The sequence below is a fragment of the Ochotona princeps genome, chromosome 13, assembly GCF_030435755.1.
Source record: "Ochotona princeps isolate mOchPri1 chromosome 13, mOchPri1.hap1, whole genome shotgun sequence".
Classification (NCBI taxonomy): Eukaryota; Metazoa; Chordata; class Mammalia; order Lagomorpha; family Ochotonidae; genus Ochotona; species Ochotona princeps.
In genome coordinates, this window is record NC_080844.1 from 21,705,005 (window position 1) to 21,777,093 (window position 72,089).

Sequence of the window (72,089 nt, forward strand, 5' to 3'; positions counted from 1 at the left end):
TGTTTGTTTGTTTTGTTTTGTTTTTTAGTATTTCTCTCTTACATACCAGACAGAATCCAGGAGCTTCTTCCTGATCTGTCATGTGGGTACAGGGTCCCAAGGCTTTGGACCATCTTCTTCTGCTTTCCCAGGCCACAAGCAGGGAGCTGAATGGGAAGTGGAGCAGCTGGGATGTGAATCAGCGCCCTTATGAGATCCTGGTTTGTGCAAGGTGAGGCCTGACGCACTGAACCATACCCAAGACCCATGTGAGCTCTGCATGTCCTTCCTTTCTCAAAATTACAAACCACATTTCATTTGGTACCATCTTCATTCTAAGACCTGGCCAATTAATTAGTTTATACAATTTTGTACCATTTTCATTGTTTTACACATCAGTCTGATACATAAGAAAGTCGAGAGAAAGCTATTCTATAAATAAATGGTCTTTCATATCTAATGCATTGCCCTAATCATAGTTTTATGTTTTTATCTTCTTACATTGGTTTCATAAATATGCTATGTAGTGCAGCTATGCTGCCTCCAACTTAATGAGATACTAATGATATATTAATAAAAAACTAGAATTGTTTTCTATTCACAAAGTCACTTACTGCTATGATTCATCCAGGGAACACTGAGCAATTTTTGATTCCATAGAAAATAAGTATACTGTATGGTAGTGGGAATCAGAATATGGTCTCTATGCCACAGTCACCTTTGAGCACAAGTGTTACAATGACAAATTATTACACTGGGCATAAGTACTGATTGTATTTTCCAAATGTCCAAATTTATACATGCTTCTTTTAAACAGATGTACCATTATTTCAAGTTTCTATGGAAAACATAATAAAGTATTTAGCTTTAGGATCCAAATTGCACAGTACAAACAAATAGAAATTGCATCACCAAATCTATTCTCAATATAGAAGAAATACACATATGTACTACATTCTAAGATTTTCAAAAACAAAACTTTTAAGAAGTATTATCCATAATTCCTTGGAAGTATTTTCCACCTCTACTGCCTTCTTTTTCTTCATGTATTTCAAGAACAACTACCCCTCCTAAAATATCCACCTTGATGTTCAATTGTGTGCACCTAATAAAAACTGGCAGATGCTATTTCTTCTGATATTTTAGATAAAAGGTTTTAAAATAGGTTCTGTGCTCTCAAAAGGAATGAGATAAATCACACTGTTTAGACAAGAAAAATCCTGCCACCTACCTCACTGCTGAAGCAAAGTCCAATATATCCAATACCTCCTCAATATGTGAGACACAATAGTGAATAATCCAGTGCCAGCTGTTTGTATGTGAAAGCATTACATATTTCACAAAGGTTAGTAGCATTGTTAAAAAAAATGTAAAAATTATTTCCATCCTTTAACGTCATTATGGAAATAGAACCTATTTGCAGTAGATTTTCATGACAGTAGTTTCAAACACATGATCTTTAATTCAGAAGTGTTGTTATATTTCTAATACAACTCAATGGATCGTTCTTTGTTCTTTCAATTATACTTGACAACAACAATTTTACGCTTACTTAATGTGGACTACAACTATGTATACACTGTGAAAAGCACACTGCTATTTTCAAATAGAAAAGTATAAGCAATCATTCAAGTAGTAATATTTATTCTATAAATATTATTTTTACCAGGAGAGAAAAAACAATATAGCCTTTAAAATTGGCTTGTAAAGGAACATTTAGTGATTTAGTGATAGTCACCAAGTATGTTACCAATACAAATATAAGAAAATCAGGTGATGAAACAATTTAATTTTAATTTGTGGACTTTTTTTACTTTAATTTTTTTACAAAGATCTTTATTTTTCTTGAAAAGGCAGATTTACAGACAGAAAGAGATATATAGAGAAAGTTTTTCCATCCACTCATTCACTCCCCATGAGGCTGCAAAGGCTGGAAATGACTCAATCCAAAGGCAGGAGCCAGGAGCGTCTTCTGGGTCTCCCTCATAGATATATTGTCTCAAGGCATGAGGCCATCCTCTGGTGCTTTCCCAGGCCACAAGCAGGGAGCTGGATGGAAGTGGAGCAGCCGGGACATGAACTAGCGACCAGCAGGAACCTGGTGCAGTTGGAAGGCAAGGATTTAGCCACTATGACATCGTGCCAGACCCAAATTTGTGGAAAGTTAATAAAAAGGTACATTAATAGAATAAACAGAGACTAAATGTCTACATGTAATTTGTGCTGGTTATTTATATGGTTAGCTTTTAATTTAATTAATGAGCTAATTAATTTATTTTCTTAAAAGTAAAAATTATAGAGAGAAAGGCAGACACAGAGAGGCACTTTAAGAATCTTCCATCAGCTGGTTCATTCTCCGGATGGCCTCAACACTGGGGTTAAGTCACAAGGAAGCCAGGAGCCAGGTGCTACGTCTGGGTCTCTCACATAGGAAGTATAGGACTCATGCCCCTCTGCTTTTCCTACGTCATTATCGGGGATCTAGATCAAGAATGGAGCAACTGGAACTTGAACTGGTACACTAACGGGATATGAGTATTTTAGGCAGTGGCTTTACCTACTACACCACAACACTGGTCCCCAAATTTCAAGTGCTGATTATTTGAAAAGCAGAGTATAGAGATAGAGCTTGAGATACAGTGAGGCATACATGGAGACATCATTTAATCATTGGGTTATTTTCCAATGCCTCCAAGAAGTGAGGATGGGTTAGGTGGAAGCTTGTGGCCTGCAACTCACTGTTGGCATGTCACATGGAAGACAGGATCCAAGCACTTCAGCCATCAACTGTGGGCTGTCTGGGTGCATGTAATCAGAAAGCTAGACATGAAGCAGAGCCAGGACTGAAACCTGGCATTCTGAAGTGGAATATAGGTATTCTAAGACGCATCCACACCAAGTATTAGCCACTGGCCTTCAAATTTAACATTCCTAGCAGTAATATATTTTCCAGTTTCTTATGATTTCTTTATCCTTACTTCTTTTTCTATTATCTGAGTATTTTTCTCCATTTGAATAACTAAACCTTAATGCTCATTAAAAAGCTGAGTCAAAAAAAGTTAACATAGTTATTGAAATGCATTAACTGCATTTTGCACAAATTTTTTGTATTTTCAATCCACATACCTTAGATTAACATAAGCTAAAAAATAAAGAGAAATATAAAATACTGTGTTTCAGAGACACTGAAATAAAAACATTACACCATTTTGTCTTAGCCATTTATTAAAGAATTTTTTTATGTTTCATTGCTAAGATCTATGAGAGTAAGGAAAATGTTCATATATCTTCTATCACTGTGAGCTTATTCCCAGACTTTTTTTATAAATAGAAACGTAATTATTTAAAGTTCTTAAATGTGCTGCAAAGACTTAGGAAATACTAATATTCTTTTATTTAATTCCTTTGTGACTTAAAAATAAATCCATACTACTAAAGTAAGCTGTAGATAAAAAGTAAAACTGTACTACAGGTAAAAATACTTTAATTTGGAATCTAATTTTTCTGCTTCTGTTCAAAAGTTAAGGAACCTTTAACATACACACAGGTAACCGTACTTCATAATTTAAAAAAGTAAGGTTTGTTTGTTTTTTTTTTTTTCAGGTGAAAATTGCTTTATTGTCCTTGTGTAGAAAACTATGTGGTAGCCACAACGGGGGCTTGCATCCTACGCACGGAACCACAGGTGTGTGTCTTCATAACGTGGTCGGTGAATTCCTGGTAGGGAGACTTGGTGAACACGTCTCCTTGCAGAGAATATGATCAGGTAGCTGTATGTCTTGCAGATGGCGTAGAAAGTGGCCTTAGTAAAATTGTCTGGGATGGTGGTGTACCGTGGGCCGAGACATACCAGTGGTCAATGCCGGCCATCATGAACAGCCTCTTGGGCACCAGGGCCAACACAATGTCAGTGCCACGGGGCATGGGGATCAGGAGCATGGAGCCACAGTGCTTAGACACCTTGCACGACATGATGTGGGGCTTTTGGATCTTGTTCCCCTAGTAGCCTGTGTGCATGGGTATGATGGATATTTTGGCCAGGAAGATGGTGCCCCGATAGTCGTGGCCACCTCCTTGGTGCCAAGCCCCCGTGGCTGTTGTAGTCCTCGATGGCAACGAGAGGCCTTAAGCCAGTGCACTGACCAGCCCGCATCTGCTTTTACATCAGCATGATCCTCAGCATCTCGTGCTTGAAGGATGCACCCAAGAAGAAATAGATGACCTCGGACTCCTTGCTAGCCAGCAAGAACAGGTAGATCTCCATCAGGGACTTGATCTTCATGTCCTTTACCAGACGGCCCAGCTTGGTGACAGGGATCCACTCTTTGTCCTCAGACTCATGGCCATGCGCTCCACAGGCTTGGCCCCAGTCCACCCCTGGACGCAAGCCCTCAGGCTACCTGGGCCTCCCATGCCAGCGGTGTCCCCCGGGGCCCTCCAGGACCCCTGCTGCACTGGCGTCATCCGCCATTTGGTGTTCTCTTGGAGAAAAAAAAAGAAGCTAAAAAGTAATTTAATATGATAGCTGTAGTTAACATTCTGCTAGGGGATCAAATGCTCAATGTTCGTGAATGTATTACTTGAGATAAACAGTGTGAATTCCAATTCCAAAAATGCTATGAAAATATGAATTAGTACAAAAATTCTTAAGGTATAACATTATAACTAATATTTTAAATGATCATAAACACATAAAATAGGAAAGAAAATAAAATATATATTTTTTTCAATTCATAAAAGAAACTAGATTTTCCCCGTAAAATCAAGGAATCAGTGGCTAAATCCTCATTTTGCATATACGAGGATCCCATATGGATGTCAGTTTGTGTCCCAGCTGTTCCACTTCCCTTCCAGCTCCTTGCTTGTAGCCTGGGAAAGCAGCAAAGGATGCCTCAAAGCCTTGGGACCCTGTCCTGCATGGGAGACCCAAAGAAAGCTCCTGGCTCTGGCTTCAGACTTGCTTAGCACTGGGCATTGAGGCTACTTGGGAAGTGATCAGAGGATGGAAGATCTTTCTGTCTCTACTTCTCACTCTAAATCTTTCCAATAAAAATAAATAAATCTAAAAAAAAACACTAAATAATTTTTCCTTAGGAATAATTTAAATTTGTTAGTCAAGATAATCTTTTCTTGAAAAGATTTATTTTATTTTTATTGGAAAGTCAGATACACAGAGAGGAGGAGAGACAGAGAGGAAGATCTTCCAGCCAGAGCTCAGCCTATCTGAAGCCAGGAGCCCAAAGCCTCTTCCGGATCTTCCATGCAGGTGCAAGATCCCAAGACTTTGGGCAGTCCTCGACTGCTCTCCCAGGCCACACGCAGGGAGCTGGATGGGAAGCAGGACTGTCAGGACTGGAACTGTTGGCCATATGGGATCGCAGTGCTTGCAAGATGAGGACTTGCTACTAGGCTACTGCGCCAGGCTCAGTCAAGACAAACTTGTAAAGAATTACACAAAAGAGTTCACATGTTTACATCACATATTTAATTAAAATAAAAGCCCATTAACAGGAGAAATAATACAAACAAAACAGATAAAAGGCAAAAGAGAGGCAATTCTTGGAATTAGGCATGTAACATATTCATGTTAAAATGAGTTATTAAATGAATGTCCCTCTGAATTTTCCTTAAATTGTCTCATTTATAATTAGAAACAATCCTTGATCCTAAAATAAGTTATTATGGACTCTTCAGATAGTTTGGCTTCATTTACTCCTTTCTGTCCCTCAGAGCTTTAATAAAACATACATATTAAGCCCATGCTCACTTGTATGATTGGTTCATCACTGAGCTTCTAATTCTTCAATTTTGCCTACCATATGTGAAGTGGTTCATAAGCTGTTGCTGAATTACTGAATACATTTAACCTCTAAATTTTAAATTAAATTTTACATATAATTTAATAATTTAAATGGATCATTCTGATTCATCTAAAGCTATAAATAGTACGCTAATATCAAGCAATGCATTTTATATGTAAAGCAATCACTTATTTTATAATAAATATGTTAAAATCCTATTGGGTATTTGCTTTCATTCAGCATAATACATTCTGATTTACAGCACTGGAGAGTATGTAAGTACTGGCTCTGAACATGCTACTGTGAAAGATCCAGGGTGAGTATTATAACTTTCTGCATCTCTATTTATTCATGTATGAAAGGAGCTAGAACATTTCTCCACATCACCAGTCTATTACAGTGAGTTAACAAACAAAATAGATGTGTAGGTGACCACTTCTTACCAATGGCAGGATGGATACATAATGTGCACAATTTACATGATCATGGTCACAGTGCTCATTTTGATGCCATATGTGAATGTCTTCAAAGATCTTGATCACAAAAGAATCCAATGAGAAACAGATTAAATTTATACAAATTAAAATTTGAGGAGAGCCACAATCAAGATTTAACGGACAATTTATACAAAAATTGTATCTAAAATAGTTTGAGATCAGAAGGAAAGTTCACAGGACCATGTACATGCTTATGCATATAAAAAATGAAATGTCAACTTATACTGCTTTGCATCACCTCAAGTATTGCCCAAAGAACTTCCTCAAATCTTATTCAGAAATAGTGGCCAAATAATTGTGAAGAAGTCTTCAGAGACAACAGTATCACTTTAACTCTTTGTGTCTCAATTTCCCGATTTCTGAATTAAACAAAACTACATTTTTTTCTTACTTTTTGTAAGAGTATGTGAGAGATCATGTAAGAATACACTAGAGAGAAATATGTTACTATTAATATACTTCACTTTGAAACATTTTCAGAAATGTAGAAAATTTAGTCAAAATTCATATTTCATACTTTCCTCACATCTTACTCCATTTTTCACAGTTTCACACAATTATTATCTAAATTGGCTGTTATCAATAAATGAAGTCCTTAGTTACTTAACATTTCTTTTGTCTTTACATCATGTCGTTTTTCTGTTCCAAAATCTCACCTACATTTTTAAACTTAGTGGGTTCTTTTGGCTTAGTTGTTTTTTTGTTCATTTGTTTGTGTTCATCTCAGAAGCTCTTTTCATGACTGTGATGGTTTGTTTCATATATTTTCAGTTTTGAGCAGTACTGGTCTGGAATAAGGTAAAATGTCTTAAATTGCTATCTGATGTTTTCCACATAACAAAACTGAAGTTATAGATACAGGAAGCCAGGAAAGTTAATTAAATATTTCAGCAACAAAATATATAAATTGTTCCTTCCTCGTTACTTTCTAGAGATCAGATTTTATAAAAAGAGTAAGATAAGCCACTATTTATAACAACATTTCAAATGATGTGCTATCACATGGTTGCATACACACATTTGCTTAACATGAATTACAATTTAATACTAGTAATTGATGGTTTCAAGAATTTTTTATAATGATAAGCACTACTAATACATTTAATCCTCATGCAGTTCCAGAAAAGGCATCATTTTATGCTTATTTTTAAAAATATGAGTAAACCAGCTTTTCAATTACCTGTTATTTGTAAGCTCATAATTAACAGAACTAACAAACAAATATGTTTCTGCCTTAAATGGCATTAAACAGTACTTACAAGCAAGATGTTGCCCCCTCTTAAAATTCTGTTACATCCTGGGAGCCCAGCGTGGTAGCCTGGAAGGTAAAGTCCTCACCTTGCATGCTCCAGGATCCCATATGGATGCTGGTTCATGTCCCAGCAGCCCCACTTCCAATCAAGCTCCCTGCTTGTGGCCTGGGAAATAAGTTGAGGACAGTCCGAAGCCTTGGGACCCTGCACCCACTTGGGAGACTGATAAGAGGCTCTTGGCTCCTGCCTTTAGATCAGCTGAGCTCCAGTCGATGCAGCTACTTGGGGAATGAATCAGCAGACAGATGATTTTCCTCTCTGTTTCTCCTCCTTTCTCTATATCTGACTTTTCAATAAAATTTTTTAAAATAAATCTTAAAAAATGTCTTTTATATCTTGTGCCATTAAAACCTATGCAATCTTGAATTTATAGAGGTAATAGGCAGTGGTTACATGTTAAAAATTTCCCTACCCTAAGTATTTTGTCAGTCTTGAGAAATAGCCTTTCTGAACTTTTTATTTAAACTAAATGAAGACCAACATGATATGGATTAAATACAATATTAAATATTAAGGACATGTATGAACCCAGAAGTAGAAAACAGCCTGTTGTTTTTTTTTTTTTGACTTGTAAAATCTTCGAATAATAGGATTGGAAATAATAAGCTATCTAATTGATTTCTGTCAATCTTGGATGCCTTTATAGTCTATAGGAAAGCACATTCAAGTGAAATTTTTTTCTCACCCTCTTAAATTATTACTATTTGTTGATGGACATCTTGGTTGATGCCATATTTTGGATATTCTTAGGGAATCACAAAAGATCCAGAATGACAAAAAGAGGCTTCATAATGCTGCAAGGGTATAGAGATGAAAGCAGCGTAATACTGGTGTAAAAACCAAAACATAGATCCATGGAACAGAAACAAGAGCACAGAAATTAATAGACTGACATGCAGCCAAGAGACCAAATGGAGAAATGATAGCTTTTTTGTGTAATCAACAAGATGTTAAATTCCAAAACCAGGCATTGTGGAGAAAGATATCTTCAATAAAGGGTGCTGGTCAAATCAGATATTTACATGTAAAAGAATGAGTTTAAATCTATATCTCTCAGTATATGTAAAAATTGACTGCAGAGACATCAAAAATCTAACTACAAGTCCTGATATAATGAAATCACAGCAGAAAAATAGAGGGGAAACGTTTTAAGAACTGGTGTGTATGGTGACTCTTGAATGAGACCCCAAAAGTATATATAAGAAAAACAAAACTAGACAATTAGGATTTTATCAATGATAGAAGTTTTCTACACTGAGACGATCAAGAGTGAAGAGACAGTCAAAAGAATGGTAAAAAAAAAAAAAATTGTAAGTTACCTATCCCACCAAATGTTAATCTCCAGAAAATATCAGCAACTAACAAAATTCAACAACAAAGACCAACTCTTTGAAGACACAGGCAAAAGATTTCCATAGACTGTCCTTAAGAGAAGAAACATCAATCACCTACAAATGTGTGAAAATTCTCAAAATCCCCAGTTTTTCAGGGTAAAGCAAATGAAAACCATCATTCCCCTGTCAGATGGCCATTACCCAAAAGCCAGAAAATAACTAATGTGGGAAGAATAGGGAAGACGGGGAAGGCTTACATAGTGCTGGTCAGAACTTCAGTCTGTGCAGGTACTACAGAAAACAGTATAGATAGTTCTGGAAAAAAAAAAAAGCAAGAAATAGACTTGCTACATGACCCAGCCATGCCACCACATGGTATTTGGGTATTTATCCAAAAGACATGTAAATGTTTTATCAAAAAGACACTTGCACCACCCTGTTTATAGCAGTACTGTATTACCATTTTTTACATGGTCTTGAAATTTTATAATCTAAATTTAGTTTCTGTGGTAACTTAGACTATTTCAAAAGATCCTTAGGTATGGGGAGAAGATTGTATGTTGATATTTTCCCTCTTAGCCAGTAAAGGAAACAACAAAGGATAAAAAGCAGAAAGAACCAGCATACACAACACTTAGTAGCACTCAGACAACCAGTGCTCATGTTTTCCTTAATATTATGAATTATTATACTCAACAATGTTAATAAGTGTACATGCTAATGGATTTAACTTTCTGTCTTGCTTATCAAACAAAAATTGCTTTTCCTGGTTATGAATTAGAATCATCTATGAAATTTTGAAAAATATAAACCAGAGAAACTCACTGAGAAATCAGATATTCTGATCCATTGATCTTCATTGGAGACTGAAAAATCTCAACATGATTATGACACCATATAGCCAGGACAGGCATTTTGACAGCACTAGAACCCTCCCCATGGAAACATCGTGAATTGTACACTGTAAGTCAGAGTAGCAAAGAAAAAGAGTAATATTGCCACTTAATATCAGTGATCTTTAGACTTTCCCTTTTGTTGACACAGTATTTATTACTCACATTCTCACTTTCATGCCGTGTGACATGTCTGCCAACTCTACTGCATCACCATCAATATATTTTTCTGAACCACAAAATTCTGTGCTAATAAATACATATGCATTAACTTGTAAATATATGTGAACATGCAAATTTAGAAGTATAAATATAATTAACTAATATATTTTGTAATAGCATCAAAACATAAGGTCAATTTTATTTTTTGCCATATAGAAGTTGTGTTCTGGCTTTTTTTTGCAATATGTTTGCTGTTGGAAGACAGCTGCCATAAAACTGTCACTAACTCAAAGCCACATTTCAAAAGGAAAAGACTTACATCAACATTGTCATCACAGGACTCACAGATCCAGGGAAGTTCACACCACTACCAGTGTTTTATCTGCTCTTGTGGTGCACTGACAAGAGCCATAGAAAACTTTAAGAGAGATGTTGCTGAGATAGGAATAGGCTCCTTCAAGTAGGCCTGGATCTTGTATAAATAGTCAAGCACGAGCATGGTATTTCCTTCAATACCTCTTCAGTATTCCCAGAATGGGCAGACCCAAGAACCCACATTTCTGACTGACACACTGGATGTGAAACAACTCATTGTGTTAAAATGTATTCCACTGAGTCAAAACAAATACAAGGAAATGATTAAGGGACAATGCTATCCACATTAAGAAAACTGACTCCAACCCTAACAGAGTAGCATTCGTGTGAATTTCTGGTTGGCAGGGTGGCTCCATGCTGGAGCCACAAGCTAATAATATATCTTTGTTCAAGGAATGGAAATTTACCTGCAAAGATGGTAATGTAGTGGAATTACACTGTTTGAAGCCTTGCATTGCATTCTCCTACCCAGCAGACAACTGACAAAACTTTGTGTCTGTTCATAAAAGAGACTTACAAAATTAGTGGTATTTTTACTGTTCCTATGGGCTGTCAGCTGGTGTTCTCAGATTTGGCATGGTGGAAAGTTCTGCTCCAGTCAGCATCACAACTCAAAGACTGTTAAAATGCATCATGAAGTTTTGGGTGAAACTTTCCTTGGGACAAAGTGGACTTCAGTGTCAAGAACATGTCTATGAAAATATTCAGCATGGTGACATTGCTGGTGACAGCAAAAATGAACCATTGATGCAACTGTCTGATCATTGCTCATGTGACCCTTCTGAACCATCCAGGCCAAAGGCAGTGCTGGTTACCCATGTACTGGATTGTCACACAGCTCAAATTCCTAAGGTTTGCTGAGCTGAAGATGATCTTTGCTTTGGAAAAAACCTGGAAGACTGCCTTAAATTCTTAAAATCTGGTGTGGCTGTCTCATTGATGCGATTCCTGGTTAGCCTATAAATCCTGTTTGTCTCATTGGCTATTCAAGTGTAAGAGCGAAAAGCTCATTAACGATAACAGTGAAGCACAAAACCTTCATAAGCAAAGAAAAAGGTTTTGTTTTTCATCTGTATGACAGGTTTAAGTTACTGTTGTTAAAATCAGTACATTTTATTGGCAACAACTGACCAAAAATCTGTCATGGAATTTCAATTTGTATTAAAGTTTAAGGAGAAAATTTTTAAAAAATAAACTGAAAAAATTATGTTTTGGTTAAAATTGTTTCCATTTTTTAAAAACAAAAGTTTGTAAATCATTTAGGGCACTGTAGAAAGATCATTTGGAAACAAGAGAGAATATGTTTTTAAGAAAGAGTTCAGATATCTTAGCTTCACCTGAAATGTTACACTGTCCCAGAACAAAAGCTGAGAAAATAATCTTTAAAAAGAAGTCAACTCCTCAATAACCTTTGAAAACAGATGTTAAAGCTCTGTATGTCATCAAACATTTCATACGGCTAGGTCAGGAAAATGCATGCTGCACTTTTAAAAACTAAATACAAAACTTTTGAGGTTTAACACACATCAGCCTCATTCCTACTAGACCTCTAACAATCTTTATCACTATAAATGCTTAAGAAATTATATCAAAAAGCAATTCTGCATTTATACTTTTGTAAAGAACAGCAAGTTTCATGAAAGATAATTGTGGTTTTCTTTTTTCTCAATTGAACAACAGTCTTTAAAAGAGCACATACAATTCAGAATCAGCTGGAGTTGAGCTTTTCTGAAATGTTCTTCGTCTCAATTGGGATTGGTAATTCACTTATTACATGAAAAAATTCCATGAACAGAGCATTTGTTCACCTTCAAAAACATTCCTTAGTGTATTTTAAAGTCAATGACTCTATGAAACACAAGAGTACATTTTGGAAAAAAGGAGAGGGTCCTTAACCCCAGTACCAGTAACCATTGTTCTACAAACTTCTTGATTTAGAGAATCAAGACGTCTAAATCTAAATAGATTTAGGCATCAGTTTAGGGAATGCCAAAAAATAGCATGGTTAATTCATCAAGAAAATAATCCAATACTATTACAAATATAATATTCTGTAATACAGATTATCACAGCATAAAATTAAATTTTAATTAATATATTAAATGGCATTTTATGACTTTTACATCCTGTGGCATTTTAGAAGAATTTCATTAATAGTCAATAATTGGGAAGGCTTCTACAATAGAGCTTCTTATTTGACATTATAACACAATCCCCATAGATACTGGTTGTTTCTCTGATATATTTGTTAATATTCTGGTTATACATTAACAATCTCAAGGCAAGTAAGATTAATAATTTCCACAGTTTGTGATTACTTCATAATTTTAAGGGTTCACTCTTCCAAAGAAGGCATTATAATACAGTTATGAAGGGCATAGAATTTGGTCTAGTTGGAAACTTGTATTTGAAAATCATCATTGCTTTTATTTACTAGTTTACACACTTTTCAACAGTAAAATAGATAAGATAAATTTCTTTATACACTTATTGTAGCATTAAATCATCCCTTTTTGAATATAAAATCATACATTTGGAACAATCAAACATCACACTATGTTTTTAAACATAGATACTCCCTGCTTTGGTTTGAATACCTGATTTCTCTTAACATGAAAGTACAGTCAGTGAAGTCTTACACGAATGATAGGGGTTTGTGACTTATTCCAATTACAGTGTTAAACACCTCCATAAATGCATCAAGTTTTTAAAGATAATACTGTGGCGGTACAGCTTCTAGCCTTTGTCATCTACTTAACTTGAGAAATGTCTACTTATTTTTTTTGTTTAAATGCTGGTGCCACATAAATTACAAGAGTAAAGTATTTAAAACAATTTTATGTTTTGAATTGCATGATGTATGCAAATGTGTTCCTCAGATATCCCATTCTAAAAGGGGTAAGGATGGAGCTGTATGGGAACAGAGGTTTTGTATGATTGCAAAGTTGGTATCGACTCACGTAAGAGAGAAACTGATGTCATGGGAGTTGATTATTGTATATAGCATTGTTTATAATCGTGTGGAGCGGTGCTCTTTCTTCTTCCTTCTTGTTAAATCCTTTATTTATTGAAGCATTAAAACATACTATAGCAAAAACTATGCAAGAGGAAAGAAAACAATGAGAAAGGAAGAAGAGACAGAAGTATCATATTTTATATTTGTATCTATAAAATGCATGAATTTTTTCTACTTGTATGAATTAAAAAATCCAGAAAAATCTAGAAAGTAACTCCTAAGATCGCAACTTACAGATCTAGGAGAAACACACTAAAACTAAGACAAGAAGAAGAAAGTAGAAAATAAGCATTGGGATGGATACAAAGTAACAAGAAAAAAATAGGAAAATCAATAAAACTAGAAGTTGTTTTTGGAAAACAAACAAAATTGATAAATCTTTTGCTAAATAGACCAAGTCAAACATACATGACTAAAATTACTCAAATCATAGATGAAAATAAGGATATTTTTTACCACTTCTACAGAAACGAGGGATTATAATAGATTGCCATGGATAATGAAATGCCAACAAATTTAATAGCCTAAATGAAAGGACAAGTTTCTACAAAAACAAACCAAGAAACAAAACAAACAAAAAGATGAAATACAAAAATGTGAAAATGCTTATAGCTACACTAAGGTGACTTAAACAGTAATTAAAAATCTGTTAAAAATTCCTTGGATTGAATAGTTTTAATGTTGAATTCTGCAAAACATTTTAAAGACTAAAATCAAAGCTTCACAACCTTATACAAAATTTTGAAAGACTCCTACAACTCATTCAATGAGAACAATGACGTGCTAATATTGTAGCAATATGCCTTAAGAACAGTAATACAAAAACTCAAAACAGATACTTGAGGGCCGGTTGTGGTAGCCTGGCAGCTAAAGTCCTCGCCCTGCACATGCCAGGGTCCAATTTGAGCACCAGTTCTAATCCCTGCAGCCCCCACTTCCCATCCAGCTCCCTGCTTGTGTCCTGGGAAAGCAAACATGGACGGCCTAAAGCTTTGGGACTCTGCTAAGAAGCTTCAGGCTCCTGGCTTCAGATCAGCGCCGATGTGGCCACTTGGAGAATAAATCAACAGGCAGATCTTTTCTGTCTTCCCTCTTCTCCATATATCTGACTTTCCAGTAAAAATGAATTTTAAAAATCTTAAGAAAAATTTTTAAAAAAAGATACTTGAAAAATAAGGTGAGTGGCATACTATGAGGATCATGTACCATGAGTCCATGGGATCCAGTTTTGGAAATCATCACTGGCTCAACCAATGAAAACTAACATTGCAAAACACTACAATAGAAGGAAGACTAAGAAACACATGAAACAAAGCTGAGAGCCAGGAACTTCTGGGTTTTCCATGTACGTATAGGTGCTCAAAGAGATGGACAATCCTCTGCTGCTTTTCCAGGCCACTAGCAGAGAGTTGGATGAGAAATGGAGCAGCTGGGACAGAAAACAGGGCACATATGGGACGCTGGCCCCACAGACAAAGGATTACTCATCTACAACACTGCCCTGGCTCATTAGAACCAATTTTGACACATGTCTACTACTATACTAACTTAATAGACACATTTTTAAACTCAAGTGTTACTGGAAATAGTTTGTAGATACAATATTCACTTATTTTGAAATATAAAATTTTAGGAAGCTGACTGCATTGTGTTCTGCCATTTTATGAGACTCAGAAGCCATGAAATTGAACTGTGAATCCATGGGTAATGCAGTTTGATATTGAAAAATAATAGAATATCTTTTATATATGATTTTAAGCCCAGAGCAATGGCTCAATGGCTAAACCCTTGCCTTGTATATGCCAGGATTCCATATGGGCACTGGTTTGTATCATGACTGCTCCACTTCCCATCCAGCTCCATGTTTGTAGCCTGGGAAAGCAATAGAGTACGGCCTAGAGCCTTGGGGCCCTGTACCCATGTGGAAGAGCTGGAAGAAGCTCCTGTTTCCTGCCTTTGAATTGGCTCAATTCTGCAAATTGCGGCTACTTGGGGAGTAAATCAGCAGATGGAAAATCTTCCTCTCTGTATCATCTTTCTGTATATGTGCCTTTCCAGTGAAAATAAAGCTTCAAAAAAAGAGAGAAAAAGAATGTATGTTTGTAGAGTCTAACAATTACTCTAGAATTGTACTGCAATGCAGAATGTATTATGATATGTCAGTATACGAAAGAACATATAGCCAAAGTATACAGTGCTTCCAAATGCTATGGTTTCCATCCAGCCTCAACACAAAACCTGTTTTCTGAAAACCTATTTAAATGATTGTCAACACTTTCATATTACCATATGTAAATTATTTCTTCCTTCAAAATGCCAATATTTATTTATCTTGCCATTAACAAAGACAATAACCATGATTTTTTAAAATCATTCCTAATATAGTAGATACATCTCATAAAGGACACTGTTTCAAAAGCAATATCCCAAACAAAATCCTTCAAACCATTTTTGTTCACAAAAAGAAATCTGAATGGATTCATGAGGACATTAGTGCTTATGAAAATACTAAATATGTATTTTAATTAAATATGGAGAATGTACTAAGAAAACATTTGGCATTGATAGATGATACTAAGAGCTCCACATTTTTCCTATTTAAATAACAGATACATATTTCATAGAAGTCACTCAAAATATCCACTAGAACAAATTTTACAAACTAGTTACTGATGCTTCAAAATCAGTTATGATTTTAAAAAATAAGTCAATTGACTTTGTTTTGATTGCAGCTGTGGCAAATGTGTAACGATTCCCTATTCTGAAGCATAAATTTACGAATGAGAGTCAGAAAAAGAGAAATACTAAATTAGTGAAGAATATGGAACTGGATATAAATTTTCCAATTTATACAAACTTGGGCTTAAATAACTGTGTCAACCTCCACTGGAGAAGGAGGAAAGGACACAGACAGCGAGGGGATGATGGAGGGAGAAGGAAAGACAAAGAAAAAGAGAGAGAGAGTGTGTGCATTATCATCTTTTAATTCATTACCCAATCAAGGTTGGGTAAGGCTGCAGCTAGGAACACAATTCAGATCTCTCCCAGGGATAGTATGAGTTCAAGTCCTTGGACTGTTGACCCCTAGACTCCTAGCAGGAAGCTGAATAAGAAGGAAAAGTGATCACATAGCATATTATTGCACTCACAGATCATTGAGATCACCATAAATTTAATATAAGTGTATTAATAAGTAAATAGTTCATATAAACATAAAATAAGCAGCATGCTATAGTCATATCATGTTTCCTTATTAATTGTAATGTGACATTGCCATGGCATTTTATTTATTCTTTGTTATTATTGTTAGCTATCACCTTAACTGAGAGGTGGACAAAGAGACAGATCTTTGAAATCTTGAGTTGCCAACAACTCAACAAACAGTGGCTGGGAAAAGATTCATCCTCACTGGTAAACTTCTAGGAGAATCTGCTGTATCACATCTTTATGAAGCCAAATTCAATATTAGCCACTCTGAACGGGTAAAATAAAATAATAAAAGTGTTTCTCATTCTAACTATAATAGGCATTTCCAAAACAAGAGAAATAGCTGTATTCATAGATTGCCAAAATGTTTATTTTTCACATTTATACAGTACTTAAATAATTTATGATAAACATCTTGCAGCCTACACTCTTTCCCCTTAGGTTAGAATGTTCCATTCTCAAAATACTACATATTTGTCCCTATGGAACAAAGATTGAATCAATAAGTAGACTTCAGAAAAGAAACTGAAATTATTTTTATACCTCCTGCTGCAGATTGCAAATGTATACAATGATTGAACTTGGAATAAATTGTAACTCGATTTCCTGGTGCTAGGTATTATAAATTGTAAAAATCTACATTTGTAATCATAAATGGTGATGATGATTTTCATGGGACCTACAACGTAACAGTATATAGGAGTTTTAGGTGACCACGTCAAAGGTAGCAAAAATAAGTAACCTGCAAACTCTGAGAGCAAGTGCTGTAACAACTTGGTAAGGAAAGGGATAGTGTTTATATCGTAATAGTTATATTCTCAGCTTCCTGTAATAGTACATTACTAAAAATAGACCTAAATAACTTTCAAGAACAATTGAACTGCGAAAATGCACTATTGTTTTAAAGTATTTAAAGTATTTTCATATATATCTCCAGCATAGACATGTGCACACAATTTACTTATCTCAAAACATACACTCAGGAAATCAGAGCAATTTCTTTGTTCTTTGATATCCAATTGTAAAAACTGTGAAGTGGGCAAGGTTAACCACCATCTGGAAACACATTCTGAACTTGTCCAGTAATATATAATAACATAACAGCATAGACTATTAGTATATAACAGTGTTGAAGTTATATTGTCAAAACCTTGGAGTCATCAAAGCAAACATTTAAAAACAGGTTTTGCTTAATATATTCAATTTATACCTTTATAGGGACTTGAAACCTATTGTTGGAACCAAAAGTGAAAGAACATGGATTTTTTAATAAAATTTATGCAGGAAACATTGATTCAGAAATAACCCAATGCAAAATTATTTGCCAAATAGTAGGCATTTAAAAACAAAATGCTTATTCTTCAATGTTTGAGATATTGGTGCTTGAGTCAGTAGTCAGATGATGCCATTAATACACACCCATGTTGGAAAGGAGTCCAAATAAATGTTATTTCTTGAGAAACACTGAATCTACAATTTGAATTAAAGGCCTTATAATAAGAGTATTCATTTAGAGTAGTGTTTCCTAATTTAATAACAGAAATATCAACAAATGTTAACATTTTCAATGATAGAATTGTGTTTTCTTTTAATTTTGAAGTATCCATGTCCATAGTGCATTTCTCTTCAAGAGGTTATTTTCCTTTCTTGAAAATACCACACACATATTGTACTTTAAATCTGTTAAACCCTTGAATAACCGCATATGAACAATTCACTCTGGACTTACAATCAAATTCCGTACTTGAATATCAGTTTTACTTCTTCAAAGTACTTAGAAAAGGCCAGCTCATCAGAAAAAAAAATGGAACAAAAAATTACACACTCTGAAAGAGATTTACTTTGAAAAATTATTCATATTTACATCTTCAAGAGCTGATCTTACTGAAAATGCAGCAGTTTTACTCAACTCATTAACTCAAGAAATATTCTCAATTGAATATGCAGCATGAGTATCCTTTCTCTGACTGGCTTGGGACCAGATGTGTTTTTTAAATTTTGTATTTTTAGATTTTAAAATATTTGTATGAATAGGAGATATCTTGGAATAGGACCCAAGACTATAAACATAGTCCACGTATGCTTTATACACCTTATAAAAGTATTGAAGAGAATTTTGTACAATATTGTTAAGTTCACCTATATTTGGAAGTGTCCCATCATGAGGTCAGGTGCATGGCTGTGTAACTGTGGTCTCAGGTCACTACTCAGAAAAGTTTTGAATCAGAGTGGTTGTCACATTTTGTATTTTTGCATCACGAATGATTAGCTCATCCTAGACTCTGATAAAAATAAGATATGTTTCATATATAAAGGAATGCAACATGCAAATTAATAAAACAGTATCTGCTTAAATTATGTTAAAATCAGTAACAATAAAATCATATGTAAAATTTATAATCATAGTATGCTACTACTTTAAGCCACAAGATGATTTCATTTTCCAAATATCATGCAGGATCAGGTAAAAATAAATGATTGATAACATTATGGATTTTGTCATAATATATTATCTCTATACCAAAAACAGAACATAATGTTTAAACTATTAATACCTAAGGATGATAATGCAGAATAGGAAAGCCGACCAGAACAATCTTAACTCTTAGCTACTGAACTATTAAAATATGGCTTTTCCTTTGTCATCTCCAAAGAAATTGATTTTTTTAAATATCTATATTATAAAACTTTGTGCATGTTCTAAAAATATTTTAACATTGTATTTAAACTTGGCATAATTTGTTACTCAAATTCGAAGTTCATCTATATATAAATATACAATATACTACTATTTAAATTTTGTGTATTTAACAATATTAATGTTAGCTTTATACCAAATTTTGTGGAATACCTGAAAAAAGATCAAATTTCTAAAAACATATTCATTTACTTTATTTAGTCGAGAGGAGTGCAGAAGTAGAGGAAGGGAGGAAGGGGTGATGGGAGAGAGATGTGGAGGAACAAAGAGAGAAATTCAGTGAAAGTGAGTGAATGAGCAACAGAAATACCCATCTATTGCCTGCCATAATTCAGCTAAGCTGAACCCAGGAGCCTGAAACTCAATCCAAGTCTACCACCTGTGTGGCAGAAGAGTCCTCATTGCTGTCTTGCTGGGTGTTCATGATCAGGAAGCTGGAATTTGAACCCTGGCACTTCAATATGAGGTATGAGACTTAGGCTTGCAATTAGTATCTCAATCACTATGCCAAGCATCTGCACCAGAATAGTTTTTTTTCTCAGGCAACCATTATACGTTTACCAAATCACTGTTCTAGCTCTCCCCTCAGTAACATGCTTTTTAAAAATTTAAAACAGTGTACATTAGTTTAAATATTAAGATTTACTTAAAAAAGAAGAATTGTTTTTATGGGTGACCACTATACTTACAGTAAAAGAGAAAGGAGAATCAAATCTATTTGAATTGCAAAGCAATTATCAGTCATTTGACTAATTAATTTTGCAGATAAAGATTAACGTTGAACTCGCTTGGAAAAGTCAAACCATCTTCCTATGCCCAGCAACATTCTTAGCGTTGATTAAGTTGTTAACTTGATTACATTATACAAAAAAAGCAAGTATCATAATGAAGTGATGAAGAGTCCTTTCACAGAAGTAAATTCAGTAACTTGAAAAAAGAGAAACCCAACACTTTTTAATAAAGGCATATTTTTTCATTAAATAGGGGTTAATGATACAAGAGAGAGTACAAATTTTTCCTGTCCCCAGAGTCAAACCATAACAAGTAAAAGTGAGAAAATCTCCGAAACATGTTTGTCGAATTTATTTAGCTTAATGAACCAAAGTAGGTAGGATTAATGTGTCTGTGATTTCAATAAATATAGCAAATACCTCAGGGTCTTCAAATGTTGCCACAGTTTATGGAATGAAGGTGAGCCAAAAATTCAACTTTCTAATCACACAATACCTTACCAGGGAGCTGGATCAGAAATGGAGAAATTGGAACATGAACAGGCACTCAGCATTGGAGGCAGAAGCTTAGCTCACCATGACATCACACTAGTCCCTCCGAATGTCTTTACCAGCTACACTCTTTGTAATAATCAGTGATAAACATGCAAATTGTCCCCAAATACTTCTCACCAAAAAAAGAAATACTCATGAAAATTCTGCGAATGTTCCCTCCTGAAACTCCGTAAGAACATCTTTGAGGAATCAGTATATTTTCCTTAGAACTAACATATCATAGCTTAATACTGTCATTTTTACCTGGAAGCTCCTCAACTTGACATACATATCTATGATTCAAAAGCTATTTCAAATAAGAAGCAAAACTGCTAATTTTCCCTGAATTTCCATGACCCTTAGCAAATGTTCTTTTTAGCATCAAGCTACAAAGCTACTGGGTCAAAAAATGCTATAGAAGAATCTGGTGGCTGGCTTACTATACAACACACACTATCAACCACAGCCATGACAGATGGGAAAACAAATTTCCATCAAGAGAGGGAGACATTTCCTCTCTCTACGTTTTGTTCCTCCTGGTGAAAATCATCATGATATAAATTGCTTACATGATTTCCTGAAACTTAAAGAGTTCTCCTTAATCGGGCATCATGGATTTTTTGGTAATCCAGAAATGCACTGTTTTGCCTGTGAAAACATACAACTTTGCCTTATAATTTTTGTTGATATTTGTAATCCTAAAAAAGTTTCAGTGAAAGTTTTAAAGAGGCCAATTTTTAAATTTTTTAATGACACCATTGGAGGCCAGTATTTTGTGACAGAGCATCAAGCTACCACCAGTGACCCTAGGTATCTCTGACCCATATTCTTGTTAATGTGCATGAAAAGGAAATGGGAAATATCCCAAGTGGCTGGACTCCTAGCATAAATGTGAAAGACTTGAACAGAGTCCTTCACAACCAGCTGATTTCAAAGTGTTCAGCCCTGGCCATTGCAGTCATCGGAGGAGTGAACAAGCTGATGGAAGCTCTCACTCCCTCTCTCTCTCTCTTTCCCTCCTCCTTCCCACCACATCTCTGCTTTTCAAACAAATAAAACTCATCTTTACCAAAAATGGCTTGAGTCATTTCATAGTATCCACTTTTAAAATTTTCCCCTGTATGAAGATCTTCCAAAGAATCAACCTCCAGGTTAAACTCAAACAACCACATGGGAGGAACTCTCCACGAGGCTTGTTTTCCAAAGAAAAATATTGAAAAGGGGAACAAAATTATGAACCTACCTAGATGTGCCATAAGGCTGTGAAAAGTTAGCTATTGAGATTTGTGGAAGGATAGGTGGTGCCAAAATCACTTTGCTTTTAAGTACAAATGAGTTGGAAAGTATTTTCAAAAAAAATTACAGATGTGCAAAACAAGATACTAAGATGCAGAGTGAAATAGGCATTCTAATGTGAGATGTGACCATCCCAAGTGGCAGCTTAACCACTACACCAAACACCTCCTACCCCACTGCTCATCACTCATTTTTATTGGAAAGGCAGATTTACAGAGAAAAAGAGAGACAGAGAGAAAGACGTTCTGTCTGCTGGTTCATTCCCCCAAGTTGTTGTAATGGCTGGAGCTGAGCTATTCCAAAGCCAGGAGATTCCTCTGGGTCTCCCATGAGGGTGCAGTTCTTGGGCTATCCTTTACTGCTTTCCCAGACTTCAAACAAAAGCTGGATGGGAAATGGAGCAGCTGGATCATGAACCAACATCCATATGAGATCCCAGCATATGTAAGGAGAGGACTTAGCAATTGAGCCATCACGCTGGGCCCACAAGTAATAAATCTTATTGAAAAGATAAGGAAATCACAGACACATGTGGGCCATGTTCAGGAACAAAGTGGGCCAAGAAGGAAAAGATATGGGATGGACATTTCTATCTGCCTCCTCTGTATCACTAGGAAGAGAGAAAGAGAAGCTCTGTTCACTGACAGGACTTTCAAATTTGAAAAGAAGACTTCCCCAGGTCCCAGATGAGAAGAAGTACCTCCTGAATAGCAGTCTTTTGCCAGACAAGTAGGTCTGCAGGATTATATAGGTTGGGGGAGTTCCTCGATCTGCCTATCCCATACCAACACTGCAGGTGGGGAGTTGCTACAGATACCTAACTGGTATAGTCCAAGGCTGCTTTAAGTATTCTACAATCCACAGAAAGTCTCTCCACCCCTTCCCCTCCAAAACAGAAACCAAAGATCTAATACCAATCTAACCCCAAACATGTCACTACTGCTGAGGCTAAAAACCTGGCCACTGCCTTTGAAACATGTGTCCATGTTAACATTGTGAACCTGCAGGTCCTCATGGCCTCTCCTACCAGTGGTGTTTGAGATGGTTTCTGGATGCCAGTCATTGTGTTGGAGACTGGCTTACCCTCCAGAACATGACTATGCTACAAAAATAGTCTCAAGTCACACAAAGTCTTATCTCTACCCAGATGCTTCCTTATTCACAAGTGAACTGCTATGACTATTGCTTCGTATAATCATTAAGAGAGGAGGAAAATGCCCTTTCCATGCCATGTGTTTTCCTGAGCACTTGTAGGATCACCTTCTCTATTAGAAACTGTTCTGAGCCCAGTGCAATGGCTCAGCGGCTAAAATCCTCGTTGAAATCACATATGGGTGCTGGTTCATGTCCTGGCTGCTCCACTTCCAATCCAGCTACCCACTTGTGGGAAAGCAGAGAAGGATGGCCCAAAGCCTTGGAACCCTGCATCTACATGGGAGACCTGGAGGAAGCTCTTGGCTCCTGGCTTCTGGCTTTGGATCAGCTGGGCTCTGACGACTGCAGCTACTTGGGGATTGAACCAGCAGACAGAAAATCTTTTTCCTCTGTATCTCCTTCTCTCTGTAAATCTGCCTTTCCAATAAGCATAAATCAATCTTAAGAAAAAAAAGAGAAATTGTTTCTTCCCCCATTAGTTACATAACAAGGGTCATTATGCATACTATTTGATGCAATAAATACAATTTTTAGTGTTTCTTTTTAACAGAGAGGATCAGGTAGTATTATGTAACTCAACTGAGTTGCTAGATGAAATGCAGAGACACATACTAAAATGTTTTAAAATACATGAATATACACTCAAATGTCTGCATATATTAATGTTTTCCTCAAATTTTGTCTTAGCTGGAAATTCTACATTGTATTCACCATTTCTAATAAAACTAGCCTTGTATCTATGCTGCAGATCAATCTTCCAAAAATGAGACTTATTAAATCTCCTGTAATGATTTGAAAATGAGGAATACAGAGTCAGTACATTTAGAAAATCTATATGTGGTAGTTATCCTAGAATTTCGGTCACCCCACTGATGTAATTAGAGTCATTGATGCATATTTCATTGATGATCTTAAACCATACTTAAAATTGAATGTAGATGTTAGATTTGGATTGCTTAAATATATAACTGGCACTGCTAGATCTATGAAACATTATTAGGCACTTAACACTCTTTTCATCAGACATAAGAGGGGACACAACAGAAATCCAGCAAAAGATGACAAGTTCTTTCTGCGCAAATTTGACCAATATAATTTTCATAATATTAAGGATTGTTTACAATTCTCCTATAAATAATCAATATTGAGTAAGAGATTCATTTCTAATGAAAAATTGTAACTTTACATGAATGTTTAAAATGGAAATATACACATTTAACATGTACTTTGATTATGCTACATAGTAGTCACAGTACAAAGATGCCATAAACAGATATCGCAATCAGTCATGAGCTCTTAGTAAAGTATTAGTAAGGTAGAAATACTGTGGCCACAGATTACAATTCTTATGGGGAAAGTTAAAAATCATTTAATACAGAATTTGTATCTTTAACACATCCTATTAGCTTATATGGTTTCGTGTAAAACAACCTGACACGTACTGCTTCACTTTAGGTGCTCACTCCTACACATCGGATAAATGAACGCTCAGCTTGATCACAGCCCCATAGACAGAAATCATTCCACTGGTTTTATATATACATAATCTTATCACTTTCATTAAAATTACAATAATCTAAGAAGATTTGTTACTTACAAGTTTGTAAATAATTTGAAAAAGCATTGTTACCTTTTAAAAAAGTATGGGTTCATTTTTTGGCAGATGGTGAAGTCTGATTTTAAGAATGGCAAATATCTTACACATCAGGTTTCTCTCATGAGTGGAATAAAATCATATTAAGCCAAAATGTCAAATATAAAAAGTGTCAGAAGTGGAATTTGCATTCTGGAGCTTTCCCTAGAGAAATCAATAAAAATTCTAGGTATTCAACTTAATCATCTGTAAAAATAGATGCAGAGAAATAAAGGTAGAATCAGATACAACATTGTATGCATTTTGTAATACAGAAATTTGTTGAAGATTAAATTTAATCTATTTGAAATTGATAAAATATGACTCCATAAATATTTAAATATAGGTAGTTATTGTACTAGCCTAAAAATATATGAAGGTTTACTTGCAAGCACTTTAAAGTAGTGTTCTAAATCATACACAAATTTTTATATCTCAAAACTTTTTGCTCTTTAATTTTAAGATAAATCTTTAGTTTTATCAAGATAAATTTTGTAGTGGCACATGGAGATGATGGATATTTGTTAGTAATTTTGTGACCAATTTTAATGTAAGTTGTATAGCTATTTATTTCCTTTCTATGACAATCAGTTGCAATTAAGAGCAACTTTTTTTTTAAAGATTTATTTTTATTACAAAGTCAGATATACAGAGAGATGGAGAGACAGAGAGGAAGATCTTCCGTCTGATGATTCACTCCCCAAGTGAGCCACAACGGGCCGGTGCGTGCCCATCCGAAGCCGGGAACCTGGAACCTCTTCCGGGTCTCCCACGCGGGTGCAGGGTCCTAATGCATTGGGCCGTCCTCGACTGCTTTCCCAGGCCACAAGCACGGTGCTGGATGGGAAGTGGAGCTGCCGGGATTAGAACTGGTGCCCATATGGGATCCCGGGGCGTTCAAGGTGAGGACTTTAGCTGCTAGGCCATGCTGCCGGGCCCAAGAGCAACTTTTTGATACAGCTAACAAATGGTGCTTGTTCAGCCACAAAGCAGCTTAACAAAGGTATTTCTTAACTTGATTAGAAAGGATTGTAAAGCTTAGAGTTCAAATATTATCTTGTATTGCATTTTAAATCATAATTTACCAAATGTCTTACTTTGTATGCAACCTAGTTTTTTAATCACTATCCTGGGTCAGTATTCTCACTGAAATCCACTGGAAAAAGATGGCAAAATAACTTAAGTATGTAACATTCATATATGGAAAAGCTTGTTTTTGAACTCACATGAATCTCAATGCAAGCATCAAAACTCACATATTCTATAGGACATTTAATGAAACTGGGTGGATTCAAAGTATTTTACAACTACTTAACTTTCTTCAAAAAATTCCCTCATCTGTAAAATTTAGGATGATGATAAGTGCAGAGATGCCAGGGAAATTTATAATCATTAAGGAGCTAAGAGTTTTGAAATATAAAGTAGCATTAAATGTTAATACTACTAATCCTCTTAATTAGAGAAAGTGGAAAATGTGCCAAAAAAAAAGTCCATAACTAAGTTCATTACTCTTTCATTTATGTCACTAAGCTTAAGTCCTAAAAATATGTTTTATGTTGATTAAACACATGCTTGGCTGCATCTATAAACACCTGTTACTAACATACCATACTATGATAAACATATTCTTGCTAATATAACTGGAAAATGTTTTGCTTTAATCAACTAAGTTTGGTTAACAGTGCTCTAACTAAATGCTCTCCTGTTTTTCATTTTACTTACATCAATATATATTGGATACTCTCCTGTTTTTCTAAACTGCATAACAATATTATGGTTCTGATACAAGTGCAATTATCATCATTTGATATCAGAGAAACACAAGATCCCTAAGACCAATGAACCTTTGCGATCATAATCCAGAAAACATTTTTTCTGTAAATATGAGGAAAACACTGAAACTCTGCAAGAAAAATAAGATAGTGAAGAGAACACAAATATTTCTCTAGGGACTGGTTTTTGTTGCATAGCAAGTTAAGCTGCCAATTGTGAAACCAGCATTTCATATTGGAGTGCTAGCTCTAGTTCTGGCTACTTAACTCAGCTTCTTGTTAATACATGTGGGAGGGCAGTGGGTCATATGGGTCAAATTCTTGAGTCCCTGTTACAGGTGGGAACTTCAGACGGATATCTTGGCTTCTGGCTTCAACCAGACATAGTCCTGGCTGTTGTAGTGGTTTGGGGAGTGAACCAGTAGATGAAACATATGCATGTAGATTTTTGTGTGTACCCCTTTTCCCTCCAGTGCCGTGCTTTCAAACAAATCAATAAATCTTTGAAAAATTTACTCTAACAATGCTACGAAAAGCTATTAGTATTTAAAGAATAAAGGAATAATAAAGAAAGCCTCACAGCAATTATCTATTGCATTGATTTACACAGTATGTAAATAGCAATGCTTGGGCCCATCGCCATGGCCTAGGGGCTAAAGTCCTCACCTTGAACGCCCCGGGATCCCATATGGGCACTGGTTCTAATCCCGGCAGCTCCACTTCCCATCCAGCTCCCTGCTTGTGGCCTGGGAAAGCAGTCGAGGACGGCCCAATGCATTAGGACACTGCACCCATGTGGGAGACCCGGAAGAGGTTCCAGGTTCCCGGCTTCGGATGGGCGCGCACCAGCCCGTTGCGGCTCACTTGGGGAGTGAATCATCGGACGGAAGATCTTCCTCTCTGTCTCTCCTCCTCTCTGTATATCTGACTTTGTAATAAAATAAATAATAATAAACAAATCTTTTAAAAAATAGCAATGTTTAATTTCCCAGTACAAAGAGGATAATTATTAGATAATTATTTTCCTTGAATTCCATGTACATTATTTCATAAAATCTTTAAAGTTATGATAGGCTTTGGCATCATTAATATTTTAAGACAAAGAAAAACAAGACATTAAAATTAAACTTAATTAAATAAAATCTGAGATGCAAAGAACTTTCCCAATTTATTACTTTGATTTTCCTTTACCAAAAAAAGCAAGCAAACAAAAAACTTCACCTTATAAAAATATCTGAATTGTGAATTTGTATAGATTTAAAGAGAAACAGGTGACGGCTACAGATGTTCAAGTGTGGTTTTATTTTATAAATAGCAAACATATAATAAACTATATAGTGCTTAGCCTCCATTTAACCTTATTCCAATAATAATTGCCATCAAGTTGAGCTGTGTGCACTTTTCTATTCAAACAGTGACATAATACATAATAGAAAGGAAATAACAAAGTCAGACGTATATTGCTTTAGTTTATATGAGGAGTCTGCAAAAAGTTCTTAGAAATATACATTCAAATTATCTTGTCAGAGACTCTTAAGTTTCTGAAAAGCTTCATAAAGAGGTTACACTGTATATTATTTTGATTACCAAAGTACTTAGATGTTATAAATAGTTGTATATATTTTATACATGTATAGTATACAGGTATATAATATATATGTGCATATTATACATGTACACATAACATATATGTGTATGTATGATTTTCCAATACAGAATTCTATATACTAATAAAAGTGAGGAGCGTTTTAAAGATATCACTGAAAATAATAGCCATACCAACTGTTAAACATTCAAATATGTATACACCATTTCAAGTAGAATAATATTTTGTCAGTTTGAAGAAGTCGTAAGAAAAAAATAAAATGAAGAAATACCTGCTTAAGTTTCCTATTGAGTAATATATCTTTCACTTGCCTCTTCTGTTTCAACGACTATTCCTCTCAGATCTACCTTGTGTACCCAGGAGGATGAACATTTGTTGATCCTTTCCCAAGTTCCCTTGGTGTCAACTGGGTTTAGCTGATTGAAAATCACTAACAAGGGGCTGTAGGAAGAAGTGAGTGTGGGTGTGTGGTTTTATTTCTGGCTCCTTCTTCCTCCTGGGATTACTAACACTAAACATGTTCTTTGACACAGTCATTTTCATATATGTAGTCATTTCCATAAAGCTTTTTAAAAATTTATATTAACTTGAGAATCCATAGAAAGAGAAGTTTGTCCTGCCAACATTCATCCATTACTAAACCAGTTGCTAGACTGACCTCATGTGACTGCCCTCTAAGATCCACAAACCTTTGTTGTCTGTTTCCTAAATCATCACATTCTATTATACCATCACTTGTGGGTGGGAATCTGAGGACACACCTAGAACCCAAGTGAAATGTTTTTAACATACACATTAAAAAGTGTGTGCATGAGAGAGAGAAACAAAAACAAAGAAAAGCTACCCATCCTCCAAGCCCCGGCTCTCTTTCTAAACGCTGCAAATGCTGTAACTGGCTGGGATGAAGTCACAAAACAGAAATACAACCCACAACTTCTGTGTGAGTAGCAAAACCACTAACCACATGTGTGCTCGATCCTGCCAGGACCTGTATTAGCACAAAATAGGAGTCAGGGATGTAGGCTAGGAATTGAACCCTGGCACTCCTGATGAAGCAAGGGCAGTTTCACCTACATGTTATCCTCTAAACTCCCAACCTTAGGATCTCTGAATTTGAATAGGTTGTCCTCTGAGTTTTTTTGAAGAAATATCCTAGGTATTAATTGGCAAGAATTACCACAGTATTTAACTTTGAATGCCCTTCCAACTATTATTATCAAACTATTATCAACTGTTATTTCATTATGTATTATACCTGTTGTTTATTCTAATTACATTTTGTTTCTCATGTATAGAATGCCAAGCGAAACACATCTGATGCAACGTACAATACAGGATATGTGTGAAATCGGCCCATTAAAAGAAGAGAGCATTATTAAAGTGGATTCTGAAGTATAAGTGAAATTTCTTAAAGTAATACTGCTTTTGGAAATATACTCTGAAGAGGAATCTCATGTATGGTTAGATCTAACTACATGGACATTTGCTGCAACCATTCTTTTGAAGTGAATAATTGAAAACAATATAAATGTCAGATTTTATAATAGCTTCTTATGGAATAATAAGGAATGAAATTAATACCTTCAAAGGAACACTCAGAAACCCAAATGAATGTTCAAAAAGCAGAGGGAAAAAAGAGTTGCTAACAAGAGAATTGTATTAGCATCATTAAAATTTTGTTAGATAATACTTACTTTGAGATAACATTGTTTCCTAAAACATAAATGTTTTTTCTTCACATTGTTTAGTCCACATGCTTTGAACATGTATAATTTATGTACCATGAAAAGCCAATACCTTCAATTTACTAAAAGCAAAATGAAAGATTACATAATACAGAAGAGACCATTTGAGTAACACTTTTTCCTTATCTTATAAAAGAAGGTGCACTCTTTATGGAAAGAGACAATTTCCTTCTGGTCCCAGTTCTAAGATATGAAAGGAATTTATTGTGTGCATCTAAAAATTAAGGGCATTGAATTGTTGACACATATTAAGATAAACCACAGTTTTAGCTTTCTTAACCAAATGGAAGCATTGTATGATCACTTATTCAACAAAGAGAACAAAAATTTCAAAAAATTGCTTAAAATCAAGTAGTTTCATGAAGTCTTTTCACAAAGGCACTGGAGGAAGAATAACCAAGCAACCATGCAGGGATTTTCACATGACCTCTAGCGCTACCCTACAGAGAGGACTTCGGGCAGGCAAAATATCTGGGTAATTGCATTGAAATTTGGAGACTATTACTTCACACAGCTGAGCAGCTGAGCTTGTGGCAATCTTTGTGTGAACGTTGAGTATTCATTCGAAGAAACACACATGTGTCAAACGTCACACGTGAAAGTTATAAACATATCCTGAGTATGCGTTCTCAATTTAAAAAAAGGATGCAAGTATGGATAACAAAACCTTCTCTTCTTTGCCAAGTTCCCATCATTCCAGCTACTAGTTTAACTTGCACAATAGAAATACAAATAAAAATGATCAGACTTATCTGAAAATTAGTCCCTCATTTCATAGTGCTTATAATATATAAATGTGGATTATGTGAGTCTCCTAATTTTTTAATAATTTATGTAATTTACAGATTTGTAAAGTTTTTATATGTGTATAGTGACAGTATATTTTATTTTGGAATTGTTTAATGGCAAATAAAACTAACTCAGATTTGCATTAGACCTTAAAATCTTGAGAGAAATGTTGAGACAACAAAGCAAAATATAAGTTAAAATATTTTAAATGAGAAGATAGTAGAACTCTTAGGTAATATTGAAAAAAAAGCCAGCTAAGTACTAAATAATACACAGTAAATGCAGACAAATATTACAGATGTTGCAGTAGGAAGCTGAGACTGATCAGTGCTTTTGGCACTTTTTATGTCATAAAAATAGAACTGTGGTAACTTAACCTTACAAGAAAATCTCATGTGAATAGTAAATTAGTCTAAATAAGTTATAGTGTATGTAATCAGAATTTGTACTCTGGATCATGATTGTGAATATGGTTCATAGTTAAGGTTGCTGCATAGTTCCTCTAACCAGATAAAAATCTGGTGTGGGAGGGTTAGAGAGCAATTTAAATTTCCCTGAAGACAACTCACTGGACTGATAACATGATGAGAAATAATACAGAGATTTACAAAAATTATATATGCACATTAAAACTGGCCTTAGGAGCCTTCTTCAGATTGAAACACTGATTTGCAGATCTGCTGGGAACTGGCTGCCTCACTTAATAAAACAGTCTTGGCAATGGAAATGCCATATATATCATCCACAGATTATTGATTTTTAGTCATTAAAATTCACTGAAATATGTTGAACACGAATATCGTACTGATATAGTTTTGTACACTCGAATGTCTTTCAAATTCTTTGGAACTTTACTGTAGCCATCAATCAAGATAATATAAAAGACAAATATATAATTATAGGTTAAATATTCTAAAAAGTTGGGTTTTTTCTTCAATTTAAAAAATGATGTCCAATTCTATAAGGTATTGATATATCTCGTTGATGACAGGGTCTATTCTTTGAAGGTACACCTAAGTTGGCCAGCATTTGGTGACTAGAATGCCTGATAAGTTAAAGTTTGCACATCAATGTCTTGTGTTTACACTGAATCTCTTTACAAAATACTGAAGCAACTGTTATGAAATTTTACTGCTCAATAAATAACTCACATTGGCTTCCTGGCCATAGGACCCAGACATTCATGTTTGCAAAAATTGTAAGGATTGGGGTCCAGCGCCATGGCCTAGTGGCTAAAGTCCTTGCCTGGAATGCACTAGGATCCCATATGGGCGCCGGTTCCAATTCCGGCTGTTCCACTTCCCATCCAGCTCCCTGCTTATGACCTGGGAAAGCAGTTGAGGACGGACCAAAGTCTTGGACCCGTGTGGGAGACCCAGAGGAGGATCTGGGCTCCTGGCTTTGGATCAGTGCAGCACAAGCCATTGCAATCACTTGGGGAGTGAATTATCGGACAGAAGATCTTCCTCCCTCCTCTTCTCTGTATATATCTGACTTTGCAATAAAAATAAATAAATCTTCAACAAAAATTGTAAGGATAAATCAGAAGTTATGAAGCACTGGAAAAAAAGTGTATATACCATTTTCCTATAAGTAACTAGTGTTTATTCTTATTTTAATTTTCAAAAAATAAATGAGAAATTTAATCCTCATTTCAAAAACTTCTGCAATTAAACAGTTCTGTTAAATAAAAAGCCTCCATTCTAGAGCACACATAATCTAATCATTATGCACATAAAGCTTAGTGACAAGGTTAGAAATGAATTACTTATCATCTTAGTAACATAATCAGCAGACATCCAGAGATGGAGTTAGAAGTTCAAATAGAATCCAAGAGTGCGACAGTTTTAAGAACTGCTGGGCCCAGCGCTGTGGCCTAGCAGCTAAAGTCCTCGCTTTGAACGCGCCAGGATCCCATATGGGCACCGGTTCTAATCCCAGCAGCTTCACTTCCCATCCAGATCCCTGTTTATAGCCTGGGAAAGCAGTCGAGGACGGCCCAATGCATTGTGACCCTGCACCCGCATGGGAGACCCGGAAGAAGCTCCTGGCTCCTGGTTTTGGATTGGATCAGCTCTGGCCGTTGCAGCCACTTGGGGAGTGAATCAATGGATGGAAGATCTTCCTCTCTGTCTCTTCTCCTCTCTGTATATCTGACTTTGCTTTAAAAATGAAATAAATCTTTAAAAAAACTGCTTCATTTTATTTTTGCTCAAGCGTATTTGAAATGTTAACTCATTGTAATTAGAACACATATAAATGGAAAATAAAGCTCAGATTTTTGTTAATCAATGTGTCCTACAAATGTACCATAGCTGATATAGCTTAAAACCCATAGAAGGAAAAAATAATGTAGCACTTTTTGTTGTTGCATGAAAAATTCTGATGAGCCCTAAACCTACAAAAATATTATAACTTCCTCAAACTGGTCCTGCTTTTTTGTGCATATATTTTTTTAAAAAGATGAAACAGCATTCTGAGAAATAGCTAAGGATTGTTGGGCATGATACAAGTCTCACTACATTTTAGATAACTCGGTAAGTATTCCAAATAATCAGACAAGTGTCAGCTCTCCATCATTTGACTTGATAATAAAGGAAAATCCTTTCACAAGTCTCTCTTACATTTTAACACATGTATTATTAGATAAAGTAATATCTACCTCATTGATAGCCTCAAGTTATTCCAACATAAAATAGATAACTTTACAATATGTAAAGACTTATAAAAGTGGGTCATAATTATATTTGAGATTAGTAGCACTTTGTTATAGACAAAGTATTGTGTCTTAATGTGTATATTTTGCTGTCTTTAAGAAATTATGCTTTTTGTTTTCATTGTTAAAGACAAAGTATATTTCCATGACATTAATTTATGTTATACCTGATGCTATTATGTACCATGAACAGAAAAGAAAAACATTTTAAGCTTTTGAAATGGGACAAGATAACCTCCGTGATAGTTACAGTGCATATTTCTAAAGATTGAATTTGTACACAAACTACTCAGGCAAAAAAATGCAAAAACAGACATATAGACCACATCAAACTGCTAAGTTTCTGTAGAGCAAAAGGGACAATCAACAGAGTATAAAGGCAACCTATAGAGTGGGAGGAAATACTTGGAGACCATCCATATGACAAGGGTCACTTTCCAAAACTACAGGAAGAACTCCTAAAACTCTGTAATAGCAGAATTAATGACAGTGAAAAGATGGTCTAAAATCTGGGTAGACATTAAGAAAACATACAAAAGTCAACAGATAAAAGATGTTTGGTGTCACTAATGACCAGGCAAATGCAAATAAAAATCCCAGTGGGATTTTTACCTTACAATCATTAAGATGGCTATTCCAAAATAAGCACACAAAGAAACATATATTTTGACATAAGCACTGAGAAAATACATCTCTTTGTACAAATTGCTGGTTAAGATATCAAACGCAAGCAGCTGTGGAAAACCATAAGATGATTTCTCACAATACTCAGATCTACAATTGTGATATGACCTATAATCCCATTTCTGGGTGTGAATACAACAGAATTGAAATAAGGACCTCAAAGAGATACTAGCACTTGCAAGTTTGCCGCAGTGGTAGTGCTAATAGCTGAAGATGTGGAGACAGTCTAAATATCCTCTGATGAAATGATGGGTGAATAGATAAGGAAATGTGTGTGTATACTATAATATATATTATATTTAGTACAATTTATTATGTATGTATGTAATAAATATATGTTATAAGTTAGCATAACATTATGATATATTTTATATGCTATGTATACATATCTGTATATTTAGTAATACATATTTAGTAATTTATATATTTAGTAATATATATATATAAATTTAGTAAAAGATAAATTATATATTTAGCAAAATTATATATATTTAGTATAATTTTATTCGATTTTTATAAATAAGGAAATCCTATGTGCTTCATCACAAAAAAAAGCTTTGTTGTATTTTGTACAACAAATCTGTAACAAAGGATAAACACTGTATAATTCCACTTACATGAGATATTTAAAACAGTCAAACTCAGAGAGTTAAGATTAGAGTGGTCACTGTGAGGGCAAGAACAGAGACTCACACACACACACACAGAATACTCATGTGTTTTTTTTTTTTGACATTTTGATTTGAGCCATTTAGAATATATCCAAACAAAAGCATCTATTGGTCAAATGAAAATACCTAGATTTGGAACTTCAAAGAACTGACAAGAAGAAGGGGAATTCTTCCAATAAGAGACACATAGAGAGAATGTACAGCCTTCTTAAGGAATGAAAATTTCACAGAAGTAAAAACAGGCCAATAGAGATAACTTGTTGTATAACGTTGAAAAGGATAGAGAGGGAAGTGAGAGAGAAGAAGGCAAAGGAGAGAGGAGGGAATACTGAGAGGATTCTAAGAGAATCAGTAATGAAAATGTAGAGTCAAGGGAGAGTCTTATTTCTTCCAACTTATTTTCTATCCTCAGTGGCTGGTTAAAAATTCAAATTAATATATTCCAGCCATAGATATTCATTAATGATTGGCAATGTATATGCAAATATATACATACATATTTTAAAATATATTTAACAGTATTTTGATACAGTCACTATTCCGGATTGGCATTCATGTCTTTACAATTGGATATCTAAGAAGTAAAAATTAAGTGAGTCTTGACTGGGAAGAGTTTTAATTCTCACATGCTCAACAACTGGTGGGAAAGCCCTTACTCATTTTCACAGAAATTTGACTAACAGAAATTTATTCCACTATTGTAGCATCAAACTGAATCAGATGTCAAGACATGTGAAACTCAATAACACAGCCATAATTATGAATTGTATGAATATGGATAGACAGCATGTTTTAAAACTTTGGACATTATACGGATGGATAGATGTAAACATATCTACCCTAAAACGCCCATAGTTCTAGAATAATTACATGAGAGTGATATAAAAAAGCATCATGTAATGTATAAAGAACTATTAATGATTACTAATAACTGTACCCACCGTCAAACTTCTGTATCTCCGTATATAATCACTGCAAACATATTTTTTTTAAGATTTATTTATTTTTATTGGAAACGCAGATATACAGAGAGGAGGAAAGAAGATTTTCCATCTGATGGTTCACGCCCCGAGTGGCCGCAAAGGCTGGTGCTGTGTCGATCTGAAACCAGGAGCCAGGAGCTTCTTTCCGGGGCTCTCACACAGGGTGCAGGGTTCCAATGCTCTGGGCCGTCCTCAACCGCTTTCCCAGGCCACAGGCAGGGAGCTGGATGGGAAGTGGAGCTGCCGGGATTAGAACCAGCACCCACATGGGATCCTGGTGCTTTCAAGACGAGGACTTTAGCCACTAGGCCACCCCGTCGGGCCCATGCGAACATATTTTCAAATGAAAGGCATTTTCTGTCAAGTGTTAAGACACTGTATCACTGTATCACATTAACCAGATGCCCACTGTCCATAACATTTTATTTGAAAATGAATACTATCAAAAATCTCATTACTCATGATACTCTATTTTGCAATATTCATATGCTCAAGTAAATGTATGAGATAATAAATGAATCATGAAATGAACTAGCACTTTACACTGTCAACAAGTTTACTATTATATATAGAAGTCCAGGTGTGTGGAACTGCTCTGAGGCACAGGATTTTACACATCCACCTGCAGCTGTGGCATTCCATATGATCAACATTTAAGGGTCTGGCTTCTCTACATTTGATCCTGCTTCCTGGTTACTGAGAGCTGCATAACGTGCCTGGGAAAGCAGCAGAAGAGTGCCCAAATGTTTGGAGCCCTAATACCTACTTAGGAGACTGTAATGGAGGCCCAGCTCCTGACCACCCTAGGCCTCGCACATCCCCAGCAGTTCCAGTTACTTGGGGGAGTGACGCAGTGGATGGAAAATTTCCCTTGCTCTGTTTCTTCCTCTTTCTATGTAACTCCACCTTTCAACTACATAAATATATTTTCAGAAATTCATAGCCTCATAAAGGCAGGATTCAGAAAATAAATACTTAATCTAAATGTGTTAACTGTAATAAAGCAACACCTAGAAATGGCTCTGTGGTATTTAGGTAATCACAGTGAGGAAAAAAATAAACTCTTCTTAAATAAGGAACAAAATAGAATATACTCCTTCAGCACTGAGAGTTTTATATAGACAACTTCTATAAATTTCTCTCCTGTAAAAGAAAGACCCAGAATAATAACAAAAATTCTTATTACTAATAGATGTCATGCTGACTCTACATCAATGGGAAATTGTAAGCTCTAAAAGCTGGAAAGTCAATCAATATCAGGAACTCCCTAGAAACAAACAAAAACAAAACAACAACAAAAAAAAACAACACTTCAGATTCATTTAACAAAACCACGTTTTCTAACTGACTTTAATGTATTCGTAAGAGAGCCATTAAACTTGTTCTTTCTAAAAGGAAACTTCTTAATTGGCACTAAACCATTCATTATTCACCATGATCCAGGTTTTCTACCCTTAGGTTTCATGTGATTATTCACATGTTCAGCTGACAGAAAGGGGAAAAGCTATTCTAATGACTTAGCATGACCTTGATGCACTTTTTTAAAAATTTCACTTTAACTTCCCATCTCAGTTACAGAGAATTTTAAAGGTGGGGAAAATAACATTTTGGTAGATGGTAAAGAATAAGTACAAGTCATTTCAAGTTGCTGAAGCTTTCATTAAATACAGCAAGCGATTTCAAATCCTAAAGCTATTTAAATGGAGGGCTAAGACGTTCCTGCTGCATACTTTAAAAGGTACTGCTCAGAATCCAATAGTTAACCCACTGAATAGGATTATTGGATATTTATTTTGACAGTGCTCACTGAAGACTCCATTATGTTTCCAGAGTCAACCTTGTATGTCATCACAATGTCTAATGATCTGTTTATGGGTAACCACAACCCACATAATAAATGAAATGCCAGAATTCTGCCAGTGCAACAATTAAATGGAACATTTGGGCAACTGTCTAATGCACCTAAACCCAATAAGAAATTTTAGCTAAAAGGAAGGAAATTATATTTAAGCGATTAAAACAATTACTGGAAAACAGTTCAGAATGATAAAATATATGTTTGCAACTAGAATGTCAGTAGTTGAAGAAATACATTTGAGATCATTTAAATAAAGCAGTGCATTTTTTGTTTTGAGTTTAGATACATATTAAATAGTTAATTAAAGATGGAGCTGGTCCACAAAATTGGCCTGGGGAGTGGGATTTTTTTGTATGACCTGAAATGAGCAACAAAAGCAAAAACAGACAAATGGTGTTTCATCAAACTAAGAAGCTTTTGCACAGTACAAGAAACAGTTGACTGAGTCAAGAAAAAATACACAGACTTGAAAAAATGTGGAAAAATACTTAGATCCTAGATTATCATGAAAATTAAAATAGTAATAATACGTTATTTCTTGCTTGCTAGAATAGCTATTATCCAAAAGATAAAGGATAAGCAAGCATCAGCATGGCTATAGAGAAATGGAACCATTACACACTAGACAGGAATGTAAATTAGAACAACTGCTTTCCAAACAGCATGTAGGTTCCTCAGACAACTAAAAATCAAAGTTCTGCATGGTCCTGCAACCCCATTTATTGGCATATATTCTAAGGAACTGGACTCAACATATTGGAAGAAATACATGAACTGTCATGTTCTCATCTGAATTACAACAGTCCCAGCATGGAAGGAAACAATTTGAGTGCTTATTGAGGAATAAGTGGATATAGAAAACATGCCATCTATCTATCTATCAATATCTATCTATCTATCTATCTATCTAACACATCCATCCATCTCTCTATATATAGAGATTTCTGTGTATACACACAAGGACAAATAAGTCTACCTTTTAAAAGAGCAACTGGAAAGTATCAGTAACTACTTAAAAGAGTATATATAAAATACTTGAATTTGTTTTCTTTATATTATTAAAACAAACAATAAATAAAATAAAGGAGTACAATGGGATAAAATCTTTTTTAATTTTTTTTTTACAATCTTGACATAATTAGGGTAAAAAGGTTCAAGCGCTACAGGAAGATGGGCAAAACAATTAATTACGTATTGTTTCCTTAATATACATGATTTAAAAGGGGATTTTAAGGGAGAAGCGCCACCCAGTTTCCCACCCACCCCAGGTCCCAGATGTGGGGAATGCTCTGAGGGTCTTGCTCAAGTGGTTTTGATAGTTCAACAGTTCTGAATTGCTGCCACTCTCACCACTCCAAGCACAATGAGGTCGTTGGAGAATCCACTGATTGACATAGTCCATCATAGAGTCTCCATTTGCCCAGTGTTTTCATTGCCAACATAGAGCTGAGGTGGTTGATTGACTTGTTCTGTCCTCTTTTGATGGTTAGGGTTCTGAGTCCAGAAGCTCAGTTGGGGGGCATCCCCAAAGAAACTTTGTCTGAGATGTTCCCAGACCAGATTCTTGTATGTACTAGCAAGTTCAGGGCCCGGCACAGTCCACTGTCCCGATCAGCAGGTGGTTGCAATTGCTGGGTTGGTTCTGCACATTCCATTCCTGTGTTCTACTGGAACCAATGATTGTTTGCAGTCCAGCCTGGTTCTGCCCAGTGCATACTCAGCTCTCACATAAACCAATGGGAGGTGCAGCCTAGTTAGAGCAACCCACAATAACCCAATGGGATAAAATCTTAAACAACAGGATAGCATTAGAGAGAGAGAGGAGAGAAAGACAACATAGATGAATCTAAACGCTCAGTGAAATAAGTGAGGCAAACAGAAAGCACCACATGACCTCACTTTAATGTGCAACTAAAATAAGTCAAGCTCACAGATGTCCATTTTGATGTAGTTGGATGAACAGAGGTATTTGAGACTTCTACATTAAGTTTCCTGCTATGGTACCTGGGAAGCAAAAGATGGTTCCAGTATTTGTGTCTCTATCACCAGTGTGGTATACCTAGGTGGAGTTCCTCACCCAGTTCTGGCCTCTGTGGGGAATTGCAGAATAAAGCAACACATACAAGAATCTTGATAGATAGATAGATACATACATACACCCATACACATATACATACATACATATCTGGTGCAGCTCCCACTCTATTTCACCCTGCCACTTTGCCTTTTGAATAAATAATACCGTAAATGAACAAACTTTAAGCAAAACATGTCAACTATATACATGGATCATGACATCACACTATGCTCTCAAAATATATAAAATGATTATGTGGCAATTAAATTTTGTGTAAATTTAGGTATTCATTTTTATTCTGTCATGCCAAAGTATTTACCAGAAAAAACATTAAAATATGACATAACTGTAAAACATATTATAAAAAACATGAACTTGAAGAATGCTGCATATAACCTTTGTATCTTATAATCAGCTGTATGTTAGAAAAAGAGAAGAACTTTTTAAGAAGGTTTTTATAACTCCTGTAACAATGAAGCTACATTACATACGTAAATCTCCAAATTGTATGACTTTATCTAAATTAGTGAGAAATATACAAAGGTTTTTGCTGAAATTGTGATAAAAAGCAGTGAAACTAACAAAGTAAGTGTTCTTGATGCAAACAAAATGGCAGAATGGTGCTAATTGTAAAAATATTTAGAACTTTTGAGGTTTCATTTGAACTCTGATATTCTGTCACTAAATGTAGGATAAATCACTCAAACTTTTGAAGATTTGCTATTAACAAACGTCTAGGTTTCCTGGATGCTTTCACAAAATTTAAGTACTCAAAATTATACATTACTAAATAAGCATTTGGAATGTTGCTCTCAAGCTATCACATCACAGTGTTGCCTCCCTGTCCAGAAAGCTGAGGTTCTCTAATACATACCAATATTCATGACCAAGGTTCTAGTCTGAGATGTTCTAGACTCACTAACATCAACTAGCAAGTGGTGACAAGTTTTGATTTACCTGTCCTAACCTTGCCCTTTATTTTCTATAGTTGGCCTTGATGAAGTTTATCCTTGGTTCAATTATCCAACCCCCTTGAAGACCATTGGTGATACCAGCTTCTATGCAGCAGCCACTGTGGTATTTCAGGGTTTCTAGAATATCTCATTTAGCTAGCAGGATACCATAAAGACAGCATTAATTAAACACACAATTGGGATTTATATCTCATCTTTTTAATTGCTTTTTAAATTGTTTGTTTGAATTGTAGAACCACAGAATGAGAAGGAGATTCAAAAGAAACATCTTACATCCTCTGGGGAAGATGCCCTATTCCCACATCCACCTACAAATGGCTCCAGGTCTGGGTTGGCTGAAACCAGAAATCAGTGAATCCACCCTGGTCTCCTGTATGGGCAGCAGGGGCCTAGGCTCTTGGGTAAATTTTTGTTGCCTTCCCAGCTCCGTTAGCAGGAAGCTGACTCAGCAGTAGAGTAAACAGGACTCAAACCAGCACTCAAATGTGGGCTGGAGGCGTCAACTACTGCAGCTCATTCTGCCCTCCAACAACACCAACCCCTGTACACTCCCTTAATGCTTTCCATCACATGCTCCATTTTACAAAATGTGAATTCATTATTCAATTCCCATGTAGGAGACACGGATTAAATTCTCAGCTCCTGGTTTCAGCCTGGCCTCGCCTCAGCTGCTGCTGGTATCAGGGCAGTGAACAAGCAAACAGAAGAGTTACATTTTCTGCATCTGTGTCTTACACACACTTCATTCTACCCTTCAAGTAGGTAACAAATAACTACTTGAAGAAATATACAAAGTGCGAAGAATTTGGTATGATACTGTGTTGTAACATTAGATGATACATTAACAGAACTGCATATTAGTAAAACTATTGTTTTATTGCATATCAGTAAAATCATTGGCAGAAATGTATAATTGACAAGTTTATAAATGACAGAAGTACTCTAAAGCAGAAATGGCACAAGAACTCATTTTTGGTTAAATATAAAGAAGATGGATGAAGGTTGCAGTAAGCTAAAGTCTAGAAGTGATACTTTTAACAGTGGGCTTAACAACATATTTCGTTTTCAGACTTTCATTTATGTGATGTATTATTCTCAAATTAGAAAAACATATTAACACCCTAAATGAGATAGAAATTTGTTGTATGTTTTGACAAACCTACAAGTCAATTTATGGGCAAACAAGAAATTGTTGTGAGAGTCTGGGAAAACACAAATCTCTATTACATGGCAGCCCTGCAAGCCTTTAGGCACTGGAGCTTCTGGGGTTTGGGCCTTTGGACACCCTGGCACACACACTCATGCTCCCAGTCTACTTTCTCAAGTCTTCAGCCTTAAACTAAATTACAACACAAGTATCCAGCTTGCAGACAGCACACTGTGGGAAATCTTGCCTCTACTACTGTGTGAGCCAACTCCCAAGACAATTTTTTCCTATCTAGCTATCTAAACTAGTATTTCTGTTTCATTGAAGAATCCTGACAGATACACTGAAGTATGAAATGACAGAGCAGGGCTTAGAAATAAATTATGATTTTTGGAATATATTCCAGAAAGATCACTGTATGAGAGAACTCTCTCATTCTTTCCTTTCCAAATAATGGTGCTTATTATAGTTGTCTTGATTTTGCTCCACATTATACACTGAGTATACACTAAAGAGGATGGATTTTATTTATGAGGCTTAAATCAAGAAAGTTTAGCCAGGCCCGATACTGAGACTCCATACTACAAAATAGCCATGTAAATAACACTTCTCCTATAAAAAGCATAATCTTCCGTTCCAGCACAGTGGACTATCAGCTGAAGTCCTTCCTTGAATGTGCTGGGATCCCATATGGGCACCGGTTCTAATCCCGGCAGCTCCACTTCCCATCCAGCTCCCTTCTTGTGGCCTGGGAAGCAGTCGAAGTCAGCCCAAAGCCTTGGGACCCTGCATGGGAGACCTGGAGGAAGTTCTTGGCTCCTGGCTTCGGATTGGCACAACACTGGCCATTGCAGTCACTTGGGGAGTGAATCACTGCATGGAAGATCTTCCTCTTTGTCTCTCCTCCTTTCTATATATCTGACTTTACAATAAAAATAAACAAACCTTTTTAAAAGCATAATCGTCACTATAATTTCTATAAACAGTAGAAGATTCTGAATAATACGCAGTGTGCCCATGAAAAGCCCAATAATGTACTCTTATTCTAGCTGTTGAGAAACCATACAAAAGCAAATGATGAGTTCAGTAGATCAATAAGTATAAGCCGAATTATATCATCAAACATTGCACTGGGCTGGAATGCAGTATTTGACATGAACAGATCATTTCAGGGGAGGTAAATGAACTGCAGTTATATTCAGTTTCTAACAATTAGTGCACACATATCCAGGGAAATGGTATTGATTTCATATTGTTTTGGAGTGAAATCACCTAGTAATTCCTCAAGTGCCCGTTCTTTTAATTCTTGCCCTCCTAATTATCTGTCTGATAATGATCATTTCAATTGGGAAACCATGATTAGATTATACCCTTCAGCTCAGAGTGGCATTGAGGCAGACACTCGGGCTGCACTGGCAAGGCTGAGGACTAAAACGTGAAAGACACAATCTCTTCTTCAGAGCAATCAGCCTCTAGAACAGAACACAATTCTGAGACTTTATTTTACATCCAAATTTTCAAGTTAATTTTACTCTAACTTTTAATCAATGCTCTTGAGAAACAAAGAAACCTGAAGGACACTCTTTTGCTCTGAAAACAGACGAACCAAGTCACGTAACTCCCATCAATGTAACTCTAATGAAATCAGGACTGAATATACATTTCTTTAAAAAGAAAATACAATTATTTCTAATAACCACATTTTAATTTCAGGTAATTTTCAACAAGCATAGTGAGGTAGGAAAAAATGCAGTTCCAGATAAAATGTAGGTTATTGGTCTTTCTTTTGTCACTGCATTTAGTTCCTGATTTTATTGTAACTACTTAAAAATAAGACAAAACTGAACACCAGTAAAACTGCCTCCTTTTCCTAATGCATGCTTTTGTTTAATTTTTTTTATTAAATTGTTCACTCTTCTATTATTCACAGAAGTACAATTCAGCATTTATGGAGCTGGCAACATGGTGTGACAGGCTAAGCTTCCACCTGCAGCACTAGCATCCTAAATGGGCACTAATATGGTTCCAGCTATTCCACTTCTGATCCAACTCCCTGTTTATGGGAAAGCAGTGGAGAACGGCTCAAGTACTTGATCCTCCACACCCACATGGAAGTCCCAGAAAATGCTTCTGGCTCCCAGGATTCTGGCTTTGGGTAAATTGAACTCCTGCCAGTGGGACTGTCTGGGGTGTGAACCAGTCGATGGAAGATTCATTAGTCTCTCCTTTGTAACTCTGCTTTCAAATAAAAATAAATCCTTAAAATATTTCATTTATGCTCTCATAGGATGTAAAGTCAGTTTTATTTTTTATTGAATTTTGTCTATAAACCTATTGATGTGCAATCCGAACATACCTTTAAGAGTCTTAATAGCAATGATAAATTATCAGCCATAAGTTCAAACTGAATAAATAAATAAGTACTTTTCCTTTCAGGATTATGACAGACATTTTGATTCTCTGTGTTGTGTCCAGCCACCACAAAGTTGTATCTGGTTTTAAATGTTTCTACTGTTGTTTTCACATTGCTCAAAATGTTGAAAGTCCAGAGCTGTATCTCAGACACTGCCACGGCATATTAAATGATTTCCTTAAATCTCTGTCATATTTCTATAATACTCTTGAGGTGCTGGTTTTGAAGATACTTAAGTAAAAACTTTAAGAAAAATGTCTAGGTTAAAGAGCAACTAAACATCGTGACCTGAAAAAACCTAATTATTGATTCTGCATTATTAATCATTATTATGCACTGGCATAAATAGCCTAAGGGAAGATTAATCCACAAATTGTCAGTAACAATCTAAATAATCTTGTTTATCCCCCACTATAACAACCTAGATAAATATACAGAAAGAAAAGATGCTTAACACTGAGGACAGGGGCCTGGCATGATTGCTTAGAAGCTGAATCCTCGCCTTGCACATGCCAGGATCCCATATTGGTTCCTGTCCTGGCTGCTCCACTTCACATCCAGGTCCCTGATTGTAGTCAGGCAAAGCAGTGGAAGATGGGCCAAAGCCTTAGGACCCTGCATCCGCATGGGAAACCTGAGAGAACCTCCTAGATCCTGACTTTGGATTGGCTCAGCTCTAGTCCTTGCGGCCACTTGGGGAATGAACTAGCAGACTGAAGATCACTCTCCCTCCTCGTTGCTTTAAATCTCACTTTTAAATCATCATCATCATAATAATAAAAAAGACTGAGGACAGAAGTCACAGGTATCAGGAAAAAGAACTTAAATGAACCTGACCAAACAGACAGGAGGAGTTCAATGGAGTTTGAAGCTACGTTAAAAAACTAAATGTGTGAAAACTTTGATTTTACAGCATATTAAATTTCTTCTTGACTTAACATGTAGTACTTCTATTTTAATGTTTCAGAAACTACATTTTTTATCCATGACATAGAAAAATAGTATGATTGCATGTATTTATAGTGAGCCCATAGGTAAAGTATAAGATACTTAAATAACCAAAAAACTACAAAATGCAATATTTTATTTATCTTACACATTAGTTAAATTTTAATCTAAGCTTGTGGTTATTACACAAATATTAATATATCCTTAGTATTTCTGAAACACATTTCATTTAGTTAACATATATAAAGAATATACCTTCCTAAATGAAGAATAGAACTGAATGGAACATGATCATTTTGTTGTTAATTTAAAGCTCACTATGTTCAGTGTTCAGTGGCCACTAAATGTAGTCATTAAGTTTTTGCCTCACCAAGTGTATGTCCTACATAATACCATGTCCACTATTAATAAAACGGACTTATGCTTCTTTTTCACCAGATTTCCCCTGTTTTTGTAACTAGGATGCTCATAAACAAGCCAATGATTCTTCAACATGTATTAACTGTTAGCAGTATGTCATGGCACAATGATATTCTGCAATGAATACAACATTTCTAAAGCTAAGCACATATACATATTTCAAGGAGTGAGTCACTGTGGAGAAACGGGAAGTTAGAGGATTGCTTTCATTTTTTTTTGTTGGTGTGTGTATTGTGAACACATTTTCTGTCACATGGCTATATTTCTTAAAGTTATAGTTCCAAAAATATAAAAGCAAATAATGTGTATTATATTCCCCCAAAGTAGTCAATAACGATACACAACTATAGAAGTTTCAAACTATATTCTCTTCTCTTTTAAGGTAATATTTAATTCAGAAGATTTAAAAAAATCTTCTAATATCTAATTTCATAACATAATTTAGACTAATGGTAGAAAATCATAAAACACAGTTATGATGACATACTATTGCACTTATTTATATAAACTTTCAAAATCTTGGAAAGGGAAATCAATGTTTCTGAGTACATTCTTTGAATATTTTCACCCTAAAAACATACCACTACATATTCAGCAAATCAGTACAAACACCTCTTAGAGACAATCAAAAAACAATTTAAAAACATGGAATATTAACTGTTTATATTCATTTCAAACTCACAGGTCATATAAATTAGCAATAATACCTTAGATAATATTTTTAATTTTATTATATAGTCAGGAGTCAAAACCTCTAACATTTAAAATTAAGCTGAAATAAAATACAAATATCAGCCTAACTTTATATACATCTAAAAACATCTTCAATAATTTAAAATGTTTGTGAATATTTATGGACTCATTTAAAACAATACAAAATATTATCTTGATGATAATTTAATATTGATTATGTTAATGAAAACTTTTGAATATATATGCATTGACTTACTGTAACAAAACTCAAATTAATTAGTGCATTAGATAATTAAATTACATCTTGAGTGAACTATATATATTTTTTAAATTTATTTTAAATATTTATTTATTTTTATTGGAAAGGCAGATATACGGAAAGGAGGAGAGACAGAGAGGAAGATCTGTCTGCCGATTCACTCTCTAAGTGAGCGCAAAGGCTGGAGCTGAGTAATCCAAAGTCAGGAACCTCTTCCAGGTCTCCCACACAGGTGCAGGGTCTCAAGGCTTTGGGCCCTCCTCGACTGTTTTCCCAGGCCACAAGCAGGGAGCTGGATGGGAAGCGGGGCCACCGGGATTAGAACTCTCACCCATATGGGATCCCGGCATGTTCAAAGCGAGGACTTTAGCCGCTAAGCTATTGCACTGGGGCCCCTATTTTTATTTTCCTAAACATTGAAATCCATGAAAGCATGCAAAGACATAATGTGAATAAAATTTGACCCATATATTTTAGAAGATAAGATACTAAATGGGATATTGTAAGTGTTTAGCCCAGGTTTAATTGGTTGTTAGTTGTCTTTTTAAGACACATATGCTATATAATTAGTAATGCATTATTTAATAATCAGCCCTTGATAGTAACAAAGGACATACACTTGGTGAGGCAAAAACTTAATGAATACATTTAGTGGCCACAGAACACTGAACATAGTGAACTTTAAAACAATAACAAAATGATGGTGTACCATTCAATTCTATTCTTCATTTAGGAATATGTGGGTGTAGATGTAGTGTTACAATAAAAATTAATAAATATAAGAAAATTGTATAGCTATATTTATAGAGATGCATAATGCATGCATATCCACATATGTGTTTGCAATGTTACTTCTTAATACTTAAAACCAGTGTGAGAGAAACACACTGAAAGCCCACTTTTGCATGGTCAGGAAAACTGGTAACAGACTTTCTTTCTTTTCCTTATGCCACTACTGAACAGAATTCAATCCTGAATACAGAGGTGAAGGTTTCGGTATATGGTCCACAAACAAGAATCATAGTAAACTAACAAAATGCCTAAGATGCTTAAGGCATTTCTGATTTATTCAATTTTAAAACACAAATTCAAAATTTTATTTCACTCTATTTTATACAGCTAGGATATAGTCTAGAAACATCTTAGTACAAATAGTATTTTTACACACATTGTAAAACATTTCATACATGGATTTTTTAGTTGATCATACACAGGAATTTTTCAATGAAGTAAACAGGAAGATATAATTATCAGAATCAAAGTATGTTGTAGTTTCAAAAATTAAAGAAAAATAAATCATATTCTATCAGAAATCAAACTTTTATTTTATATCCCATAAAACAAGTTTCCTACTTGAACAAAGAACTTCAAGAAAACAGACAGACTAATTATATTATCTGAATGCCAAAGAAAATAATGAAGTGGTTGCAGACACTATGACTTCTGAATCTTAGATTTGTTTTCTATACTAGCCAATGGCTTCTAGCTTGAGTCTGTGTATAAACCTGGACAGATAGCAGAATAGTAAAGGCAGAGATTTCAAATGTGTTCCATGATTAGAATATAGTTCCAGGGCCTGGTGAGATGGCTCAGTGATTAAATCCTCTCCTTACATACCGGGATCCTATATGGGTGCCTGTTTGCATTCTGGCTGCTCCACTTCCCTTCCAGCTCCCTACTTGTGGCCTGGGACAGCAGTAGAGGACGGCCCAAAGCCATGGGACACTGCACCTACGTGGGAGACCTGAAAGAAGCTCCTGGCTCCTGGCTTTGGATCAGCTTAACGCTGGCTGTTGTGACCATCTGGGGAGTGAACCAGTGGGAGATCTTTGTCGCTCCTTCTCTTAGTAGATCTACCTTTCCAATAAAAATAAATAAGCCTTAAAATAATAATAATAATAATAACAACAACAACAACAACAACATATTTCCAGTCCCTGAGTTCTACCTCATTTCCTACTTTTTTTTTTTTTAGATATATATAGAGAAAGAGAAACAGAGAGGAAAATCTTCGGTCTGTTAATTCACTCCTCAAATAGGCACAATGGCTGGAGCTGAGCCAATCTGAAGCCAAGAGCCAGGAGCTTTGCTCATCCCAGCTTTCCCATATGCGTGCAGGGTCCAAAGACTTTGGTCCATCTTGGACTGCTTGTTCAGGTCACCAGCAGGGAGCTGGATGGGAAATGGGACTGCTGGGATTAGAACCAGTGCCCATGTGGCATGCAAGGCAAGGACTTTAGCTACTAGGCTACTGTGCCAGGCCCTCTTATTCTTAAAATCAATTTCTTATCACCCCCCACCTTGCACAAATTGACATTTGTAAAAATGTCCTTTTTTTCATTTGCACCTAAAGACTTTGGGGGAAAATCTGGGATTCCAATCATAAAATATCAGATGGGTAGCTTAACATAAGTGATACAGTTCTTAGTTGTGGTGAATTTTGAAATTATCTAGAAGCCTTCATCAGATATATGTTAAGATTTGTCTGCTTTCAGTTAGCTTCTAGAAAAGAGCCAAGCAATCCTGTTAAGGAATCAATTAAATCACTGACTGCTGGCATTAATGAATTTTTCAGGCAAAGTGAATTAATCCAATGCATCTCCAAACGAAAGATGCAAAAAATAGTCATTTTGATTCAATGAACATAGAACATAGATGGAGAATACGACATTATAGTTGACAAAAATCATATTTATGATATGTGGGAAGTCAGTTTAGGATATTATATCTTCTACAGGTATGAAGTGATTTATACCAGAGTACAAAGAGAGTGGCCATGTCTAACTGGACCCATTGAACACAGATTGGCAAATCAGTTTTTCAGAAAACACAGTGCTTTGCAATAATGGGCCCTCAGTACGTCTAACTGATGTCCCTTCCTTTGGAGAACAGCCCAATGTTTCCATTGGTATAAATATAAATGAAGATGGTGCAAGGGTGGGTTGTTTAAAATATGCATCACAATAGCACCACCATGTGGACTATCATCATCCTCATCCCAGGGGGAGGGGCCTCCTCAAAAATAAAACTCTATGTATTTCGTTAGTAGAGAACAAGTGTGATCGTGTTGTGATCAAGGATGTCAGTATTTTACAATGGAATTAAACTACAGCAGCAGCAATAAGAGATTGCCATTTCAGTGTACAAATCACATGTCATCTGTGGCTTGGGGTGAATATTCAACAGTAACACAGTGATCTTGGTTTACAGTGACTGTGATGGGATTAGGCTAGTTTTCTGATTTCTTCCTCAAATTTCTCTGACAGTGCAAGCAACGAAAATCTAAAGACATTTCTGTAGTTTCAACAAAACACAAATTTTAAAAAACAAGTGTATAATTCACAATAACTTAAGTATTACTGGAAGGACGTTTTACTAAAGTGTGAAAGAATTTTTAAATTATTACTGAACATGTCCATATTTTCAAACAGATCCTAAGCCACACTTTGATACAGCAAAAAGAAAAATCTCAGAAAATCCAATTGAACAAAGTTTTGTTTTCTAACAGAAAATAATCTTAGAATCTTCCTTATTTTTTCATATATTCAATGCTGTATTGTAACTGCACAATTTAAAAAAAAAAGTAAAAGTCTAAATGTTTACAATTGTAAAAATGTTCTTCAGTTAAATAGACCTTGAAAACAGGATGCTAGATTGTCTACCTCTGCTTATACCTACAATGCCACAATAGACTTAAATAGCAGTATTTTAAACTTGTAACTATTACGAAGGGACTACATTACTGTGATAATATGGGTTAAAATGGTGACAGTGGCAACTGGGGAGGGAGGAAAGGAATGAAGAGGAGAAATCTCTTTACCTACAAAACTGCATCACTGAAAATAATAACAAAAACTTTTTTTAAAGGACTGAAAAAAAGGTGATAATATACAAGAAAACACAATATAAAATAAAACTGGACATGCCAATAAATAACATACTGACTGAAAACTATGTTAATGACTGGCCAATCTGTTTTGGCCAGAAAGTGAAGGAAATTAAGAATTTCATGGAGAAGTCAAACTCCGAGAAAGACTCAAGAAAGAAATGACTATCCATCCCAATGACTTCAGAGTTCCATCAAGTATTCCTTCACTTCCACATCTTTTGTTAAGTTTTATTGATGATAGTAAATTATAGGGATTTTTTTTCAAGGAACCTCCCTGGACTGCTCTACATTATTAGCAAGAGAAAAAAGATATGTAAATATATGACATAAAAAAGTGAGCAGCTAAAAACTGTTCTTCCTCCAATGCAGAAATTCAAAACATTGAACTTACCTTCTAACCAAAGTCAGTAGGTATACTACTTAAGCTCTCCACAATGTTGAAAGATTCTGATCACTTCAATAGTAAAGTGTCCTAGTTTCTATCTCAAAAACATCCACCATTTAAAGCTCTCAATTCACGGAAAATAGGTTTGTTGAGAATAGAAATCTCCCCACAGGATGGATTTGACAATATTAACAAGGGGAAAAGGAGACAAATTCAAGAAGATGACAAATACTAGAGAAAGTTTTGCTAGTATGAGACTCGGAAAAGCAAGTTCACTAAGATTAGATTTTGATTTTCACAGGGTTCTTGAGGTAGGAGAATTGGAATCACCTACACTGATAAACATGCAGGTAATTGGACCCTCAGAACCAGTATCTTGTGCGTTAGGGGTCATAAATTGCCATTGTTAAGCAGTCTCAGGCACTAAAATTTGAGAAAAGGTATTCTAAATCTTGAGATTAAAGACTTTATTTGAAAATCAATAAGTGCAAGTGAGAGCTGTTTGTTTGCTTGAAATTCTCAAGTCTTTCCAAAGCATATTCTAAGCAAAGAATCTATTCTTGAATAAAACTGCTCATGCAGATTTAAGATAGGGCTGACTCCTGCTGAAAGTAATGCTGATTCTAACACACACACACACACACACACACACACACACACACACACACGGCACATTCAGGATTTTGGCCTAAGTCTCCTTAAATAGAGTTTAAGTTCCAAATCCCAGCCTCATCTTTTTAAGTTAGTCTCTCCCTATAATCTACACTCCACAACACAGACACTGGCCAGCAAGAGGCCTAGGCACCCTCAGTATCCATCCAGCAATTGCACTAATTATATTATTGCAGGATTTATTTTAATTCAGGACAGTTCTACCTCCAAGCTGTCCTGTGAGTAAGAACACTTGAGTGTCAAGGCCTCTTGGACATCAAAAGTTACAAGTGTAGAGAGTCGAAGAAAAGAAAGCAAAGAGAAGATTCAGCAGTTTCAGATTCCACTAGTTGCAGCGGATACGATGGGTGCCTTGCTGAGGAGTGGTGACAATTTTTAATGAGGCCAAATCTTGGAACCTGTCTCCCTCTGTTTTACCGGACGCTCTGGAATCTACAAAACCCACATATGAGGAAGTAGATAAATCTTCCACTGTTATTTTCTTCCCACAAAAGAGACTGGAAATGAAATGTAACAGCAATCTCTCTATAGAGCCCAGGATTGCAAGTTTGGAATACTAACTAGTTCATTTATTTCACTGATTACCATATGCAGCTATGAAATTCCAGACATTGATTTTCAATAAACCACCCCCTTAAAACTAACTTGCCTTTCTGTTTTCGTTTTGCATTCTTAAGCATACCAACTCAGTCTTAATACTGATTTTGAAATATTGTCTATGGTTGAAAAATAATGTGTACCAAAAAACGATCAAGGACCTTTCAATCACCTCATGCGATTCCTGTTATTAGCTAACATGCAAGAGGAGAGGTCAAATACACACCCCATATACAAATCCTCACCACAAAGAATTGCACCTTAGGTCTTAGTTCAGTCTTACCTCAAATTACTGCTCAACTAAAAAAAAAAAGGTTAGCTATTTAAATCAAAACTTCAGGCAAAGCTAGAAACAGCAAAGTCTTTCATCAACTCTGCACATTATAAAACTGTTTCATTCTCTCTCCACATTCACAGAGATTTTAATGGGCCGGGAACGAAGGAAGGAAGAAAAAGAGGGAAGGAGGAAGACAGGGAGGAGGGAGGGAGGAGGAAGGTAAGAAGGGGAAGGAAAGAAGGTAGAAGGGGAGAACTATGTGTGTGTGGGTGGGAGGAAAGTAGAGACGGGAATACACACTACAATGTCCTTCAGCCTGTGCAATTTACACATCCCCCTCTTCCTTGACACACACTGGAACAAGCCAAGTCTCCAGGCACCACATCCAAACATTAAGAAAACTTGCATGGGAGAAACTTTTAGTGAGAAAATGAAGGTGATACCTGAGCTTCTGTTGCAGTTATAGGACTGTCACTGACATGTATTTCCCATAATTCTTGCCCACAGGAAACACAGCCCTTAAGAAATTGAATGAGATCAAGTTGGACATTCCCCCAATCTGCAAGGATTAAACTTCGCTAGGAAGCTCATATGCAATCCAACAGGAACACAGATGGAGGGAGCAAGGCGTTCAGCCTGTAAGCAGTGGAAGTGGAAAATGACCTGACCGGTGCCTTGTGGATTTGGTTATTCTTGAACCGGAATCCAAATGCAAGGGAGTGTGATGAGAAATGAGGGTGAGAAATGTCTCGGCTCCATGAAACCAGACACCCTTTTGGAATCTGGGCTGAACACAGGAGTCAGGATCCCACCCCCTTGCCTACCTCCAGCCTCCAGTAAGCAACCACGGGTGTCCTCCCCTCTCTGCTCCTTCCGCAGCGGCTGCACGGATACTGAGCAGCCAGGAGCTTAGGTCCCGCAGCGCGCTCCTGCCAAGCGCTTTGCTCTCCACTAGTTACCAATTGAGAGAAAGGGACTGAGACACGCAACAAGGAGTGATTAAAATCCAGCGTCAGACACCAGCTTCCTTGAAGGTTCCAGCTGCTCTTCTGTGCCCTTATCCAGCTCTTGCGCCTGCCACAGGGTCACCCAGGGAGCCCCGGCAGCAGCTCCTTCCCTTCTGCTCCTCCCGCTCGCGCCAATCTGCGCCGCCAATGCCACACTGAGAGCCCCGATATCCACTCACCGCACAGCGAGAAGGCCCAGTGGAGACTGCGAGGGTGAAAAGGATGTATTAATAGATTTTTCGGATAAGGGAGAAAAACTTTGATGCTGTAATCGCACACATAGGAATGAAGAGAAATCAAAAACAAGTTGCAGGTGCGGTGCCGGGAGGACGCTTTCACCACCTCTGGGAAAAACCACCCTGAAACACACACACGCCACCAGCATCTGCCAGAGGAAGCTCCCTGCTCCTTGCGCGATCCCCGAGCGCACCTCGAGATCTCTGATGTTCGACTCTCCACCGGAAAGGCACTCTGCTGGGGGAGTCCTGTTGGTTCAGGCCGGGGATGCCAGTACCAGATGCGCCTCCCGCTGGAGAGACAGGCAAGGACTCCGTGCAAAGAGGACAGGCAACAAAGCGCCTGGAGAGAGGGAAGTCCGAGCTGCCGCCTACAAGAGCAGGGAATGCGTCTTCCCTCCAGCAAAGTGACTGCTACAAAGTGCGTTTCCTCCTGTGCAGCGACAGACACGTTTAAAGGCCTGCACAAACGTCAACACCAGATGAGCTCCAGGGGTGAGCGCCAGGTCTCTACGCACCAAGGGTTGTAGCGCCTATCAGGAGATCTGCTCGCTCGCTCGGCCCAGGGTTTGACTTGGGGGTGGGGGGGAGAGACAGCCTCAGGCACACTGCAGAGTGTCAAACCTGGAGCCCGTCCAGCCGAGTTCATGTGCCCCTGGCACTTCTGCCATGGGTACGTTTACAGAATTGAGTAGAACTACAGTTGCACGGAGAGAGGTCTGCCCACTCTGCGCGCGCACCTGCCGGGCTTTGGGTCACCAAGACTCTCAACACCTGTGTTTATATTTTTTATTATTTTTTTTCCAAGAGAATCCACTTTGTTCCTTCGTGTCGTTTGTGAGTCATCATTCTGATTCATTCTGCAAAGTTGGTGGATATCTACCGGAAGGTCTTTTACATGTACGGAATTAGATATTTCAATCTTGCAATTACAATTAGTTAATTTCCCTTTAAAACTGCTTACTTCTGAAGAGTCGCAATAAATGAAACCCCCCCTATTTTTTCCCCTAAGGTGATTTTCAAACTTACTACTGGGTGGGAGCATTTGCACAAGCAACTGGTATTTCTAATAGCAGTGTGTCACTGTAAGTGGCATTTAGTGTGGATTTCCTAAGTATTCCAGTTTGGCAATGAAGAACTAAGTTTCCAAAATTAGATATAATATAAAGAGAATTATGTAAAATGACCAGTTCTGTTCCCAAATATTTTCACTTTTACCAGCATAGTGATACATCAGGTGTACTTTAAAACATGCATAATCAGATTAAGTAGAAGAGCGTAACAGCAATTCAGAAAAGAGAATTCACGGGGAGAAGGGGAAGGAAAAAGAGGGGAGAGGAGAGGAAAGGAGGAGAGGGGACGGGAGAGAAAAGAAGGGAGAATTCAAGGAAGGAGGTTCATCCTCTTGCCTCAGGAACCCTGGCTCTGAGCTGAGCACTACCTTCAGGGTGGAAAGTTAGTTCAGAAGAAGAAACAGAACCAAGAGCCCCAAGATCAAAGAGATGTGTGGATGGGGAGGACACACACCACTAATTTCCTTTTTTTTTTTTTTTTTTTTGTTTAATCGCTGTGTAGTTTCACTCTAACCAGAGTCCCCCGTCTTCACAGTCACGTGAAGGCTTCTGCATGCCACAGACACACGTTCCGACCCGGAGGCCCTCCCCCTAGCGGCTGTCCCGGGTAGGCCGGCTCCGGGGGCGCCTGCGTGGGCCGCTGAGGTGGGCCGCTCCGAGCCTCCACCGCCCAGCGCCGGCCAGCCTCTTCACGCCCCGGGCGAGTCAGAGCCAAGTTTACGGACAGGCATTACTGCAAAGGCTTTGCAAACCCGCAGCAGCGACAGCAGGTTTTTCTTCTTTTTGTGGTGAATGCACTTCAGATCAGAGTGCAGCTGGGAGGTTGAACGGGGAGGGGGAACGAGGACGCCGAGCATGCAAGGGTTTAGAAAAATAATCCAATTCCAGATCAACTTTACATTTTCTTTCCTACCAACAGGTTCCCTGTGATGCTCCCTAAGAAATTCGGGAACACAGTTAATGTACGTGGGCGACTCTCTGCGCTCGCTCATTCGCGCTGGGTTCCGCATCTTCCCAAGCCCGGCGCTCCCTCGGAATGCTCCGGGAACTGGGAAGAAGGCTTCCCTGGGACCGGAGCAGGGAAGAGCCGGCGCCCTCAGGGTTTTCCACCATCGCCCCACCGCCACCCCCAACCCTGTCTCCTCCTCGTTTGGTGAAGCTTTCTAGGTGACCTGTCAGGGAACGTGGCGGGAAAATCTCGGACTTTATTGCTGATTCCGGAGTATGGGTGCGCCAGGACAGGAGACACAGTGAAGTGAGGGCGGCATCCGTAGAAACATGGACGCGCCCCTCCTCCAGCATGGTGGAGCAGCTGGGGGGTTGGGGTTTGCCCTCGGTGCCTCAGGACAGGACAGGGACTCGGGAGACAACCCTTGGTTCATTAGGCATCACCCGAAATCCTTGGGCACCAGATCCTCGCCGGCTGCACCACTACACCCGCCCAGCATCCTACACAGAGTGGGAAGCCAGGAGTCCCTTGGCCCAGGTTCAGGGTCGGCAGACCCAGGCAGCGGAAACCTGGGTGTGTCACACGCTCTTCCGCTCTCAAAGGACGATTCGCTCTGATGGGAGGATTTTTTAAGCCTAAAATGTTCCCTCCTCAGTCCCTAGTCCGGAACCTGAAATGCCAGGAGGTGTAGCCTGGTGCGCGCAGCCAGCCAACAAGCGGTGTTGGTCACCACAGGCAGAATCTGGAGCACCAAGGTCCAGGCTTCCTGCAGTGTTGTCCCCCGGCCCTGGGCGGCTTCCCCATCAGGGTAGGACTGGAGGAAGCCGGGCAGCCTGGAGTCTTCCACCACAGACGGAATTAGAGCTGGCGGGGTGGTCAGCTCGGGCTTCGGGCGCCACCCGCTGCGCTCAGGGACGAGGTGGGAACTGCTGCTGGCCCACAGCCTAGGACACCTAGGACGCTGCTCTCCCAGGCTGAGTGGCTGGCTTTGGGGAAGAGAGCCTGAGAAGACTGGAGCTGGGCACACCGGGAGTTGGGGACTCCTCAGCCCCAATTTTTTTTCCCGTGGAGTGGCTTTCCAGACTCCAGTGGACTCCACGTCTCCTACTTGCTGTAAAGAATGATCAGGGCCGCTTCAGATCTGATGGCACAGCACGATGGTCAGTAACTTTTGCAACTGAAACAAAACCTGACAATGCAGAGCTCATGGGATTTCATTTCTAAATGTGCAAAGGAAACTTTGTCATGAATATGTGTAGAAGGATCACCTTAAACCACGTGTGCGATCAGAGCAAAATTGCCTTACCTAACTTAAGCATGCCCTGGCTTTGTATTATCCAGTGCCTCGAGAAATCAAAGATAAGGTTTTACATAATATTACACAGTTGCTGTGGCTTCTACAACAGACTGTATAAATTTCATATTTTTCTATTCTGAAGCAGTGAATACTTCAGTGTTACATACAAAACTTTACATATTAATGCCCATAGTTTATATTACCATTACGTACATAGTAATTGAATTCCCACTTATTGTAACATGATTTTGATGTTAAACAGCATAATATAAATAATTTTTTTTCAGATCTAGAATGAACTCACCTATAATAGTAAGTTAAAATGCTTCTGAGTAGAATTGATGAGGATGTTTTATTTCTATTAATGTTAATTAAACACTTGGGCATCAAAAATGCAACAATTCTCAGATTATTCAAGAAAGTGGGAGATTTTACTAGAAGATACTTGGGAGGCTTATTCAAGTAAGCAAATATTTGCTCTATCTTTATTTCTTGTTTGAGAGTTAGTATTTAATGAAATTAATGCCACTTTAAAAATGTGATCGTGATTGAAAAACACGAAATTCAGGAAGTAGGTCTTACACTATCCTTGATTTCTTGAGATGTATCAAAAGATTAAGTTGAACTTGGCCCCTCTTCTTCTCTCTGCTTCCATCTTGAGATTACTCCTCTGACTCAACACACACTCCTAACAATGCTTTTCTTTGAGGAGGCGATGCAACCAGTGGGTGTCCATTGTGGAGCCTGTGTTATGCCATTGGGACTCTGAATTTCCGAAACAAAGAGCTAAACAAGCTGGCATTTTCACAAGTAACTTGTTTCGGATATTTCATTAGGTGATGAAAAACGGACTCACACCAACAGCCTTGAACGGTAATTAGGATAGACAGTCTGCTTCGGTGAGAAGTTAAACAGGCAGATCTTAGCGAAGCAGGTTGTTGTAGAGAGTACTGTTAAAACATTTTCTGTCAGAATCTTTCATTTTTCTGTGTAGAAATGAAAATGACTGCACTCCGAATGAGCATATCAACAGCAATAACCATGTTATAAAAATAAGGTAACGAAACTATGGGGGCAGATACTGCAACACAGCAGGTCAAGCCCTGGGTTAGGATACCTGATGGAATGAAAATGCAAGCGCAACTACCCTGTAACTGACATGAGGCATGGGAAGCGGCCTGCTATGGCTCCGATGTTTGGCCTCTGCCACCCACATGAGAACCCTAAATGGAGCTCCCAGCTCCTAGTTTTCACCTGGACCAACTTTGACTCTTGTAGGGATTTGGGTAATAAACCAACAGAAGATTTTTCTCCCTCTCTCTTGTTATGTCTCTCTGTCTCACTTTTTTTTAAGAGATGAAAATAAACAAATGAATCTTTAAAAAAGAAAACAGATACAAGCATAATTTACCAATTAAATGGGATAAGAAATTATACTCTGTTGCACACACATAATTAAGATTTGGCTCAGTAGAAATGAATTCCAACAACTTTGAAGGAAAATAGTTTATTATATATTAGCAAACATCTACTATTCTCTATTTACAAATATAGCATAAAATTAGATTTAAAGAGATATTAGAATTTTTCCCTATGTTCAATCAGTCTTCTATTTACTATTATTATTATAATGACCTGGTGGCAAATATGTCCTTCACATATTTTAATATGTAGAAGACTTGGAGTAGTTTAGACATATAAAAATTACTAATTCAGCCAAATTGCTTCTGTTCAAGACTGAAAATAATTGTTTTATGAAAGACCTCTTAGATAATTAATTTTATGATTTCCCCAGTATTCTTGAGAAGCAATCATATCTTTTAGTCTGCTTAAAAAGTCCTATGAGATTGGAGCTAAGTTAACAAGGTTTTTAGGAAAAACTACACTTTAAAAGCTGAAGAAAATGGACTTATGTACATAGACTTGCCTAATAGAAACCACAAGTTCCAAACACACAACACATGGTAAATTTAGCCAATAATTCTACCAGAAGTTCTCAAATGAAGGAACCATAAATGCTTTTTCTTAAAAATTGTGGCAATATTGAGTAACAACAATTATTAGAAGACATATGTGTTACAAAGGTAAATTGAGAAAAAAAGCATTTTTGGAAGTTTGACTGCATTTCATATAATTTTTTATCTCTTCTAATAATTTTTAAACAGTGCCTCAACAAGTCAAATATGTTTTTCAGTAGTTGAGCAGCTTGTGTGGGAATTAAGGTGCTTTTTTTCCTGCCATCATCAGTGACTGTCATAGATAACAGATTCACATAGCATCTGCTTCCATGGCAGATGCCAGGATAATACTGGCATCCTATAAATGTCTATAGGATTTGCTGGGACAGTTACTAATACTTCATCATCCCCTGAGCGCTGTATCAAGCTCTGCAGCAGAAATATTGTTAAAAAGAACTAACTGATGTCCTTATGAGTACCCATTTTACCAATAGGGCAGAAACATAATCTTAATGGCACACCTCTTTAAATTACATTTCAGCACTTTCCAAGTATCTTTTACATAATTTATACCCAGTCAGCAACTTGTAAAACTTCAAGTGTAATAATTTAAAAATGTGAATAACCTTAAGGTTCTCCCACCCTAGAAATCCCAGTCTTCTAGTTACACCCATTATTGGAAATTACCTAAATAACTTATTGACAATGGCTCGTTCACTAAACTACACTAAACTCTAATACACCTAAATTACTTCCTAACAATTTCACTTAATATAACTAAGTTATCTCTTAATAACAAATCAGCAAAACTAGGATAGCTATAGTGATATTATAAATACAAGAACTGAAGTCCTTAAAGACCATACTATGGGAACAGGTCCTAACAACTAGAGAGCCAACAGGCTGATTCAAATCTGGAATCTAGATGTGACTGATCTTGCAGTAGGGTAATCTCTCAAAGTGTGCTATATTCTAATCCCTGAAAACTGTGACCCCATGGAACTTTCTGACAATTAAGGATGGCAATGGGATAAAAGTTCTCAACAGGCTTACAATCAAATGGAGACATCAGTTATTAGAGCGGGCCTTTAAGGGAATGTGAAAGGCTGTGGAGGACAGAATGATGATATAAGGAAAAACCTTAAATTTCTTTGTGTGGGGCCAGCATGGTAGCCTAGTGGCTGGAGTCCTCATCTTACATGTCCGGGATCCCATATGGGTGCTGGTTTGTATTTTGGCTGCTCCACTTCCCATCCAGTTACCTGCTTGTGACCTGGAAAAGCAGTGGAGGACGGCTCAAAGCTCTGGGACCCTGCATCTGCCTGGCAGACCCAGAGGAGACTCCTGTCTCCTGGCTTTGGATCAACTCAGCTCCAGCCTTTGCAGCCACTTGGGGAGTGAACAGTGGATAGAAGATCTTTCTCTATGTCTCTCCTTCTCTCTATAAATCTGATTTTCGAATAAAATAAATAAATAAATCTTTTAAAAAAATCTATGGGTGACTGAAGAATTACTACAAGTGCAGAGGCAGGATTGTGTGTGGCCCCCAGAAGCTGGGAAATGTAACAAAACAGTTTCTCCCTAAGAGATGGAAGGGACCCTGCTAACAATTTAAATTTAGCCCAATTCTATCTGTGTCAAACCTCTGATCCACTGAGGATAGCACTAAAAAAATGTGTTGACCAAAAGGCATTGAGTTTGCCACATTATCAATAACAGGAAGTAACACACTGGTATACATTTTTGTGAATCAGAACTCACACCCTTAGCCTCTGTAATTTTCAGTCAATGCTCAATTTCTGGATGAGAAGACAGTAAAATAAGATGCCTTTGGGCGTAAAAGGAAAACAAGCCAGGGACAACAGGTACAAGGCATGTGTTACAGTGCTTATAGAATATCCTCTGATCACCCAACAAAACAACTGTTCTACATAAATTTAAAAGGAAAATTCATATATTTACTTATCTGGCTAGAATTCTATAGCATAAAATATGCAACCTATCAGTGAAATGAGGTACTAAAATAACAGAACCAAAACAATAACAACTAAGAAGAGTGAAGTTTACAAATCAGCATAAGTGGGCCCGGCGGTGTGGCCTAGCGGCTAAAGTCCTCGCCTTGAAAGCCCCAGAATCCCATATGGGCGCCGGTTCTAATCCCGGCAGCTCCACTTCCCATCCAGCTCCCTGCTTGTGGCCTGGGAAAGCAGTTGAGGACGGCCCAGTGCATTGGGACCCTGCACCCGCGTGGGAGACCTGGAAGAGGTTCCAGGTTCCCGGCTTCGGATCGGCGTGCATTGGCCCGTTGCGGCTCACTTGGGGAGTGAATCATCGGACAGAAGATCTTCCTCTCTGTCTCTCCTCCTCTGTGTATATCTGGCTGTAATAAAATGAATAAATCTTTAAAAAAAATCAGCATAAACAACAAGGAATTTGGGAGCAGTTGGTCACATGTTTCATCCATTTTTGTTTACAAATCAACTTGAAAGGGGAAACATAATTATTTAACAGGTTTGTTTTTCTGTAACAGAAACCCAAATCTTCTCTCATGATATGAAAAACAAGAGGAAGGATTAGAGAAGGGAAAGAAGAATTGTGCATGCATTGTAACCTCAAGAATGAGCCAAAAAGAACAAATGTATGTTCTGATTAGAGCCCCCTTCTAACTTTAGTATCTTACAAGTCAAACCACTGAACCATAATTATGAACCCTTCTTTCTCACAAATTTTAAGACTAACAGATGAGAAATCAAAGTATCGGTTGTATACCTTCCACCGTCCATTCTATGTGATTATTTTATTCCTCTGTATTGTCTTTTAGTTCTGCTGTAATATAACAGTTTACTACATGGACTCAATTACCATAGCGGAGAGGCAAAATAAATATGTGAATATGATTTGTTCTGATCAAAAAATAATCAGACATGTTTCTACTACTCTCTTTTTTAATAGTTTTAGTTTTAAAGTATCATTTTTTTAAAAAAAAATTAGAATGTAAACAACACAATCTTAATTACTATAAGAAGATACAACAGGTGAGTTTTTATTAAAATATTCATTTATTTTTATTTTAAAGACAAATTTTTACAGAGAGAGAAGCAGACAGTGAGTGAGGTCTTTTGTCTGCTGATTCACTCCCCCAATGGTAGCAACAGCTGGGGCTGAGCTGATCCGAAGCCAGGAGCCAGGAGCTTCTTCTGGGTTTCACCCACATGGGTGCAGGGTCCCGAGGCTTTGAGCCATCTTCGGCTGCTTTCCCAGGCCACAAGCAGGGATCTGGATGGGAAGTGGAGCAGCTCAGATGCAAACTTGCGCCTATATGGCATGCTGGCTTTACAGGCAAAGGATTAGTTGCTATGCTACTATGTTGGCCCCAACAATTATATTCTTCACTTCCACAACTTTTGTTTCCTATTGCCACAATTACATGTTTTCCTTGTCTTCAAATACTCATGGAGAATAGTTGTTATTATCTTCAATAAATGTCATGTGTCTGAAACTGGCTCAGATGTATTACTGAAATGAGTTTGAGTGATTGAAAATTTTCACTGTGACTTTTTGAACAGTGAGGTCACTCAGGTTTATTTATTATTATTGTTGTTGTTATTATTATTATTTTCTAGTGAAAATGGAAAGCTTTGCACTATAATCTGTTGTACTATTGGCAGATTCTTATTTATAAGAAAGAAGGCATACGTAAGAACAAAGTTTGTGGAACCCTTGACAAGTCTCGACTACCACAGTGAAAAAAATTCCTTTTCTGAACTGTATCACTTTATGATATTCAATTTAATTTTATAAATTAGAAGTACAATATGTCTATTTTCTGTTGTCTTTATAGCTATCCTCTAACTTTATTTATTATAACCAGTTCAAATTGAATTTTTGATATTTCTGATAGAAAGAGATATGACCAATACAAGATCATAGATTTCCATTCTGTTAGGATACAATATGAAAGAGGAAAAATGAGTCTACTGATTCTTGAGCTGCTAGTTGTAATCTAAGCAGCTGGTAAGGTCTTTCGGGAGACACATGAGGCAGAGGGGTAAAAATGGACATTGGGATATGCCAGGGAATAGGGTCATGATAACCGCACCTATTTTAGTTTTGGAACTCTATGGACCTTTGCTTACAAATGAAGTTAAAATAAACACAAATAAGAAATAAACACAAAATAAAACACAAATAAGAAAACATCAGTTGTAACAGAGGTTAAAGCACACAAAGGAATCGTTTAAGCTGATAACAACACCTGTCCGTAGCAAACATAATTATTTGTGTGTAAGTAGAAAGAATAGAGGGTTGATATTTACACTGTTTTATAAAATACATGCACCTCTGTGAGAAAAGAGGGTGGCCTATAAAGAGAAAAACAATTCGATAAAACAACAAATAAATGTAAGAGTACAATATACAAGGGCAGAAATTTAAAATAGGCTTGAGATTTCCAGAGAACAGTCACCAGAATGGAACTTAAAGGGTTATGCTTACCAAGACAACAGGTATTTTTAAACCATTGTTTGAAAGAATAAAATAGGATCCCTCGAATAAAATAAATGTGAATTCAAGTGTACTAAGGTTGACTTTAGCATTAGATTAGATTGTATAGGATTAGATCAGTAAATGTTAAGAGACAGCTAAATTAGATTGACACACAGAGAGAAAATGGTGAAAATGCAGAAAACACTAATTAAGAAATTTGAGCATAATACAATATAAATGTTAACAGTAAATAATGCTAGATTCAGAACAGCAAATATGAAACAGAAACATTAAGTTTCAGGTAGCAACAATTTTATGCTAATTTACTAACATATAGAACACAAAAGTCCAAAAACAATGTAATAAAGCCAACATGTTAAAAAGCCACATTTTATCATCCCCCAAATCTACTTCTAACTTGTAAGTAAATAGATACTCAGTGGAACAATTCTTTTAAAAAGGTAGATGAAGCTACAAGTTTTACATCTAACAGCTAAGATATCACATATTTGCATCATCATCAGAAAAAACTGAGCTCTACACCAGTCTAGGGCTTGATTCCAGCTCCCTTAGAATGGGCACCTTGGGAGGCAGTAGATGATGGCTCAGGTAACTGGGTTCCTGACATGCATGTGGGAGATCTCGTTGAATCCCTGGCTATTGATTGCAGCTCGACCCCTTGTGAACATTTGGCAGTCCAGCACCAGCTGGAAATGCCAACATCCTCCTTGAATAGAAACTAAAAATATGTATGAGCATGTGAACAAGATGATAGTGAAAGAAGTCTCTACAGCAGTCATCACCCTACAGAAACACTGAATTGAAGAGCTACCCATGTACCAAACTGCCTTCACAGGGGTGATGAGTACTAGGCAAGAGATCCCAGTGTCTGGCTTTAACACAATAACGAGAACAAATCTATTGTAGATGGCACTACTAATTCCAGGCTGTTCAGCATGGGGAGAAGCTAGGACAAGGAATTAACTATTGGCTTTAGAATCAGAATGCAGCACCAGGTCCGCCATGGTGAAATCCAATATTGAGTAGAACCCTACAGAGACATACTTTGCATTTTGGAATAAAATGGGGAAGTAATCCAGAGCTTTTGCGTTGGAACAAAGAGCTAGAATGATGCAATCTAACAATGGACAGAGCCTGTTGGCCTCTGTCCCAGGTTATCTTAAACGGAGGCTTCAGGCCTTCTTAGGTGCCATGTAGAACTCTCCAACCATGGAGGGCACAGGTTTATATTCTGGTAAGCACTGTATTAAGCAGCATACTGCAACAACACAGGCCTTGTTTTTGCCCCTGCACTTATTTACAGGTTTGGGTGAATTGTGAGACCAATACATAACACAAAATTTGGATGCACTAATTGTGGTGTTTTCCATCCTGTTTCTCAGTCAATCACAGGAAGCATGATATTAGAGGGGCACTGCATTCCTGGGAAAGAAGAAAGGCGAAGGTACCAAGACGTTTTCTAGGAAGCTACAGCTGATCCATTAGGACTTGATGCTGCACAGAAGCCTGCAGCAGCTGGTAGCAGAACAATGCCTGTGCATGGGGCATCACTGCCCACTGCATTATCTATGAAAGGCTTGTAGTGCTAACCTATTTACTCTCTTCAGTCCATCTTCGAAAAGGCAACTGCAGATTTGTAGCAAATTCTGCTTTCAGGTGCCCTGGAATGCTGAGACAGTAGCAACACAACAACTACAGAATCATACAAACCTTGATGAGGGCACTGGCTAATGCTGAAATACTTTGAGAACCACAAGTTTAGGGAGATTAAGAAAGGTACTCAAAAATTCTGAAAGTACAAGAACAAACAGTATACGATTGAAAGAAATACCTAATCCTGCAATACAAATATCTTACAGTCAGCTAGCACTAAAAACATTCCAGGAACCAAAACAAACACAACATAAGTCACAAGAAACCTACTAGAAAGGGGGTGATACGTTTGAACTCTTGGACAGAGATTTTTAAGCAATTGTTGTAAGAAAACTCAATGAATTAACAAACAAAAAACCCCAACAAACAATTCAGTCCTTTTTCAAAAAACAAACAAACAAAAACCTTAACAGATAGATTGAAGGTTTTTTTTTTTTTCTTGATCAGGCAAATCCTCAGATTAAAAGGTACACTGGACAAAGTGAATAACGCAATATAAGGCATTAGTAGCAGAATAGGTCATGTAGAAGAATCATCGAGTTCATAGAAGAACAAAAGCAAAAAAAGTGAAGGGAACTGAAGAAAGTTAATGAGAATTTTAGCATTTAAAGAGCACTTTTGGGGGTGTTTTATAGTACAACAAGAAGATAAGTATAATTATCTCGTAGAGATAACCCCAAACATAAAAGGATACTAACATGTAGGAACAGTACAATCTAAGCTAAGTAGTCCGATTCAAGTCTATCAAATACAAGCAAAAACATACTTTAACCAAGTTCTGGAAGGCTACAGATAAAGAGAGTCTAAAAGCAGAGAACTTAGAGAAACAACCCCTGAGGGTATCCCAGTGTTCCTTTCAGCAGACTTCTCAGCAGAATCCTTATAGGTCAGAAGTGAGCTGGGCAACAGATTCATAGTGCTAAAGAAAGGAAAAATACAACAGTTGCCAGTCAAAAATACCAGGTCAAGAAAAGCTGTCCTTTAGGATTGAAGGAGAAATAAGGATAATCTCAACCTATCCTCTAAGAAATGTTAGAGGGAATATTTTAATCTGGAAGAAAGTGATTTTAATGACTATGAAGCAAACAACAGACAGCATAAAACACATTAATGAGATTAACTACACAGACAAATGCAGAATGCACTGAAATTGTAAAAATGTGTGTAAACCATTCATACCTTAAATATGAAGAATTCAAAGCAAAGCAGCTAAATAACTACATTCATGTGTTAAGAGATTTGGGGTAGGCTTTGTGAGATAGAGTGCTAAGTCCTTGCCTATGATGTCTGACTTTCTATCCACCTCCTTGCTAATGTGCCTAAAAAAGCAGCAGATAATGGAGAAAAAAAAGCACTTTCGCCCTTGCATCCACATGGGAGGTCCAGAAAAAGTTTTCCACTCCTGATTTTTTCTGGCCCATCCAGCCCTAGCTACTGTGACTGTGGGGGTAGTGAATCAGTAGATGGAAAATCTCTCTCTCTCCCTTTGTCTACCTGTCCCTTCCTCCCTCATCCCCTCCTCCGTAGTTCTTTCAAATGAATAAATCAATCTTAACAGAGATTTGTATTTTTGTTGTTTTCTTGTTTTTATAATCAATGTTAAGTTGCTACTGTTTCAGAAGAGCTTATTGTTACCAAATAATATCTTCTTTTTAAAGATTTATCCATTTTATTACAGCCAGATATACAGAGAGGAGGAGAGACAGAGAGGAAGATCTTCTGTCCAATGATTCACTCCCCAAGTGAGCCACAACGGGCCGGTGCACGCCGATCCGAAGCCGGGAACCTGGAACCTCTTCCGGGTCTCCCACGCGGGTGCAGTGTCCCAATGCACTGGGCCGTCCTCGACTGCTTTCCCAGGCCACAAGCAGGGAGCTGGATGGGAAGTGGAGCTGCCGGGATTAGAACCGGCGCCCATATGGGATTCTGGGGCTTTCAAGGCGAGGACTTTAGCCGCTAGGCCACGCCACCGGGCCCCAAATAATATCTTAATAAGCTAAGTGGTAACTCAAGAGGGGAAAAGAAATTATCACTGACACACCAAAAATAATAAATGAGCAATTGAAAAGGCTCTAATAAAAAAGACTAATAGAACAGATTGATAGAAAAATTTACTTCACCACAAAGGAAGATTATAAGAGAAGTAGAAATAAACTGCAATAAAAACAGAAAACAAACATCAAAGTGCAAGTGGTAAGAGCTAATATTTGCTATTATAATTGCCTTAAGTGTAAATGGATTTAATTCTTCAATGAAAAGACACAGAGACTGGGAAATAACTAAAGCCCTACATATTCTGCTTATTGGACACCTTCCTCTAAACTGTGCATGGACTGAAAGTGGAGAGATGACATGAGATATCCCATGAAAAATGGCATGAGAAAGAAAAGTAGAACAGTCATACTTACATCAGATAAAATATAAGTTTAAATGAAAATCAGTAAAAATTATTCAGTGAGGTAATTATATAATGTATAAATTTAGCAAGAGGAAATGACAGTGGTAAATAAACTTGTGCATACATTCCATATTAGAACACCTAAGTGCAAAAAGAGATTATGATTGGGACAACAGGGAATGTTAGGCTCTAATGTAATAGTAGCAAAATAGAGTTTAATACTTGCTTTTCAGCCAAGGTTGGATTATCCAGACAGAAAGTTACTAAGGAGTCATCAGACTTCTGCTGTACTCCAGGCCAAATGGACCTAGCAGTATTTTTACAGAACATTCCATCCAGTCACTGCAGAACACCCAACATCCTCAAATTCATAGAAACATTTGCCAGGATAAAGTATGAAGCAAGCCTCAAAAAGAATTCAGTATTTCTAAAATATTAAAACTAAATCAAGTGGGTTTTCCAATCAAAATATAGAATTCTGAAACAACAACAAAAACTTAGAACATTAAAAGTATATAGAATGCAAACAATACAGACATGAATCATGAATGGGGCATTGCAGAATACAGGAGGAAATTCTTTTTAAATCTTGAATGTAAAAAAAAGCTCAATATTAAAAAAAACTTAGGAATACAGAAATAGCAGTTACTAAGTAGGATGTTTATAGCTATTAAGGTCTGCATCTGGAAAGCAAAGATCTCAAGTAAACAACCTATCATTGCATGTAAAGGAATTAGAAAAAATGAAAACAGACCAAGCCCCAAATCAGTATAAAAAAAGAAATAAGCGACCCAAGCAGAAGTAAATTAAATAACTGGAAAATTACAGAATATCAGGGAAAGAAATACTTGGTTTCTGACCAACATAAACAAATTTAACAAATTCTTAGCTATACTAAGAAATAAGGAAAGACACAAATATTACAGAAGAAAAAAAGGAGATATTGAAACTAACACCAAAATACAGGAGTCACTACAAACTGTTGTGAACAACTGTAGAGAACAAATTTGATAACCTAAAAGTACACATGTACTGAACCATAACATGGCACCACATAAACACATACAATTTGCATGCATTATTTAAAATGTTTCTTACACAACAGGTTAAGCTGACACCTGTGATACTTGCATCTCACACAAATGCTAGTCCTAGTCCCAGCTGCTCTATTTCCAATTCAGGTTCCTGTCAATATACTTGGGAAGCCAATGGAAGATGTGCCAACTGCTTGGGTCCCAGCCATGTACTTGGGTGATCAGGATTGAGTTTCCAGTTCCTGGCATTGGCCTGGCCCAGTCCAGGCCATTGTGACCATTTTGAGAATGAAAAGGCCAAGGGAAGATAGGTCTCACTTTGACTCTACTTCTCTCACTGTCACTCTTTCAAATAAATAAGTGAATCTCGAAAAATCTCTTATTAAAAACTAATGGAAAATTCGCAAACATAAACAATTTATCAAGAGACTCTTTTCCAATTTGAATGCTTTTAATTTCCTTTTCTTCTTAATGGCTCTAATGAGGAATTCCATGCCACTATTATATAGCAGAGGTAATACTAGCATGGAGATGGCAGCAGGAACCTAGGGGGTAGGAGTTCGGCCAAGGGGCTCAGGTGGAAAGAGCCCTCTGCAGCATCGCAGCTGTGGAGAGTACCCGAGCCAAGTCAGACCCAATGCTTGGGACTTGGCCCATGTACTCTGTCGCCATGTGGTAAGTGAGTCCCGAGCTGTTGGGGAGCCAGCAAGCCAAGTGGCACCAGGTTCTACCTGTTGGCCACCCAGCAGCGAGTTCTAGGGTTTTTTTGGTAATTGCTACCTAAAGACATCAATGAATAAGACCAATGTGAGTGCAAGTGAGAGATGAATGTATGAGTCCCAATGACAGGGTCACCAAACATGCTGGCAATCATGGGGACTGAGACCTGGCCATTCGGAGGGGAGAGCTTGTATGATATGTTTGGGTCATATTGATTCATCAGCCTACATGGGAGTCCTGAGATGGGCTGTTAGCATAGAACATCACTGACTGCCAAACGCCAGTACACACGAAAGCTATGGCTAAGGGCCTAACCAGCAGGGTTGGATCCCAGTACCTGACTGAGTGTTGGAACGGGGTGAGTGACATTAGGAAGAGTCATGACACCAACCAGCATGCAAGAGAACCAGGTCCAGGGCAGATTCCATGGGGGATAAATGGGTCCAATCCTATGGAAATACAGAACCAGCTGGCGAATCTGAGCACCAGAACAGAGTGTGGGTCGGGCCAGGTCCAGTTGCAACATGCACCAGTACACATTACAGCTTGTGCTGTTTGGGCTGGGCTAGGCTTTAGCCCTCACCAACCTGAGCTGCAATTGGGGCTGAGCCAGGCTACAGCACCCATTGGCAGAAGCTGAGGTAAGGAGGCCATGGCAGACTGGGCCACGGTGCCCAATCAGTACGTGTAAGACCTGGGGGCATAGGGAGGGGTAAAACTGGTAGGGGAAATGTGGAGGACCCCCTGCTGGAACACCACTCTGACTGGAAGGTATGAGTTGGGATGGGGATAGACCAGACTGGGCAGTACTACAACACCTGTGGGCCTCATGTGAGCTAGATCAGGGAAAAGCCAGGCTGGGTTGACTGTTTCTACTGGTGCAAGCATAAGCAAGAGTAGGTGAAGGTTGGTTGGGCTTTGCCAGAGCATCAGCTGGCAGATGATGGCACTGGGGGCTAATTCTGTCAAGTTAAACTATAGAACCACCTGGACAGTACAAGGATTGGGAGTGGGCCCATTAGGGAAACGGTGGGCACCTCCCTCTTGGGTTACCACTCCCACAGGATAACATGAAAACCAGGACTGGGACAGACATGGCTGGACAGAACAGCACCCACCAGCATGTGTGTGGGCTGGATAGTGGCTGGATTGAACTAGCCTTCAATGCCCATTGACATGTAGGGAAGCTGAATGGGATGTGGGGCAGACTAAACAAGTCTGCTGTACATACTGGCAAGCATCGGAACTAGGGCAGGGGGCAGGCCTGGTGGGGGTTATTGTGGGTCGCTCCGATTAGGCTGCAGCTCCCACTGGTTTATGTGAGGGCCGAGTGTGTGCTGGGCAGAATCAGGCTGGACTGCAATACCTACTCATTCACGTGGAAGACAGGGCTGGAAACAGAACTGACCCAGCAATTTCAACCACCAGCATTTGCATAAGCTGATTGGGGCGACAGACTGTGTCAGTCCTGTACTAGCATGCATACACAGGAATCATGCCTGGGATCACCTCAAATGAAGTTTTTTTGGGGATCCCTCCAACTGAACTGTCGATCTCAGAAACCCACCATGAAAAGAAGTGCAGGTTCCATGGTCTGACCATGGAGTGCAAATATCAAAGCTGAGCCTCTTCAGAGGCTCAGATGGAACAGTTGACAGCAAATCCAAGTGCACATGGAGGATATGGCGGTCTACTGGAACCTGCAGAGGACACCTGGTACCACAACAGGATGGAGGACAGAACAAATTAGTATCTACCCCAGCCATGTGTTGGCAGTGAAAATCTAGGCTAACAGAGACTCTAAGGTAGACCGTGTCAGCCAGTGGATTCTGGATAGATTTCATTGAGCTTGGAATGGCGAGATTGGCAGCAATTCAGAACTGTTGGACTATCAAAACCACTTGAGCGGGTCTCTCAGAGCATGCCCCATGTCGGGGACCTGGGGTGGGTGGGAGGCCGGGCGGGGCTTCTCCCTTTGTTCTCCCCTTACCCTAGATCGAGAAAAAAAATAGTAATGTGGAAACAATTATTAGTTTTCCCCTCCTTCCTGTAGCCCCTGACCCTTTGTGCCCTAATTAAGTATCTAAAGATTATCAAAACAAAACAAAACAAACAAAAAGTAGTGGCATGGAAAGAATCTATCAATCCATCAATAGATGAACTGAAAAAGGAAATGTCTGATCTAAACAACAGAATATTAAACAGAAAGAATGAGAACTTGAAATTTTCAGCAGAAATGGATGGATATGGAGTTTAGCGTACTAAGTAAAACAACTAGATATAAAACAAATAGACATGTTTTTCCTCATACATGTAATGATGAGGAAACATGTGACAGAAAAGTAGCTTCCATATTATTTGATATATAAGTACTCATAAATTGTTTTCACTGAATGATACCCCAACATAATATATCCTTATTCCCTGATTTGAATGTTAATATATTCACCCATTTTCTTTGTGTTTACATTAACCTAGTGTATATCTACCTCCAAAACATTCCAGATATTTTATAGTGTGGTGAGCTAGTCAGCAAGAGTGTAACATATTCAATATTTAACAAGCTGCAACTCAAAATAAGTAAGAGGAATTGAAGTGTTGTGATTTAAGTGCAAATTAAAAATCTTGAAGGCATTAAAATATAGGTTTTGCAAGTAATTAATGAAGCGTGGAAAGAGTGTAAATATTATTTGGTAAGTAAATTGACTTATGGTAAAAGTGAGGTTGCTGGTGATTTATTTTTTTAATGTCAGGAACAAATTTAAAAACAAATGTGATGAACAGTAATTGCTGTTTTATGATTTGTAAATAAAGTTGTATATTTAAGTGTTAATGCTTCGCTAGAGATTATTAAGAAATGATTTCAAACCTTGACTATCTCAGAAGTTCTGTAGTCTGAATTATTGCAACTTTACAATTTGAAAGGATTTCAGTATATTCAAGGTTTAATTTGTAGAATACCATGTTATTGAGGGTAATTATTTTTATTTTACATGAAGTAAACACATAAAATTATTATGTAATTGAGGATATAAAATAGTATTGTGATGAATTTAATG

The 72,089-nt window shown here is 37.2% G+C and overlaps 1 pseudogene; it reads right to left on the reverse strand.

Annotated features, from left to right (window-relative positions):
* Positions 1–3,615: 3,615 nt before the first annotated feature.
* On the reverse strand, positions 3,616–55,372 carry LOC101531885 (small ribosomal subunit protein uS5-like; annotated as a pseudogene).
* Between the last annotated feature and the right edge of the window lie 16,717 nt (positions 55,373–72,089).